The sequence below is a fragment of the Sus scrofa genome, unplaced genomic scaffold (genome assembly GCF_000003025.6).
Source record: "Sus scrofa isolate TJ Tabasco breed Duroc unplaced genomic scaffold, Sscrofa11.1 Contig59, whole genome shotgun sequence".
In the NCBI taxonomy this organism is placed as follows: domain Eukaryota; kingdom Metazoa; phylum Chordata; class Mammalia; order Artiodactyla; family Suidae; genus Sus; species Sus scrofa.
The window spans coordinates 1,373,821-1,434,768 of NW_018085257.1; the positions used below are offsets into that span (position 1 = coordinate 1,373,821).

A 60,948-nucleotide genomic window follows, 5' to 3' on the forward strand; every position below is an offset into this window, starting at 1 on the left:
ATGGGAACTCCCTCCCCTTGGAAGATTTATATGTTTCCTTTATTCTCACCTGAAAAATGGGGAAAATAAAATGTCATCTCTAGAAGCTTATTGTTTAAGATCAATAAGATCACATATTTGCAAAGTATTTGAGATCTACCAAGTGCTATGCAAATGTTACTTAGACCACTGCTAATCATTCTTTTTTGTCTTCTGTACCCAATTGAGGACAGCTTAAAAGTAGTAGATGCAATCTAGAGGAAGCCAGCAGAGGATAAGGAAGCTCATGTGTTTAGAAGGGGAGGCTGAAATGGTCACTGGAAGGAGTGTGAGTGCAAAGCTGCAGGTGACAAAAGACCAACAGGGTGCACACCTAGGACAAAAATTGTCTTTCTTGGAAAAAAAAAGTATTAATTAATTAGGAGTTCCTTTTTGTGGCTCAGCAGTAATGAACCCAACTATTATACATGAGGACATGGATTTGATCCCTGGACCTCGCTCAGTGGGTTAAAGATCCAGTGTTGCCATGAGCTATGGTGTAGATTAAAGATGAGGCTCAGACCTGGCATTGCTGCGGCTGTGGCATAGGCTGGCAGCTGCAGCTCCAATTTGACCCCTAGCCTGGGAACTTCCATATGCAATTGGTGTGGCCCTAAAAATCAATCAATCAATTGATAAAGTTAATTAATTAATTCCAAAAAATAGAAATGATAGCCAAAACCATTTTCCTCTTGAAAAACCATAGACCCAAATGGATTTAAAGTGAATTCTTCTTTATTTATTTATTTTGCTTTTTTAGGGCTATACCTGCAGCATTATACCCAGGCTATGGGTATAATCAGAGCTACAATTACAGGCCTATACCACAACCACAGCCACAAAAATGCCAGATCGAGCCATGTCTGTCACCTAAACTACAGCTCACAATAATGCCAGATCCTTAACTCACTAAGTGAGGCCAGGGATCAAACATGCAACCTCATGTTTCCCAGTCAGATTCATTTCTGCTGTGCCATGACAGAAACTCTGATTTAAGGTGAATTCTATCAAATATTGAAGAATATTTCATGACCCATCAATCCTGCTCCTAGATGGATGTCCCAGAGCAATTTCCATCCTGATTCGTAAAGGCTTGTGCATGATGCTGTTTTGTCGCACTCATTTGCAGTCATGGGGACTTTGTGGCAATCTGGGGGTCCATCCCTGGGATGGTAAATGGACAGAAGCTCACCAAGGGTACCATGCAGCTGTTTAGAAGCAAATGACTGGAAGTATTTTTTTGTTTTCTGTTTTCATTTTTATAGCCACACCTGGGGAATATAGAAGTTCCCAGGGCAGGGTTCGAATAGGAGCTTCTGCTGCCTGTGGCCTACACCACAGCCACAGAAATGCTGGAACTGAGCTGCATCTGTGACTTACACTGCAGCTTGTGGTAAATCCAGATGCTTAACCCACTGAGCAAGGTCAGGGACCGCACCAGCCTCCTTAGAGTGACAATGTTGTGTCCTTAACCCACCAAGTCACAGTGGAAATTACCTGACTAGAAGGATGGATGGCAACATTGGTAGATTTTAAAACCATAATCTGAGTGCAAAAGGAAGAAAATAAATACATACAGAACACAAGATGATGTATACAAATTAAAAATGCATCAAAGTGGTGATCATCATGGTGTGTACACATATAAAACATCACACTGTACAACTTAAAGTATTTAGAAATGCAACAAATCAACAAGGATGTCCATACACAAAGTTAAACTTTAAGCATATTAGAATGGAGGAAGGCAAGAGGAGGGGGAGAGATGGTATATAAATACATGCATGAGTGAGGTAGCCTACAAAAAAAATAAAAAATGGCCCTAGTGTTGGCAATATGTTATTAATTGACGTGTGAGTTAATTCAGTCCTTTGCCTCTGAATTCTGTGAATAAGAGAAATAATTCCAAGGCTTAAACAGAACTCAGGGGATTTCTCTCCTTCTAGTTCTCAAAGCATGAAGCCGTCAGGAAATACTAATGTTAGGCCACTGAAAATCTCTGAAATATTGATAGTAAGAGAGTCCACATCCCAAAAATTGGGTCCCTTGGTTCTTTTTAATAAAAATTGGATTTTGTCTATATCCTGGATTGAAATGAAAGAGCCAAGGATTCTACTAAGCCTATCAGCATCAGCATTTTCTGTTAGCTGACTTTACTCTCTCCTAGCGGTGTTGGCTATGCTTTTCTTGCGTGATTTAATTTATTACTTTACAGTTCACTCAAGACATTTTCACTGAGTGACATTAAAGGGGTTCAGAAGAAACAGGAAGAAAACTCCAATGTTTGAATACAGGGACATGTGCCCAGGCTTATCCTCTTGTTGAAATTTCCCCAGTTTTTTTTTTTTTTTTTTTTGAGATCTTACCTAAAAGGATTTGGCATTAAATCATCCCACCAGCTATGGCCTCCTTTTTAAGCTACTGGCTGGCTTGGCTCAAGCTCCCTGTGTGATGCCATTTATTCCCTTTTAGCTTGTAATTTCTTGGGGGACATTTGTAAACTTGTAGGTTGTTGGAGGTGGAAGTGATCTTAAGCATTTGTCCATGTCATAGATTTCCACAGCATGCTTCCTTGGGGGGACCACTCCAGGAGAGGTCCAGACTCTGAAGGGAATACTGAATGGGTGGGACTCCAGGTCCCTTTCTTGTGAATCAGAGCAATTCTTCTGTCTAGTGTTTTACATACTAAATTACATGAGGAAATATTATGAAGATATAGTTGAAAACAGCATACTCACTTTCTGTAGGGAAAATTCTGACTCAGCGAGAGAGTAATTCACCCAGTGCTACAGTCTCCCCATATCATGCCCATGTGTCAGCACAGGGCCATATTTTCAGAAGATATTCAGAAGTTGGGGTGAGGCTGGAGCATCTGGAGGCTTCCATAGTAGGCCTGGCTTTGGGGATGACCAGGGGTGAGGCTGGGCCAATAGAAGCTGGGTTCTACCTGACAGTGCTGGGATAGTTACATCTTTCCTATCCCCAGAGAAGAGCTTCCTTCCTTGAGGTCTTACTCTCCAGGAGCAAATCTTTCATGTGTTATATAAATGGGGAGGGGGGAATGGAGAATTGTGGAGACAAGGACATTGGATGTTTAGGCAGGTGACCTGGTTTGTAGGCTCTGCTATGCTGAGCTTTATGATTCACTCTTATAAAAAGAGGATGTTATGCAAAATGATGTCTCAGCTTCTAATACCCAAGAATTTGTAGGACTTGGGCATAGTGATGAGGTGGAAGATGATAGTTACTTACTCAGAAAAGGGCTGGTGACCCTGGTGTGGCCATCAGAGGGTCCAGGCATCTCCTCTGTAGCCTCATTGGCCTTGGTGATGAGGGGAGGGAGGTGGGGCTGGGGATGTAGGTAGAGCTCTCATGTTGAGTGAATGAAGAAAAGAGAGAGGCTTAGCGTAGGAGCTGACAGTACTCATCCCCTCTGAGAGTTGTGCATTTGATTGTCATCTCAGAGTCTGCTCTCTTGCCCTTTAGAGAAGAAATTTTTCAGAATAGCTCCAGGCATCTGGACCCCAAGGCTTCCTCTCATCCATAGCTACTATCACTGATCTCTGCAGATTCACTCAAATGATGAGGAAGAGTAGGGATCTAGAAGGAGGTTGTCCCCCTTCATATGACCTCTCCCCAAGGAGACAGCATCTTTCCATCCACCATCTCCAGGGGGCTCATTAAGAAGGAAACTTGGGATAAGAGTAAAGGCAGTTGAAACTCAAGGTGCCAGGTGACAGTTTACTGTGAATCTGATAATTAGTGGCTTATTATTATTGTGATTTTGAAAGAGATTGAGGTAAAGAGAGAAGCCCTGGACCTGCAGCCATCCCTGTGCTCTTGGTGGATGAAGTGTGGTACTTTAATTATTTCTGCTCTTTAACAACATTAATCAATAGGTTTGCATATATAAACCTTAGGAAACTGGAACATAATAGGTGTTCAATAAGTGCCTGAAGAAATGTGTATAGACCTAAATAATCTTGGAGTCAGAAGAAAACTCAGAGATCATCCTTTGCAAACCATCACCCAGAGCAGGCACCCTAGAGTAGCCTTGACAGTGGTCATCTGGCTTGAATACATCTAGAGACAGAGAACCCACTGCCTTCTAACTTCATGGAATCGCCAGGAACCACATCTATAATTTTGGTGTTAAAGCCAGGAGTCAAGAATTCTAAACCTCACACTTCCAATCGCCTTTCTTTTTGTGTTTTTTAGTATTTTAAAAGTTATTGTTCCTTTACAACATTGTGTCAATTTCTCCTGTGCAGCAAAGTGACCTAGTCATACATATATATATATATACATTCTATTTCTTCTATTATCTTCCATCATGGTTTCTCCCAAGAGATGAGATATAGTTCCCTTCAGTTATAACAATTGACCACAATTTTGCTTTTCTCCTTCCTGTGGAATTATTGATTTGTTAAGCATTCAGCAAGCACATCCTGAATTCCAGCAGTCACAAGACATCCTGGGGACACATAGGTGAGGAGACACCAAGTCACTCTGCAGGTGTTTAAGGACAATGACCACATATTCCTGAGACTCCACTTTTCTGTGTCATCTGTCTTCTGCCTTCACTGTCACCTGTCCCCTGACCCCTGCCCCCAGGACAGAGCTTCAAATCTTCCCACATCTCTTGTTCCATTCTTGTTCTAACACATGGTTGACACCCCTGTGTGACAGACATGTAACTGGTGAGGTATAGTGTGAATAGCAAGACCTAGCAGTCCCAGAATTCTTCCTTTTCATCCAAAAAAAATTCTGCCTTCATGTGTATTACAGATTTTTTTAAAGGATAGTTTTTAAGACAAGCTTTCAGTGCTAAAGAAAATATCCAGACCTAAATTCCAATCTAGGTCATCTATTTGCAGAGGGCCATTCTAGGCCTCAAGGAGGAGGTATTGGGGACATTCTGGGATGACAGAAGCTGGAATTTTATGCATCAGCATCCTCGAGCTACACTCTTCCTATGAAAGGGTCAATCCCTTTGGAGTTTCACCCACTCAGAGCCAATCCTCCCTCCATTTTGTGAATGGAGAAGGGAAACAAGGTGTGTGGAGGAGCTTGAAGCCCTCAGAGAAATACAGGAGGCAGGGTGGGAAGGATGAGATAACCCATCTTTTAGCTCAACCCTGGCCTTTACTTGCTGCATGTAATTATACCATTAGTTTTCCTTCTCGGTAAGAATGAATGTATCAGATAGGAAGGTGTGAAAGTTTCTCACACTCCATGTTAGAAATACTCTAGGTATAGAATTGAGGATACCTGCTACTTACTCAGATAAGCAATGGTGACAGCCAGGGTCACCTTCTCCTCAGCCTTATTGGCCCAGTGTCTAGAGGAGAATTGGAGGGCTTAGGGCACAGAGGGATTGTTCAGAGCAGGCCAATAAAATATTCCAGAGGCAGGTGTCAAGACCTGCAGTATTGAGTGCCTGTGATTGTTTCCTCAGCCTAGACATAACATTGTCCATTCCTGAAGTGGCCGCTTTTCTTCTCCCTCCTGAGGGGTGACCCCAGAATCATGAGCCATCCATCCATCCCCAACTATCCACCACCTTCCACCTTCAGGCTCCATCAGGCATTGAGGGATTGGGTGGGGGTTTGGAAGAACCTGACTGTCCTGCATATGACTTCACTTCAGGGAGACAGGAAGCCTCCCCATGTAGCAAGCCCAGGGAACTCCTTAAACATCTTGCTTGGAGAGAAGTAGAGACCTCTGCATAGAGGCACTTCCCTGATGGTCTATAAGTTAGGATTTGGCACTTTCACTGCTGTGGCCAAGGTCCAATTCCTGATCTGGGAACTGGGACCTCTCAGTAGAGACCAAGGAATCTCAGGCTACCAAAGCATTGGTTTTCTTAGAATCCTAGATGAAAGGTGCCAAGGGGAACCTTGTTAGTTTATTGATTTCTAAGGAGACAGAGGCAAAAGCATAGATAAAGCCTGGGGAATCTCTCATGAGGTGAGGGAGAATGTAAAGGGTCAAGAGAAGAGTCCAGGTCTTCACATAAAAGTCCTTTGGTGAAACTGAAAAAATGTCCTTTGTTGATTAGTTGGTACTTATATAGCTACACCTATCAACCCATTTATTAAAATAAAACTACTTAAAAAAAACTACACCTGACATAAATCATTCCATTTTAACCATTTTCAAATGTATAGTTCAGTGGCCTTAAGTACACAGCTGGATACTTAGGTTTTCTTCCATATCTTGGCTTGGAGAACAATGCTGCAATATTCCATTGTATATGGAAGGGGTGGTTGGGGCAGTAGAGGGGGACTCAAGTGGCTGGCATCAGGAAGTGCAAATACATGTGGGGCAAAATCTAGTAAAATCTGCAGGGGGTCTTGATAATTGCTCCAGCCATGGATTTCTTCAGTGGAGGGAGCTGCTGGAGTCACTGGAAGAGCAGTTCCCTAGGAACTGTGGTCTCTCTCACTGCATGACTGACACTACAAGCCTAAAGTTTTCTTCCTTCTTCCTATAAATCTCTATATGTTTCAGCTTTGCATGGTACAGTATTAACAATAAGCACAATTATTGTACAGCAAGTGTCTAGAACTTTTTTTCATGTTATATGACAAACTCTTTACCAACTGAACAGCAATTCCCCATTGCCTCTCCTCCCCGCCCCTAGGGGCAACCATTCTTCTTTCTGTTACTATGAATGTGCCTGTTTCAGCTAATTCACATTAATGGAGTCATGTAATATTTGTCCTTCTGTCACTGGCTTATTTCACTTATCATGACATCTTCCATGTTTACCGTGGGGTCATATATTGCAAAACCTCCTTGTTTTTTTAATGGCTGAGTAGTATTTCATTATAGGTATAAACCATATCTTCTTTCTCCATTCATTAATGGATAATTAGCTTTTCTGCCACTGTTGGACATTGTGAAAAATGCTGCATTGACATGGGATTGCAAATATATCCTTGAGATTCTGATTTAAGTTCTTTTTGGACTAATACCCAGAAGTTGGACTGTTGGATAATATGGTAGTTCTGTTTTTAATACTTTGAGGAAACTCCATCCTGTTTTCTATAGTGGCTGTATCATTTTGCAATCCTATCAAGAGTGTACAAGGGTTTCAGTTTCTCCCCATCCTCATCAGTGCTTGTTATTTTGTTTTGTTTATTGATAATGACCATTCTAACAGGTGTGAAGTGTTATGTTTATTTTATTTGCATTTCCCTGATTGATTACCAACATTTAGCATCTTTTCATTTTCTCATTGGCCATTTTTATGTCTTCTTCAGAGAAATGTCTATTCAAGTCCTCTGCCCATTTAAAAAAATCAGATTATTTGGGCATTTTTTTTGCTATTGAGTTGTAGGAGTTCCTTATATTTTGTAGATTAACATCATATCACATATGCTTTTGTTGCAAATAGTTTCTCCTATTCCCTAAAGCCTTTTTCACTCTGTTGTTTCATTTGCTTTGTAGAAATTTTTTTTTTAGTTTGAGGTGTTTCAACTTGTCTGTTTTTGATTTTGCTGTCTGTGCTTTTGGTTTCATATTCAAGAAATTATTGCCAGGACCAATGTCAAGGAAATTTTCTATAAAGAGTTTTATATTTTTAGATCAAATATGTAAATCTTCTTCAATTTCAAAATGAGTTTTGTAAATGGTTTATGAAAATGGTCCAAATTAATTCTTTTGCACATGGATATCCATTTGTCCCAACACCATTTGTTGAAGAGACTCTACTATCTTCATTGTATATTCTTTTTGCTTTTCTTTTTTTTTTTTTTTTTTTTTTGACTTTGGCTGTAGATGTTCCTGAGCCAGGGATCAAACCTGTGCCATAGCAGTAATCAGAGCCACATCAGTGACAATGCTGGATACTTAATTGGCTGGGCCTCCAGGGAATGCTTAATTGTAGTTCTTAATGCCTTTGAAAATTAGTTAATGGCAGAGTTCCCATCATTGCTCAGTGCTAACAAACCCAACTAGTATCCATGAGGGTGTGGGTTTGATCCCTGGCCTTGCTCAGTGGGTTAAGGATCTGGTGTTGCTGTGAGCTATGTGTAAGTCACAGACTCATCTGGGATCTGGTGTTGCTGTCTGTGGTGTAGGCTGGCAGCTGTAGCTCTGATTTGACTCCTACCAAGGGAAATGTGCCACAGATGCAGCCCTAAAAAGCGAAAAAAAAAAGTGAAAGAAAATTAGTTAATGGTGTATTTTTTTTTTATTTCTGGGTTCTCTCTCTTGTTCCATTGGTCTTTATGCCAATACCATACTATTTTGATTACTGTGGCTTTGTAATATATTTCCAAAACATGAGGTTTGAAGCCTCCAGTTTTGTTTTTTATTCTCAAGATGGTTTTTGACACTTTGGGTCCTTAATAATTCTATATGAATTTTAGGATTTGTCTACTTATTTGAAAAAGACATTTGGGATTCAAGGATTTTCTAGACATTGCATTGAATCTGTGGATGACTTTGTATATTAGGTACATTTTAATAATGGATAATCTTCCTATTCATGAACTCTTTCCATGTATTTGGGTCTTCTTTAATTTCTTTATTCAATATTTTTATTTTCAATAGATAAGTCTTTCACCTCCTTCATTAAGTTTATTCCTAAGTTATTTATTCTTTGGATGCTACTGATAGGATTGTGGGTTTTTTTATTATTCAATGAATTTATTACATTTATAGTTGTAAAATGATCATCACAATCCAATATTATATGATTTCCATCCCACAACACCAGCACATCCCCCCACCCCCCAAACTCTCTCCTTTGGAAATCATAAGTTTTTCAATGTCTATGAGTCAGTATCTGTTCTGCAAAGAAGTTGCATATTCCACATGTCAGTGAAAGCATTTGATGTTGGTGTCTCATTGTCTGATTGACTTCATTCAGCATGATAATATCTAGTTCCATCCATGTTGCTAAAAATGCTGGTATTTCATTCCTTTTAATGGCTGAGTAATATTCCATTGTGTATATGTACCACATCTTCTTGATCCACTCCTCTGTTGATGGACATTTAGGTTGTTTCCATGTCTTGTCTATTGCAAATAGCGTCACAATGAAAACTGGAGTACATATGTCTTTTTAAGTCATGGTTTTCTCTGGAAAGATGCCCAGGAGTTGGATTGCTGGATCAAATGGTAGTTCTATTTCTACTTTTCAGATTGTTCATTGCTAATGTACAGAATCACAAATGATTCCCTAACCCACTACAGTCTGGTTCCTTTTACATTCCTCCCTTGAAACCTCATTACCAATGTCACTTTGTCATTAAAGTCTCATGACCTAAAACCTCATTACCAATGGCCTCCTTGTCATTAAAGCTGATGGAAAATCTTCAGGCTTATTTTGCTTAAACTTTCACCACATTTTGATGTGGATTAATAGCTGCTGCCTCTTGAAACTTCTTCTACTTTTGGCTTATATGACTACATCTTTTCAGTCTTCTTGGTTAATATCTCTTCCATCAGCGTCTTCAGTGTCAGGAATACTCAGACCACTTCCCTAGGCCCTCCTCAGGTTTCATAGAAACCTCCTTCATGTCATTCACTCTGACCAACAGGTAAAATAGGTTCAAAGAACTAGATTTTTCTTAGTTCAATATTACAAAAAATTGTCAACATTTGCACATATGTGAGCCTACAGCAGAAGGACCCCAATCCATTTCCCTTCACAATATTCTCATCCAAGAATGTGATTACAGCAGTAGTATTCCACTGTTGGAGTCAGCCGGCCTCCCAGGTGTCTGTATGGTGTAAGAAGGACTGTGAAGAACTTTCCTGGTCTCCCAAGGGCCATACAGAAGCAATTTCCCTAACCTGGCAAGGTGTTCAGAAGATCTGCTTGGACCTTTCCTCTGATTATATCTGCTTTCAAATGGGACTTCTTCTTACCAATTCTTTTTAGCAACCCCCAAGGTTAATTTCCAGGCTGCTTTGTTTGGATAGCAAACTTTTTATGAAAGTCTCCAAACACTACCTGCCGCAATGAGCTCACTCCTGAATGGCAGCAGGACATCTTACGGGAATTGCTTCATACTCTGAAAAAGACAACAGTCAAGTTCTAACTGAGACGTTTATGGCTAATCTTCACTCAAATGTGTTATTGCACGGTCACTAATTAAATACTTCTCTTTATATTGAACTTTTTGGAATATCTATAAGATCTGAAGTAAAGGATCTCGATTTCTTAACATCTATGTGTTCTTAAGAAAGAGAAGTCTGGTACTAATGGCAGAGGGAGGTTTGAACTAAAAAAAATCTTAGGTTTCCTGGACTTAATGAACTTTATAAATTACGGGAGCTATCATTAATGAATTTATTAATTTAATATATTCTATGTATTGTTTATAATCTAATGTGTTTTATGTACTTGGCTTAGCATGAAAAAACTAGCACATAAATAGAGGAAGTGGAATTCTAGAGATCTTCCAGGCCAGCCTCCCCAAAACTGAGTGATTGGTGGGAGATAGTGGTGAAAGCCAGGGGTGTATGTGCAAAGAAATAGGCTTTTGCAAAAGGAGTGTGTTTCCTGGATGCTGATGGCTTCTTGATATTTGGAGGTGGCCATAGTGAGAGCAATGGCAAGGACATTGATGTTGGGCCTCAGGCATCCCTGTTCCATTAGGTTGTCATACACTTCTTATTAAGCCGTTTTTCTTTTTTCTTTTCTATTTTTTGCCTTTTAGGGCCATAGCCATGGCAAATGGAAGTTCCCAGACTAGGGACTGAAGTGGAGCCACAGCTGCCAGACAACACCACAGCCACAGCAATGCAGGATGTAAGCAGCATCTGTGGCCCACGCCACAGCTCATGGCAATGTCAGATCCTATAACCCACTGAGCAAGACCATGGATCAAATTCACATCCTCATGTGTCCTAGTCAGATTCATTTCCCCTGGGCCCCAGTGGGGACTTCTCTCTCATTTTATCTTTAAGGCCAAAAGACTTGTATTCAACTTCAGTTTCTGCCCACTTATCTTTACTGTGGCAAGTTGCTTATCCAGGACATAATGGACATTTCAGTGAGGATTCTGGCCACGTGGAGAAAAGAATTAAGAAGGAAGGGTAAAGGTGTTGAGTCCTGTGAATTCACACTGTGATGACACTTTGGTGTTGGGGGAAGTAAATCTGTTTTATAGATTCTTCTGTTCCCACCTGCCACATCCTATTCTCCCTGACCTCAAATTGAAGAAGCCCCACAGGGCTTTTCACTGTCTCTCACACACATTCCAATGTTAATTGCTTTTACTTGCTTGGATAGTTTCCACATTTGAAACACTCTACTTCCATGTCCTTTTAACTTTCATCTGTACAAATTCAATTCATCTTTAAGGACTCTACAAGAAGTCTTTCCCTATACTCTATGGGGCCCATGTAACATATTATAAAAATGAATAGAATTTTCTAGATCCTAGAGAACTGACCATTGTCAAATTTATGGAAGAGTTGTTTGGAGATATTTTTTTCCCCACTATTTGGGTGGCATAAACTTTTCTTCTGAAATCTGTATTCCTAGAAGTAATTAGCCTGGGACTGATCATATATCCAGTCAAGGTCACTGTGGAAACCAAATGATCCTGCTTTAAGGTCAGTGCTATCACTGGAGTTCAACACCAACTCTTATCACCTCTTTGGGTTCCAGGTGAAAATGCATAGGAAGGAAGGATAACCTGATCATCTCTTAGGTCACCTCCCAATTGGGACATTCTGTCATGTTCTTCCTATGAGTGAATTCTGTCCTTTAGTTTCCTGAAACCCCTCTTCATATCTTTGTTCCTCAGGCTGTAGATGAAAGGGTTCAACATGGGTGTCACTATGGTGTACATAACTGTGGCCACCCAGTCCTTCACCGCTGAGTACATGGACAGAGGTCTAAAATAGACATAGATGATACTTCCATAGAACAGAACAACCACAGAGAGGTGGGAGCCACAGGTAGAGAAGGCCTTCCACTTTCCAGCTACAGAGGGGACTCTGAGCACCGTGATGATGATTCTCAGGTAGGAGAAGAGAATGCATAGGAAAGGGGTTGCAATGACAGCCAGGGTCTCAGTCATGACCACCATCTGGCTGGAGGTGGTGTCAGAGCAGGACAGCTTAAACACAGGCTGGGTATCACAAAAGAAGTGCTTGATGATGTGGGAGGCACAGAAGGACATGTGGGACACGAGTAGCACACCCAGCACGGAGTGCAGGTGAGAGATGGTGCAGGAACCTAGCAGCAAGAGGAGGCAGAGCCGTGGGCTCATAGCCATGTCGTAATGGAGGGGGTTGCAGATGGCCACCAGCCTGTCTATAGCCATAGAGGCCAGCAGGTAGCTGTCAGTGTTCCCAAAGGCCATGAAGAAGTACATCTGGACCAGGCAGCCCACATAGGAGATGGACTTTGTCTCTGAGAGTAAGTTCACCAGCATCTTGGGCACAATGGCTGTGGTGAAGCAGATGTCCATGAAGGACAGGTTTCTGAGGAAAAAGTACATAGGGGTGTGGAGCCGGGCATCAGAGTGGATGGCCAGGATGATGAGTACATTGCCCACCAGGGTGACCAGGTACATGATGAGGAAGACAGCAAAGAGGGGTTTTTGAAGATGAGGGTTGGAAGAGAGGCCCAGAAGGATAAAGTCTGACATGCTGCTGCTGTAGTTCTTTGTCTCCATGTCATTGACTTTCTGGACAGCATTTGGAGGAGCTCTGGGTGAGGTGTGAAGGGCAGTTTGACCTGACTTTTTCTCTCCCTTCCAGCCTATAAAAAAAGAAGCCCATTGCTCATTGTTAGGATATTATTTAAGGAAAGTACAGAGAGCAGGGGGTAAAATCCAACAAGGGGAAATTTCAACAATTCCAAGATGCTCCCTACATGAGAAAATAAAATTTTCCCAGATGTTGTTAGGAACTTCTCAGTTGCCTAATTTTTCTGAGTTTTTCTCAATACTCTTTCTAAAGATTCTTCTGAGGTTACTTCTTGACTGATACCCTGCCCCCCTGTTCCTTTTCGCTCCTGTCTTGTCTTGGGGAAGGGGCTGCTGAGTCATGCCTTGAATCAGGATGCTTTTATACAGTGGGTCTCCATGAATGAGGTCCTCTCACCATGATCCTCTCCTACTCACACATCCAGAGGTGATGGTGCATGTGGTCCTGGGCATGGGACATAAGTAATATTGGATGTAATCAATTCTCTTTGGTCCCAGGGAGTTCACATGAGACTTTCTTATGGCTTCAGAGTAAAACCTGCTTGATATTGATTTAAGCATTTCTATTTGGTAAACAGTGATCTGGACACTTGAAGTCTAAGTGTTTGGTTGAGGAATACCACTCAAAATAGGAATGGAATTAACCACTGAACAACACAGGTATGAAATGAGCAGATATACTGATAGGCAGATTTTTTCAATAAATATATAGTATAGTACTACTTCATCTCTGAGTTGGTTGAATCTGTGAATGCAGAAATAGTGGATTTGGAGGGCTGACTGTGAATTTAAGTGGGAATTTTTGACTGCCAGAAGGTTTCGTGTTTCTTATCCCCATGTTTTTCAAGGGTCTACTGTCCTCCAGGGAATAGCCTATGGTATGAGTTTATTCCTTTAAATACATATTTTCCCTGGTTATGAACTTTGAATGTTTCATTCTGAATATTCCAATAATATGGGATTATAACCCTTTGAATATGAGTCCCATCCCCACCAATACCATGGAAAGAGGAGGCATAGATGGCCTCAGTTACTGCTATTAGGTCACATTGCTCAGATGGTAGTCTAAGCCATTGAAGAAGCAAAATGAATGAAAAGGAGGCATAGATATCAGATAAAATGAAACTGACACTTAAAAAAGTGATTGGATTTTCCATCTAGAAAAATCCAAGAGAAACGTGTGAAATCTTCACAAACCTATGAAGATTTCACTGGTGTCAGATACAAGGTAAGTATACAATTATTGATACTTTGCATGCATTAGAAACATATATAAAATGTTTCAATTGGCAATGGGATGAAAGTCTAAAATAGAATTAGGAATCAACCTGAGAAGGAGGGACAAATAGGTGAGAATAACTTCTGTTACAGGACTATAACAGAATAGAAATGATGATCAGAATAAGTGGAAATACTATACTCCAAAAATGGAAGATTCAGTATTTTTAAATATCTGTTCTTTTTCTCCACAGGTACATGATATCATACAGTATTTGTATTCCTCTGTCTGACTTATTTAACTTAGCACAATGCTTTTAAGGTCCATTCATGTTGTCATACATGGTAGGCTTTCATTCTTTGTCATGACTGAATCTAAAAAAGACAAATTCCTGGAAACAGAGAGTAGAACAGTGGTGGCCAGGGGCTGAAGGTTGGAGGAAATGGGGAGATGTCAGTCTGAGTCAAAGGTACAAACGTCCTTAATAAGATGTATAAGTTCTAGGGATCCATAATGGTGCATGGTGACTACAGTTAACAACACTATTATATACTTGGATTTTAATAAAAGAGTAGATTATTCACATTTTCATTTAAAATGAATTTTGGGAAGTTCCCATTGTAGCTTAGTGTTTCATGAATCTGACTAGGAGTCATGAAGTTGCAGCTTCGATCCCTGGCCTTGCTCAGTGGGTTAAGGATCCCGTGTTTCCATGAGCTGTGGTGTAGGACACAGACACAGCTCAGATCCCGCATTGCTGTGGCTCTGGCATAGGAAAGCTGCTGTAGCTCCAATTAGACCCCTAGACTGGGAACCTCCATATGCAGCAGATGTGGCCCTAGAAAAGACACAAAGACTAAAACAAAAAATAAAAAATAAAAATAAAATACATTTTTATGAGATGTGAGTGACATTTAACATTGTGTAAATTAAAGTGAACAACACATTGATTTGATACATATTTGTATTGCCCTATAATTACCAGCAGAACATTAGTTAATGCCTCTGTCACCTCAGGTAATAATCAGTTCTTTCTTTGCAGCGGGAGTAAGTAGGGTCTTGTCTCTTAACTACTCTTGACGTGCATATCAAATTTAGCGTTGTTGTCTATAATCATAATAAGTGATCTCCAGCACTTACTGATCTAATGTTTGCACTTTTGTACTCTTAAACAGCGTTTTCCCAGTTCCCCCAATTCCCATCCCCGGTGACCACCACTCTTTATAAGAGAGTAGATCTTAGATGTTCTCACCACAAACACTTCCACAGAGATAATGGTGTGAGGTGATGGAGGTGTTAACTAACTCTACTGTGGCAATCATTTTGCAGTTAATGTGTGTCAAATCATCACATTGGACACCTTAAATTTACACAGTGTTACATGTCAATTATAGCTCAACAAATTTGGACAAAAAGTCAATTCTCAATTTAATCAAATTCACATCATCTAAAATAACATGCCAAGGGAATTTAATGGGCCTTAAGTGGTCCTTCTCAAAGTCATTAACATGAATAAAAGGCCAAAGAAAGGCGAAATCATTTTGAAAATACTGGACTAATGAGAGATGACTTTTCTAATTGCAAATCAAAGCACATAATAGTGGAAAACAATAAGGTAATTGTGCACACAGAGAAAAATAAATCAATGGATCAACATAAAGAATTTTATGTACCTGTATTTATGTATGTATATAGATCTAGATGTGTATAGACCTCAATATGTAATATTTATTTCATAACAATGGAGAAATGATGAACTATTAAAGAAGTGACATTTATGACATTGGCTGAACATTTGGGAAAAATAATGCTAGATTTCTCTCTAACCTGAACATAGAAGTAAAACTCACACAAATCAATTATCTAAATGTAAACAATCCAAACCATAAAATATATTAGCCCAAAATAAAGGGAACTCTTTCCTTATGGTCTCAGATTGGGGATGCCATTCCAAGCAAAGAAATAAAATGTTGGGGCATGAATTAAAAAAAATGCTTTAATGTGAAAATTCAACCAAAAGAGACCATAAGAAAAGGTAAAATAGAAACTCGAGACTCCAAGAAAATATCTACAACACATTCACCAAAGAAAACATATGAGATGTTCAACCTCATTGGTGATCAGAAAACATAAATTAGACTTAAGTACAATTATCATTCATTGGAATGGCCTTAATTTTTTTTTTAATATCCAAGGAGAGAAATACCCTCACATACCCTGGTAGTGAGGAGGTTATCAAAATAGACCTTTTGATAGTTTCCATCAGATCTGAAACCTGCCTCTCCTTATCCAGTAATTCACTTATAGTATTCTGTCCTTTAAAAATAATTATATATGTGTAGCACAAAATTGTATACACAGATTTTTATTGTAGCACTCCTTATAATACCAATATAAACAATGCAAACAAACTAACTAAACAACCCACAGATAATGCAACCTAAATATCCACAAATAGTTGAATTACTAAAATAATTTATAGTGAATTAGCATTACTTCATATCACATACTCTAAAGAATTTAAATGACTAATGCTAATAAACACTTATTAGGCCTCAGTAGACACACTGAGCTAAGTCTTTACATGTCTTTTATCATTTTATGTTCTCCAAATCCTAATAGATAGGCACCATTATATCACTATTTTGCAGATTAAAAAAAAATTAGTTTAGCAAAGTTAACCAACTTAGTAGTAGAGCTGGGATTTGAGTTCAGGCCATCTGATGGCAGAGCAGGAGTGAGAGATTCCTCGCTGTCTGTGATATTTTAAGTGACAAAAACAAGTTGCAGAACAATGGATATAGAATAATCTCATTTGTCCAGAAAGATGTCCCCTTTCTATGCTGTATTTGTGTGGTGTGCTTCTGTGGTGTCCTTGTCTCCTGAAGTAAGAGGGAGGGAGGGGGGAGAGGGGATTTCCTTCTGTATTTAACTTTTAAAAACTAAGGGGCAAATATTTCTTTTATTAATTTTATAATGAAAAGGTGAAAGTTCCCTAAAATTCCACTCCCCAGAGAACTAGAGGTGTGGGCATATTTTAAAGTTTTTTTTTCCCTGCCTGGATGTGAACACATCTTATATTCAAATGGGGTCATTTATCCATAATACTTTTTCCTCCCATCACAGACAGTGTTGAAATGGATGTTTGTGTATATAAATATTTTGCATTCAGGAGAGGTTTCTGAGGCAGCACAGAGTAAATTCTTGGATATGGACAGCTGAGTTGGACTTAAGAATGTATATATATTTTGCATTTTAGGGCTGCACTCGCATATGGAGGTTTTCAGGCTAGGGGTTGAATGGGAGCTAGAGCTCCTGGCCTATGTCACAGCTCACAGCAATGCCAGATCCAAGCTGCATCTGTGACCTACACCACAGCTCATGATAATGCTGGATCCCTGATCCACTGAGTGGGGCCAGGGTTTGAGTCTGCATCTTCATGGATACTAGTTGGATTCATTTCTGGTGAGCCACAGTGGGAACTCCTGGAACATAGACAATTTTAGTAGGTATCCCCAATTTGAGGCAATTATTCTTCATCCCACTCATGGGAAATGTATTGATTTGACTCTGGACTCTTTTCCCATGTCTTTCCCTTTGTCTTTTAGCCTCAGTTCTAGGACTTTGTTTTCCCTGGTAGTGAAGGGCTATTCGACCCTCATTGGTCCTGAACTTGGAATTCCTCAGACCTATGTGACATTTCTCAAACAGTAGGGACCCTCCTTTCCATTTAACTGAAAGTGATAACATTGTATATTTCCTCATGCCCTGGGCTGGTCTATTCCCCTCAATGTACCATCAGTAAGATGGGAGTGTTTTATATTTCTGCCTGCCTACTCCTTTTATTGGGTCCTCAAATGGCATTTTTGTATATTACCATGTACCATCACCACAGCAAATTATGTGCATTAAATCAATTACGCTTCAATAAAACTATAAAAAGGGAGTTCCTGTTGTGGCTCAGCAGGTTATAAAACCAACTAGTATTCATGAGAGTGTGAATTTGCTCTCTGGCCTCACTCAGTGGGTTAAGGATCCCAAGTTGCTGTGAATTGTGGTGTAGGTTACAGATATGGCTTGGATCCTGCATTTCTGTGGCTGTGGCTTAGGCCAGCAGCTGCAGTTTCAATTTGACCCCTAGCCTGGGAACTTCCATATGCCATAGGTGCAGCCCTACCAAAACATGCAAAAGTAGATTTCCCATCATGGCACAGTGGAAATGGTTCTGACTAAGGACCATGAGGTTGAGTGTTTGCTCCCTGTCCTCACTCAGCAGGTCAAGGATCCTGTGTTGTTGTGAGCTGTGGTGTAGGTCACAGAGGCATTGCTGTGGCTGTGCTGTAGGCTGTCAGCTACAGCTCTGATTATACCCCTAGCCTGGAAACCTCCATATGCCATGGGTGTGGCCTTAAAAGAAAAAAAAAAGCAAAAGCAAACAAACCAACAAAATGTCCAAAAAACAAAACAAAACAAAACAAAAAACAGTATTGCAGAGCCTGGAAGGTTTGCAGACCTAATATTCATAGATAATGAGCACACTGCTGTATTGACTATCTCTGATAACTGTTCTGAGGTAGACCTGGAAAGAATTCAGTGACTTGTGACTGCCATTGGCTGAGCAGTCTCATGTCTAAAAGTCAATTTCCACTTAACTGGAGTACCTGTTTCTTGCCCCCAGAGCACAGTTCGAGGAGGTAAACTCATGTTATCTGATGCCAGATCATGACAGATGTTACTTATTTTGGCATGAAAATGCAGGGTCCATGAATGAGCGCTCGAACTCAGAAGTGAACTGTCTCTGTCTCTTCCTAAATATTTAGCCTCTCCTTCCCATGCACTTGGTTTTGCATGACCCATATTGGGTGGGGGTAGGATGCTGCTTTATCAAGACTTGGTGATGATTAAGAAGAAGCATAGAGTATTTTTTTTTCACAGTCAATTTAAGACTAAAAATGGAAGCACTTTTCATGTTCTTCTAAAGCAAAATGCAATGGCTTGATTGGATTATGTGTGTTCTTAAATTTACTTTTATTTCTATACATTCCTTCCCCATCCTCCTGTTATTTAAATATGATACTACATGCTAACACATTTTGACATGGTATAGGACATTGTTAAGGAATGCGATTATGGTTAGTAATAAAACATTTTGTGTTACTGGCAAAGTAAAAAACAAGAAAGTTGAGTGAGAATTTGGTAATGGTTTCTATAATGCTCTGTACTCTTGTTGCTTGTACAATAAGCTGTAGAAATGACCTTTAGATGATGGCGCTTGTCATCAGTCAGTGGCTGGGAAGGACTAAGAGGGACTGGTACCTCTCCAAGTTATTTAAATCACACTATGCCTCCTTAAAACATATTTGATCACTTTCTTGATAGATAGGAAATAGAGACAATTTCTATACTTCTCTACTTTCTCCACTGGAATTTTCTGCTCTTTGGACATTTATCATCTCAGATCAATTTTCCCTCCCCTGATTCCTAACCACATATGCAAAGTCCTTCGCTACTCTACCAGCCAACTTGAAACCAAGGAACAGAAACTTGGAGCATAGAATGCAGCATCTCAATGGGGCAGCAATGTTTTTAGTGGGTAAAACACTTGTGCAAAATTATCCATCATTCACGTGCCTGCTCCCATGAATGAGAAAGAGCAGTTGAAAAGTGACTACAGTGAAAGAAAATGTAGTGGACATGTACTGGACAGATTCTGTGCTCAGCACTTGTCTCCTGGAATCCACACAGTAGCACCATAATGTTAGTAGTATTATTATTCTTTTTTGTAGATGAAGAGACTGAAGTTCAGAGGGTCACACAGCCTGTGTATCTTAGGCACAAATCTAGGAATGCCTGATTTCACATTGTTTCAAATGACTTGATCAAACATCTCTCCCACACCATCATCTTGTGTAGAGAACTAAGCTGGCATGTCCTTTGCAGGCAGAAGTTCTCTGCCTACCAACAACTTGAAGCCTCCTTGCTGATCTGCTCCTCCATCTCCATCTTTTGCTCCTCTCACCACAGTAGGCCAGTGGCTCTGCTCTCTTCCTTGCCTTCAGAGCAGAATGGTTGTGAAGTCTTTGGACCTCAGCTCAGGCAGATTCTGAGCAAACAAAGGCTGTCTGCTTTTCCATCATCAGTATCTGACCTTAGAATCCTTCCTGAGCTCCTTTTTATATTTTCTTTTTATGGCCACACCTGGGGCATTTGGAAGTTCCTCGGCTAGTGGTCAAATCTGAGCTATAGCTGCAACCTACACCACAGCCAGGGCAACACTTGATCCCAGCCACATCTGTGACCTCTGCTGTAGTTTGCTGTAATGCTGGATCCCTACCCACCAAGCAATACCAGGGATTGAACCTGCCTCCTCACAGACACTGGGCTGGGTATTTCACCTGCTGAGCCATAATTGGAACTACCCAGTTTTTTTAAGTCTTTTTAATTTTTTGGTTTTCATTTTTAAAATTATTTTTGAAATATAGTTGATTTACAACGTGATGTTAATTTCTGCTGTACAGCAAAGTGATTCATTTCTACATATACACATATCCACTCTGTTTCAATTATTTTCCCATGTAGATTATCAGAGAATATTAGTAGAGTTCCCTGTGCAGTACAGCAGGTCCCTGTTCACCACCCATTCCATATACATCAGTGTGCTCATGAAACCCTCAAGCCCCCAATCCTTCCCTCCCTTTCCTCCTTGGTAACCAGGAGTTTGTTTCCAATGTCTGTGAGTCTATTTCTGTTTTGTAATTAAGTGTGTGTCATTTGCAGCAACATGGATGGACCTAGAGATCATCATGCTAAGTGAAGTAAGCCCAAGACAAGTATCATAGAATATCACTTCCAGATGGAAGCTAAAAAATTGACCCAGGTTTTTTGAAACCCAGATTCTCCTTGTCTCCTCTCTTCCACTGCCAGCAGTAAGACACAGGTGTGCAGCCTGCTGAACAAGGATATCCTGATCTGAGGTCTGCAGGGCCCTTTTCAGGATGGTCTTTCCTTCCTCCCCTTTCTGAACTCTCTCCTCTCTGCTGATGTTTCACTCCTCATTCCCATTAAAGCTTTACTTCACCCCTGTAATTGCGGACATCAAGCAAGTGTACTTTTACAATAGGCCCACTGGAATCCTTTTGTGAATAATTGCCTTCTCTCTGTCTTAATATAACTTGCTATCCATCTGATTCTCCCAGAGGGGCTTATAGTAGAATTTCTGTGGAAAGCCAGTCTCTTGTGTCCACTGCTGAGCTGGCCATGCCTCACCCAGGTATCTTCACCTTGAGACCCCCATTTCATTGCAGCCCCTTCCCACGTATATTCTCAATCCCAGTCATGTCCTAGTTAAGAATCACACAGTGTTTACACACGCCAGATGCTTTTCTAGGAACTTCACATACACTGAAAACTTTAGTCTTTATAGACCCTGCATTACAGATAATGACCATGAGGGAAAATGAAGTGACTTCTGAAGGCCACACAACTAGGTGGGGTGGAGTCTGGTGGCTTCAGAGTTTTTTATCTTAGCCCCTGCATTATCCTAACTTTTTTGTTCACCTGTTCCCTAGCTGACCCATCTCCTGGCTGAGATAACTGTGTGGCTCTGGGTTGTAGTATATGGGTGGTGACATTTAAGGCAGGAGCTAGTTCTTCACCCAGAGTAGGTTCTTCAAAAATGTGTGATCTGTGGTTCAAAGGAGAGAGAGGAAAAACTAGAGGAGGGTCAATGTTTCCTGGTTTTGAGATAAAGGAGGGAAGGTGGGGTTAGGATAAGATCACAGGAAGAAGTTAAGCCCCAGGCTCTGTTGCCAAAGACCCCTCAGCCTGCATACCTGTGGGCTTTACAGAGGAGATTCTGGGTCCTGACCAGGCCTGGGGTCCTGCTGACAGGTTGTGATCAGGCTCTGAATCTCTGAGGCAGGAGGCAGCGTGAAGTGCGGCTCTAAGTTCAGGACCCTGCTGGTTCTTTTTGTCCACAGTGGAAATTGCTGACATCACAGAGCCCCAGGGGGGTGTCCTTCCCTCAGCCCCCAGTCAGCCAGAGCCCTGGGGGAGGATCCCTGCAGCCTTCCCAGGAGGGAGAGCCTTCCTGATGCCCTCCCTGAGCTCTGTGTCCAGGAGCCTTGGAGCCTGGGCTCCAGGGGTGTAGCCTCTGCACCTGGGAAGGGCATTGGAGCCATGAAGCCACAGGATTGGAGCTGTGTTCATGCACGTCCATGTGCACAATGCACGTGTTTGTGCTGGTACACTGTATGTGCTGTCTGGACATGCTTGTGCTCCTGTGAGTGTCAGTGTGTAGACAGGATGGGGAGATGATGACCTCTGATATCTCTGAGCATCTGTGTCTGCTTGGATAGTGGTGTCTAGGTGCAGGTGTAATGTGATGGGGCAAGGGATTAAGGTACAAGCTCTGGAGCCAGATGAATAGAGTGAGATGCTGGCTCTGCCTCTTACATGCTGTGTGATCTTTTGCAGTATTCACCCTTTCTGAGCCTCATTGTTTTACTGTTTACCTTTCTTAAACATGCTGTTGTTTCACTTTTTTAAGCCAGACTTGCTTTTGAATCCCAGTTTCACCATGACTAAATGGGAAAGTTACTCAGCTTCACTAACCTACCTTGTCCTCATCTGTATGTAAAGACAAATTTGGGGTTGATTTTTTTTGTTTTTTTCTACTTTTTCTTCTTTAACTCAACTTTTCTTTTAGAGCAATTTAGGTTCACATCAAAACTGATCACAAGGAACAAAGTTTCTCATATCCACCCTGTAGGAATACACACACAGTCTCTCCTGTTGTTGACATCCTGCACCAAAGTGGTACATTGTTACAGTGGATGAGCTTATCTTGGTGTATCTTTCCCCATAGTAGTCAGGTGATATTAGCGTTCTTTCTGGGTGTTGTGCATGCTGTGGATTTGCTAAATGCATACTCAGTGTAATCACAGACAAGAGTTTCATATGAATGGTTTCACTGCCCTAAAAACCCTCTGTGCTGTCTGTTCACACCTCCCCCCACTCCCCCAATCCCTGGTAACCACTCATCTTTGTAGTGTCTGCATTATTTGCCTTTTCTAGAATGTCATTTAGTTGGAATCATATATCTAACTGTATTTTTGGATTGGCCATTTTTAGTTTTGATAGGCATGGAAAATTCTCCCTCTCTTTTCATGACTTGATAGCACATTCCCTTTGGTAGCTGAATCATATTCCACTGTTTGGATGTCCCACAGTTTATTTATCCATTCATCTGCTGAAGGACATCTTTGTGGCTTCCTGATTTTGGCTCTTATGAATAATGCTGCTATAAACATCCATTTATACTTTGTGTGGACATAAGATTCCAACTGCTTTGGGTGAATAGCAAGGAATATGATTGCTGGCTAAGGGTATGTTTAGTTTTATAAGGAACTAAGAAACCACCAAACTGTCTTCCCAAATGGCTGTACCATTTTGCATTCCCACCAGCCAAGGATGAGAGTTCCTTGTTGCTCAATGTGTTCCTCAGCTCTCAGTGTTGTCAGTTCTTGATTTTGCCCATTCAAATGGGTGTGTAGTGGTATCTCCTTGTGGTTTTCCTTTGCATCTTCCTGATAGCATATGATGTTGAGCATCATTTTTGCTTGTTTATTTTCCATATGTGTATCTTCTTTGGGGAGTTGTCTGTTCATGTCTTTCTTCCATTTTAAAAATTGGGTTGTTTGCTTTCTTATTCTTGGGTCTTAAGGGCTAACAATCCTTTTTTTTCACATTGGACTTAGGGTTTTCCTCCCCTGTGGCAGGGGGAAGAAAAAACTGGGAGGATGGGATTAATAGTTACATACTACTAAATGTAAAATAGATAACTAACAAGGACCTACCATATAGCCCAGGAAGTCTTTACTGGCATATAATTATTCCTCAACAAATGTTAGTGATATGACAATGATGGTGTACATGTCCCCATGTCCTCAGTATTCTCATCTTCTTGCTGGTTCTCATTCCCTTATCCATCCTACTGAGCTCTGTTGATGGGGCTTTGATGAATCTTAAGAACCATGCGTGTTCCTATGGTGACAGGCACTGTAGGTACTGGAATAGGAGCTGTTTCCTGAGCTCTAGGCAGGCACATCCATCTATACTTCTGTAGACTATCCCATGGACAGCTCAAAAGGATATATTCCCAGTAGAATGTACTTATCAAACTTGCTCCTTTCTTTTCCAAAAACTTCTGCTTTATTTTTTAAGGCCTACTTTAGATAACATCACTTTGGTAAAGTTTTTCTGCACTTTTTAGATAAGCTAAGCAAGTACTGCCTCTAGCCTCCTACAGCACTTTGCTCACTTGACATCACTTTGTGTGGTATTTGTTTCTGCCCCACCTGGTGGATGGAGACTTCCCACCAGGCTGTGAGTCCTTTTGAGGGCAGTAACTGTGTCCTGTTCATATGTTTATCTCCAGTACTGAAAATCCCATGTAACACATAGTATGGTGCTCAGTAGACATCTGATATGTGAATGAGACTAGAATACAGAAGCATCCCTACATAAAAAGACATCTAGCCTTTTTTGTTTTCTACCATTTAGCATTTTGTTTTGTTTTTTTATTTTTTTAGGGCTGCATCCATAGCATATGGAAGTTCCCAGGCTAGGGGTTGAATATCAGCTGCAGCTGCCAGCCTGTGTCACAGCCACAGCAACACCAGATGTGAGCTGCATCTATGACCTATGCCACAGCTTGTGGCAATGCCAGATCCTTAACCCATTGAGGGAGGCCAGGGATTGAACTGGCATGCTCATAGATACTAGTCAGGTTCTTAACCCTCTGAGTCATTTAGCCTTTTGTCATCTGGTGGAAAATAACAATTGTGGGATGATATTAAATTGGAAGAAAATATGTTTGTTTGTTTATTTATTTATTTTGTCTTTTGTTTTTTTAAAGGCTGCACCCATGGCATACGGACGTTCCCAGGCTAGGGGTCAAATTGGAGCTATATCCTCTAGCCTACTCCATAGCCCCAGCAATGCCAGATCCAAGCCACATCTGCTAGCTACACCACAGATCACAGCAACGCTGGATCCTTAACCCACTGAACTAGGCCAGAGATCAAACCCACAACCTGATTGTTCCTAGTCAGATTCATTTCTGCTGTGCCTCGATGGGAACTCCAGATAATATATTTAGCTGTCTATCATATACCACATATAAAAGAAAAAAATCCCAGATGAATTTAAAGAGCTAAGGCAAAAAACCAAAAACTGTAAATGGATATTATAGAATATTTTTGTAATCTTGGGGTGGATTAACTCTTCCACAACAAATTATAAACCCTGAAACTCTAAAAGACTGACAGATCTGACTACCTAAAAGTGAGAACCTAGGTGATAAATAATTCAATGAACCAAGTTAAAAGAGAAGCAAAAGACTTGGAGAAAATATTGATCTATATAGTATATCCATGCAATATAATGCATATAATATCTGCACAATACAAAGGATCCCAATAACTCAATAAGAAAATGATAAATATTCCAGTTGTGGCAGGGACAGTGATATTTATCAAATATTCCATATAAAAACAAACTTCCCACCCCCTGCACTTTGGTATGAATACTTGTTATGTATAGAAGGCACAGGGTACATTTGAAAAATGTGTATGGAGTAGATGTTTGTATAAGTATTAATTATAATAGAGACAAGAAAAAATAGAAACTTTCTTATGTCCAGGAAGAGAGAAATGGTTAACTAAATTGTAGTAGCTTCATATTATAAAATGCTATTGAAATACTGTAGAAGGAGATTCTGCTGTGGCTCAGCGGTAACAAAACCAACTAGTGTCCGTGATCACATGGGTTCGATCTCTGGCCATGCTCAGTCAGTTGAGTATCTGGCATTGCGGTGACCTGTGGTGTAGGTCACAGATGCGAGTCAGATCCCATGTTTCTGTGGCTGTGGTGTAGTGTGGCAGCTGCATCTCCAATTGGACTCCTAGCCTGGGAACCTCCATATGCCACAGATGTGGCCCTAAAACAAACAAAATACTATGGAACAATTAAAAACAATAGTGTAGATTGTATATAGTAGTGCCTTGGAACTGAGGCATCTCCAAGACAACTTGTTAGGTGAAAATACATGTTGCAAGATAATATATTTATGTAGTGTGATTTCAATGTTATGAATCTTTACATTTGCTGGTGTGAAAATATATTTCTAAATATAACAGTGGGTGGGAGTCAGAAGGGACTTTCAGTTTGAGTCTTACAACTTGACTGTGTTCATGCGTTACCAGTGTCCTAAGGAAATAAAACTTGGAAAACAGAATGAAACATCAGAAACAAAGAATTAAAATATTTTTAATAGAGTGCCTTCTTTTTGTCATCTCTCAGCATCATTTTCTTTTCTCTTTGGTGACCCCTGCAGCATGTGGACATTTCTAGGCCAGGGATTGAACCTGTGCTGCAGCAGCAACCTGAGCCATGGCAGTGACAATGCCAGATCCTTAACATGCTGAGCCACAATGGAATTTCTCAGCATCAAATAATAATGCATTAAATAATTTAAAAAGCCTCTTATGTTATCTGAAAACATACCTACGAGAGAGGAGAAGGTTATTAATTTGCTGAACCCTAAAATCACCACATTGGCTCTAACAAATTTCAAGACAACTGGGGTCCTCTGAAGAAATCAGTGGTTCTCAACCTTGGCTGGTGATTGGAATATCCTTTGAGCCTTAAAACTACAAATATCAGGGTTGCATCTCAGAGATTCTGATCTAATTGCTGGGGGATGTGGTCCTGGGGATGAGATTATATTAAATCTCCCCAGGTGCTGCTAAATGCACAGAAGATGCCTAGAACTTCTGCTTTTGATAATATAAACACTATCACAAAGGTTTTTCATTAAGAGACCAAAAGGAATAGGGGAACTGAATTTTATGCATCGAGGATAATGTTGTCCAGGGAATAACAAGGGAAAATGGCCTTGGGCAGAACTGCTTGAAAAATCCCCTCCCTCGAGTGGGATTGACTGGGAATCTAGGGTTAAGAGATGTAATGTATTGCCTTTGGAATGGATAAGCAATTAGTTCCTGTTGTGTAGCACTGGGAATTATATCTAGTCACTTATGATGGAGCATGATGGAGAATAATGTGAGAAAAAGAATGTATTTATATCTCTGTGACTAGGCCACTTTCTTGTATAGTAGAAAATTGACAGAAAACGATCAACTAGCTATAATTGAAACAATAAAAATCATTAAAAAAAAGCCTCTCCCTCTAAAACTGATAATTCAGTAGCTTCCTTCAGTGCTGCCCTTGAGGATTGGCCTCAGATGAGAGGAAGCAAAGCCTTGGAGTTATGGTATCCTCTTTCATATTTCTAGAATTAAATCAGAATGTGGCCTCTTGAGAGCAGCACAGGAGGAAAACCAGGACACCTTACTCATAATGATGTGTCAGGAAAGTTTCTGAGCCACCATCACTGCAGAAGCTCCCTCAGAGGGATGAGATCCCATCTTTGCTTTTTAACAAGGCTCAAGGGAGATCTTGCTGGGTAACCTCCAGGCTCCTTTCCTTTGATGCTAATTAACCACTCAGGGCAGCTCCTTACAGCCTAATCAAATAGAGTCCAGAGGTAAAAGTTTGGCTCCTCTCTGTGCATGGTTTATTGGGAATTACGCCTGGACTCTCTTACCACAAGTCAGTCTCAGTGTAACCATGGGTCACAACTGATCCCAACACAGACCTTGGTCAGAGAAACAGACCACCCAGGCATCCCCATCCCACTGTCTAGTCAGAAAAACATGCTGTCTCTCGAGGGCGAAAGTGTTGATCTTATCACAAGGTTGGCTCATCTGGTTGAGAACTCTTCCAGAATGGAAGCCAATGAAAGGCTCTGGGGAAAGTCATGACTCTCCTTAGTGATATCCTCATGCAGGTTAAGGTATGGCTTCAGACAGTTCCCACTTCTCCCCATAGTGTTTGGCTTTGCAGTTGGGGTTTCCCATTGATCAACTCTGAGTTTGAGTTCTGTTTACCACTTCCCTGCTCATGACTTTGGACAAGTCACTTCACCTCTTTGGACTTGTTTCCTCATTTTTTTTTTGGACTGATCCTGCCACAGGTTTATTTGTACAAATAGCACAGGAGGACACCAGCCCCATATTGACAGCAGCCAAGGGATCATACCATTGCTTCTGTCCTCAGAGTGGCAGATAAACACCTCTATTGTGGAGCCTTTGTGGGGGCTTGGACATCTTTCAGAGCTGTACCTCCAGCCACAGCCTTGGCCTTGGTCTGAGCCTTGGCCTGGGACTTTGGCCAGCAGAACCTGGACACTTGGCCAAGAGGGCAAGAGTATGTTTCACAAGTTCATGGAGAGCAGTGTAGGCAAGTCAACTGAGCTTGTTGCTGCCACCCTATGGGATAATGTGCTTGACCTTCTTGGGTTTTACAAGAGCCCTGAGAGCTTCAGCACATGCACTCTCAGCCTTGGTGTTGTTGGCCTGCATCTTCTTTAGGCCCTTCTCATTGTGATTCTTGGAAAAGTGCATGTTCCTCAGGAATTTGGGGTCCACCCCCTTAAGGGATTCATATCATTGTTATTGGAGTTTCTTGATGTTGTTTCTGTACCACTTGCAAGATTGATTATTTGTGGTGTGGTTCTTGGACTTCGCCATGTCTGCACCAGGGTCAGCTGATCCTGAAGTGCCTGGGGCTGGAAGAAAAAGAGCAGTTTCCTTATCTTTGAAATGAGGTCATTAATTCCCATCAGTCAGAACTGGAGGTGGATGGTTTGTGCTCGTTCCCTTCCATGACCATGACAGTCTACAGCATCAGCTAACATCTTGAAATTTATTAAAAGGAAATGATAAAAAATGTGTATGCTAGCTCAGCAGATGATGGAAACTAAGAGGGTCCATTATGGCCAGGGAACTCAGGATAATTTGGATCCCACTCTAAGATCCAGCTGCCTCCTTCCATGAGATTTCTAAGGAAAAGGCTTCCCAAGAAAAAGGGCAAAGAGCAATCTTGACAGGAAGATGGTTCTCTCATATTTCCCACATAATTCATGGGGCTAAATATTCAAATGTCTTTAGGTTATAGAATTCTTTATGTCCTTTCAATCAAGGTTCCCTTGTCATTTTGTTCTCGTGTTGACTTTTACACCCCAATCTCTTACTAGTTGAGTTCTAGGTCTTATTTCTCAAACAAGCTAGAGGTTATGGAAATTTCACAGGTTTATATTCTCCTGGATAATCCAGAAATCAGAGACCTTCATGTTTGGAAAACTAATTTTCTAGCCAGAATGGAGGACATGTGGAAAGCCTTTGATGTGGATTAAAAAGCTGAGACGTCTAGTACCATTTATTTTTCAATTATCAGCAGCAAAATTATCAAAACTGCTGTCTTGGGACTTTCTGTTGTAGCTCAGTATTAAAAAACCTGATTAGTGTTGATGAGGACTGGGTTTGATCCTTGGCCCCACTCAATGGGTTAAGGATCCGGTGTTGCCATGAGGTGTGGTTTAGGTAACAGACATGGATCAGATGTGGCGTTGCTGTGCTTGTGGTGTAGGCTGGCAGCGGCAACTCTGATTTGACCCCTAGCCTGAACTTCCATATGCCTCAGGTATGGCCCTAAAAAGAGCAAAAGAAGAAAATAGTCTTCTTAGTTTGCTAGAGCTGTTGTAACAGAGTACCCAATATTGAGTGGCTTAAGCCACCAGAATTTATTTTCTCACAAGTCTGGTTGCTAAAAATATGAAGACCAGGTATTGACAGGTTTGGTTTCTTCTAAGGCCTCTCTGCATGGCTTGGCATCTTCTTCCTGTGTTTTATGTGGTCTTCCTTTGGTGTATGTCTGGGTCGTCATCTATTCCTTTTATAAAGGCAGCAGTCATATACTATTTGAGCCCACTCTAATGACATAATTTTATCTTAATTACATCTTTAAAGAACATCTCTCCAAATATGTCACATTCTGAGATGTTAGGGATTGCCGGATGCCAGCTCCGGAGGCCAGGGTGTATACATCCTGATCGGAGAGGGGCATGGTGTCGGTGAATGTACATACGGAGACAGCCTCTTTGTCCCTTCTTTCAGGGTGCTGGACTGCTCAAATTTTATTGGCAACAGTGGTTGATTATATAGACAGTTTTTCACTACAGAGTACATTACAGTGTTAAAAGTACATTGGTTAACTATTACATGGTATAGCAGCTATGCATCCAGTTTTAAGATCTCTATCTTAACTAAGCTTAGTGAGTACTTTGAAGAGAGGCCATAGACACAAGAATTTAGCATTCACAAACTTTGTTTGTAGACTGGTGCTTATCTTCAAAGCATTATGGCAGGGAGACGGTGTCAGTAAATATAAACCAACTTAATTAAACTAGCTATCACTTAAAAGCTTTTAAAATCAAAGACAAAACTCATAGCTAGGTTTTTTGGATAAGATGTGGCTAAATTCTATGGACCTCATTAAAATCCTAACTCTAAAGTTTCCTATATAACTAGTTAATAGATAAACACTATGTTTTAACTAAGTTGGATTTAAATAGGGGAAAAGTCCTTCAGGGTGACATTTTTATTATATTATTGTTATAATTTTGTTAAGTCACAAATCACCACAGTTAAATAAGAATGGGAAATAAGAATAATAAGTAAATAATCAGAAAAGACTGAGGAAAACTGAATATCCAATAAAACAGATGGAAAGACTAGGTCACCTGAGAAACAATCCATGTTCTCCAGTGCAAACATGGAAATTGTTTTTCCAGGAAAGCCCCAATTCTTCCCCATCAACATCAAAGTGAGAGCTGTGTAACCTGAGGCCTGCCCTCGGCTTTCGTGCAGGCAGGCTTTTATCCTGACCAGAGGCCCACCATTGGCATTCACCCTTCAGGTGAGCTTTTTTCCTGACCAAAAGCCCACCTTCGGCTTATACCATTCAGGTGAGCTCCCTTTCTTGGTTAAGAACCTGCCTTCAGGTTTTCCTGCCATCAGCCAAGGTCCTTTTTTTTGAGTCCCTGCATTTTCTCGGCTCCCCACAAGTGATTAGGATTTCAACTTATGAATTTTGAAGGGGACACAATTCATTCTAAAAGTTAAAAAAAAAAAAAAGGAGTTCCTGTCATGGCTCAGTGGAAACAAAACTGACTAGCATCCATGAAGTCATAGGTTCAATCCCTGGCCTTGCTCAGTGGGTCATGTATCCAGCATTGCCCTGAACTGTGGTATAGGTCACAGATGTGGCTTAGATCTGGCTTTGCTGTGGCTGTGGCATAGGCTGGCAGCTACAGCTCTGATTCGACCCTTACCCTGGGAACCTCCATATGGAGTGGGTGTAGCCCCAAAAAAGCCAAAAAAAAAAAAAAAGAAAAAGAGAGAAGTAAATAGTGCTGGATTTGTATACACCAGAGTACTAGATATTGTCCTAAGTACTTTCCTTGAGGTAATCCAAAGGTTTTCTTTGTAAAAAAAAATTTTATTGGATTATAGTTGATTTACCATGGTGTATTAGTTTCTTGTGTGCGGCAAAGTGAATCAGTCATACATATACACATATCCATTATTTTTTCCTGTATAGGTGATCGCACACTATGATTAGACTTTCATGTGCTATGCAGCAGGTTCTGGTTAATCATCTATTTTATGCAATAGTGTGTGTATATCATTTCCACCCTCCCAATTTGTCCCTCCCCCCAGTGGTTTCACTCATGATAACCATAAGATTGGTTTTGAAATCTCTGAGTTTGTTTTTGTTTGTTTGTTTAATTATTTAGGGCCACACCCATGGCATATGGAGTTTTCCAGGCTAGGGATAAAATCAGAGCTGTAGCTGCCAGCCTAGACCACAGACACAGCTATGTCAGATCCAAGCCATGTCTGTGACCTACAATACAGCTCACCACAGTTCCAGTTCCCTGACCCTCTGAGAGGGGCCAGGGATCAAACTTGCATCCTCATGGATGCAAGTCAGATTTGTTTCCACTGAGCCACAATGGGAACTCCCCAGTTACTGTTTTTTAAATAAGTTCTTTTGTGTTATGTTTTATTGGATTCCACACAAAAATGATATTGTATGATATTTGTCTTCTTTTCTGACTTACATCACTCAGGATGATAATCTCTAGGTCCCTCCATGTTGATGCCAATGGCATTATTTCATTCATTTTTATGGCTGAGTAGTATTCCACTGTAGATATGTACCACATATTCCTTATCCATTTCTCTGTTGGTGGACATTTGCATCGCTTCCATGTCTTGGCTCTTGTAAATAACACTGCAGTGAACACTGGGGTGAATATCTCTTCAAATTAGAGGGTTTTTCTTTTTCTGGATATGTGCCTAAGAGTGAAATTGTTGGATCATATTATAGTTTTATTTTTTAATGACTTTTATTTTTTCCATTATAGTTGATTTACAGTGTTCTGTCAATTTTCTACTGCGAGGAAAATTGACCCAATCACACATACATGTGTACATTCTTTTTCCTACATTATCCTCCATCATGCCGCATCACAAGTGACTAGATATAGTTCCCAGTGCTATATGGCATTTCTATATTCAGTTTTTTGAGGAACCTCCATACTGTCCTCCATAGTGGTTGCACCACTTTACATTCCCATCAACAGTATAGCAGGGTTCCTTTTTCTCCACACCTCCTTCAGCATTTATTGTTTGTTGACTTTTTGATGATGGCCATAGCAGGGGTCTAGAGTGGCTCATTCAAATTAGAGAATGAATGAGAGAACCAAAGCCAGGTTGGTAGGGAGTAGAGAGATGAACATCAAAGGGACATGGCAAGACCCACTGCATGGTGGCTAAGAATGAATGGCATCTCCATTGGATCATCATCTCACAGTATAAAGAGTAATGAGAACCAGCCTCCATTCTCAAAATAAGCCCCAGCTGTCGTGTATGGTGACAAATGAATGGAACAAGGTCAGATGTCAGCTACAGATTCTTGGGTGGGACCAAAAGATGGACAAGTCTGATAAAAGACCTGCTGTCTCTTTGGATATGTATGGAGCAAGTTGCATAATCCCTGACAGATTAGAAACCGAACTTGGAAGGAGCAATGATAGCCATGAGAAGTGGGAAATGAATGAATGGGGCTAAATTACAAATCAAAGGTCACTGAGAAATTGTTGGATTGGGTTGAAAAAAGGCAGAATTGTGTTACAATTTCCAAAAATAAAATAATATTAGGAGTTCCTGTTGAGGCACATTGGAAACAAATCTGACTATTATCCATGAGGATGTGGGTTCCATCCTGGCCTCGCTCAGTGTGTCAGGGATCCAGAATTGCCATGAGCTATAGTGTAGGTTGCAGATGTGGCTCAGACCTTGAGTTGCTGTGTGGCATAGGTCAACAGATAAAGCTCTGAATCGACCTCCTAGGCTGAGAACTTCCATATGCTGCTGGTGTGGCCCTAATAAGCTAAAATAATAATAAGTAACTTAAACTATTGAAATTAAATTACAGAAACAAAGTTTCATTTTTGCTTGCCCAGGTTTTGAGGCCTATGGTGACTGAAAATTCACTTGCTATATGTACCGGTGCTTCTTGCACCCACATCCATAGCATCCATCATAATCCATCTTTATTCACCCTTCTTCATTCATCCCAGAGGGAGACACATGTTTTCTCACTGCAGCAATGCAAGATGTCCTCATCAATTGATGAGAACTGGCATGAAAGTTCAAACTTACATGCTACACATGTAATAAAGGAATGAAATCGAGGAATAAATCCTCACCCACACAATGCTCTACCCTAAGTTAGGGCTGACTGAGGCAAAATTAAAGCAGTTCAAAGATTCCTATTCTATCATTTAAAACTTCAAGTACCTCCACTAAGTCCTTGCCTAAAATACCATGGAAGATTAATTTGTTTGACTTGGATATTTCTATCTACTAAAATACAAATACCAGAAGAATCACACAAACTGCCATTTTCCACAACAACACAGTATAAAATAATTCATCTGACTGCTATTCTTTCTTATTTTGTGGAGGTATACTCACCTTATATTAGTTTCAGGTTTACAACATAGTGATTCAATATTTTAAAAATTGCATGCCATACAAAGTTATTACAGTGTTATTGACTATATTCCCTGTTGTATACATTACATTCCTGTGATTTATTCACTTTTATAAATGGGAATTTGCACCTCTTAATCCCCTTCACCTCTTTTGCCCATATCTGTACCCCCACCTCCCACAATGTCCCCTCACCTGTGGCAACCACTGGTGTGTTCTATGAGTCTGTTTCTGTTTTGTTATATTTGTTAATTTGTTTTGGTTTTTTGATCCCATACATATGTGAAAACTATGGCATTTTTCTCTCTCTGGTTCTGAATGTTTTTCTGTATAATTCATTTTTAACTCAATTGAAAGTGTCATTCATACCAGGCATTTTAAACCAAAGAGTTATTCCTATTAACTTACATCCATTGCTTTTTTTTTAATTGAAGTATATCCATTGCTTGTTCTTTCTTTCTTGCTGGTGGCTGATTGTTTGTCTGGCTGGCTGGCTGGCTTGCTTTTTAGAGTCGTACCCACAGCATATTGAAGTTCCAAGGCTAGGGTAAAAATGAGAGTTGCAGCTACAACTATACCACAGCAACAGCAATGTGGGATCTGAGCCACATCTGCAACCCATACCATAGCTCACAGCAACACTGGATCCCTAACCCACTGAGTGAGGCCAGGGATCGAACCGTCATCTTCATGGATCCTAGTTGGGTTCATTAACCACTGAGCCACAAAGGGAACACCCAGAAGCATTTCTGATTAAACAGAATAAATAATCCTTCTGTCATTCTGAAACAAAATCAACAGATAACAAATATTTGGAAAAACAGCCATCCCTAAGAGAGAAGAACACACAGGCAAGGAGCCACAGAAAGATTAAAGTAATGAATTCACTCTGAGCACACGGACATGAGGAAGACTAGAGACCAAAACATGTGTAAAGGCATAGAGCTGACTAAATAATAGTCAATTAAGTGATTTCTCTGTCATAAATCTAACAACCCAAAAGCCCAGGATATCCGTAAGATATCCATATGTTGGAAGAATTTTTAAACAGGGACCATGGTACTATCAGCACATGATTGTGGAACAGAGATGCTGCAATTGGGAAGCACCTGGTCTGATCTGGAGGTGAAACACACATACCCACACCTGCAAAAACTTATAGAAATTTAACTAGAACATTGTGTTTATGTGTGCATAAGTACCTTTGCATGCATATAGATTTCCAAATAGATGTATGCAAAAAATTAAGTGACCAAATTTGGCTGAAGTTATAAATAGATGGAAATACAGGAGGTTCCAAATAAATATGGAAACAGCAAAGGGATTATGGTTTTCTAGAAAGGAGAGGTGCTAGGGGCAAGTAGCATTGTATTATATGAACAAAGACATGGGTAGAACGGTCCAACCGTGGCATAACAGAGACCATAGGGTGGAAAATGAAAAGGTTCAGGTTCCGTTGATGAAATAATATTTCTCCATGGAAGACTTTCCTCAGAGGCTGTGTGTGTAGGAGTGTGCATGTGTGCACACACCCCCACCCCTACACATTGTAATCAGGGCCAACAAATTTTTTTGGCTTTTGCCATAGAAAGCCTATCCATGTGAGACTTAATCCTGCTTATCAGTTTCTCCAAGCCCCGTTTCAGGTCTTTATTTCTTAAACTGAAGATAAATGGGTTCAGCATTGATGTCAGCACAGTGTAGATGACTGTTGCTATTCGGTCCTTGACAGTGTAGCTGGACAATGGCTGGAAATAGACATAACTAATACTCCCATAAAACAGAGTCACCACAGTGAGATGGGAGCTGCAGGTGGAGAAGGCTTTGCATTTTCCAGCAGCTGAGGGGATTTTGAGGATGGCTATGAGGATTCTCAGGTAAGAGATGATGATGCAGCCAAGCGGGGCCATCACAGATGCCAGCCCTTCTGTCATGGCAACAACTCCATTTACAGACATTTAAGAGCAATCCAGCTTCAGAATGGGGTTGACATCACAGAAGAAATGATGGATAACATTTGATGCACAGAAGGTGAGCGACTCACCAGGAGGACATGCAAGAGGGAGTGAAGGTAGGAGAAAGCTGTGAAGGCAGCCAGTAGCAGCACACAGCGTCTGTGGTTCATAACAGTGACATAGTGGAAAGGGTTACAAATGGCTACATAGTGGTCAATGGCCATAGCTGCCAGGAGATAACTGTCCATGTTTCCAAAGGCCAGGAAGAAATACATCTGTGCCAGGCATTCATTGTAGGAAATGGTCTTTGTCTCTGATACGAAGTTCACCAACATCTTGGGGACTATAACTGTTGTGTAGCAAATATCAGCAAAGGACAAGACGCTTAGGAAGAAATACATGGGATTTTGGAGTTGAGGATTAGAGCGGATAGCCAAGACGATGAGCAGGTTTCCCATTAAGGAGACCAGGTACATGATAAGAAAGAGGACAAAGAGTGGATTTTGGTCCTCTGGGCGAGAGGAGAGTCCCAAGAGGTTGAATTCAGAGTGTCTTGTGAGGTTGGACATTCCAATACTGTCAGTTGATGGTTCTTACATTATGGATGACATGGATTTTTTTTCCATCTTGTCCTTAAACTGAGTAGGTATAAATAGAATTTCTATCGCAATATTCTTCATCCTGAATATGGAAAAAAAATAAGAGCCAAATTTGTGCTTTCAGTTGTTCTTTTAAAACCTTGACTTAGTGATGTACAGAAAACGGATATGGGGCAGCATTGGTGAGAGAGAGAAAGTGAGAGAGGAAGAAAGGGGGAGAAGGTTGTTGAGACATTACTTTCCTTTTTCCTACTCCATGGCTGTTGATCACAGGAACAACAGAGGCAGTCTGCAAAGCAGGTTTAGGTCTGCCTCTGATTAAGGATTATCAGTGACGAACCCACATCTAGATAATCATAAATAAATCTAACTTGTGGTTGATAAATAGTCATCTTTTAAAATAAAAGATGCTTCTTTCCACATCATTTATAAAGGAAGGAAGAAAGCCATTTAAAAAGCATTGAACTGAATGTGGGCATTCCCCCTGTGGCACATCAGGATCAGCAGGCCTCTCTGGAGCACTGGGATGCAGGTTCAATCCCTGGCCTGGCATGGTGGATTAAGGATCGAGCATTGTTGAAGTTGTGGCATAGGTCACAACTGCAGCTCAGATCTGATCTCTGGCCTGGAGGCGGAGAAAGAGGAAGTGAACTTGGGTGAGAAGATTTTCTCCCCAATCTCCCTATTCATCAGCTGATGATACAAATCCTGTGGTCAGAGGAGGGGACTCACAAGTAATGGGTAAAGGAAGATTCACTTTTGCAGTATAGATCAAAAACCTCCATCTTTGGCATGAGCCTAAGTTAACTTTCTTATTCAGGGTCCAGTGATGACCAATTCTCTGAGATCAGAGATTCACACCTTCTCATCAGGCATTCATTCTCAAAGCTGATTTCTTACCTGGGAAGAACATGGTAGTCCTGCTTCATGTATTTAGTCCATTTTTTTACATTATACTCTATGGGATGATTAGTCAAAAAAGAAGACAAAATTGAGCCAAGAAACAGCATACAGCAAAGGCACCTGATTGACTGCAGACAATCTTCTTGTGCTTCTTGAAAGTGATGTTCCCTTCCTTGGATTCTTATGGTCTTCTGTCAGCTGTAGATACCCGCAGCTCCTGTTTCCTCCTGGGAGCATCCTCTACTACTGTGTCACTAAGTCCCTGGTGTTAGGTGGAGGGGAGAGTATGCACACAGACATCCATTATCCATGTGCAGGACTGTCTCCATGGATCCAGAGGAATTACAAGTCTTCTCCCTCCCAGGTGTCACCACATCCCTTTCTTGAAACCTCAAGGTATAGTGCAACTTCTGCCTAGCCTGACATAGGTGTCTAAGAGGGACAATAATGTTCTGGACCTGCCTCTTCCAACCCCTGTGAGGGCTTACCTGGGAGATGTCTCATGTATCACTGAGGATGGAGTACCAGGCAGGGACATCTGGGTCCAATTTCCCCCTTGAATTTATAAAGCTTCCACTTGGTCTCCCCTGAATCTTTCCATTTCTCCAAAGGACAACTACCCCCAGAGTTCTCCCCTCCCACAACATGTTAGGTATCTTCTGCCCCATTGCTCTCAAGCTCAAATAAAACTGCTAGTTTAGTATCTGTGGCTTATGCCTCTGTCCTCTAACAAAAGGCAAGGTCATAACCTTGGAACCTAACCTCAGGTCACCCTTCCTTTATTAGCCAATCCTCAAGGCTACTGCTCAGATATTTGTTTACCATTCCCTGCTACCACCTCTGGGGAAAGCCACTGGCTTCAGATGTTTCACCCTTTTTGTTGGGTGAAAGCACAGAGTAACCACACAGGATGCTCCTGACATTCCCTGCCAAATATATAGTGCTCACTGCCTGTCACTTGTTTGTATTGGTTTTGTTTGCCTTTTTAGCTTTTATCTTTTGTCTTTTTAGGGCCACACCCACGGCATAGAGATTCTCAAGCTAGGGGTCTAATGAAAGCTGTAGCTGCAGGCCTACACCACATCTAGTACAATGCCAGATCTTAACCCACTGAACGAGGCCAGGGATGGAACCCAAAACCTCTTGGTTCCTAGTTGGATTCATTTCTCCTGTCCCGTGATGGTAATTCCCAAGATTTCTGATCACATCTTATAGTTAAACCACCTCACTTCCTTCTATTTCTCCATTGACCTTCTTCTCAAGGCTAAAATATAGTCTCCTACAGGAAGCATCCCTTGATGACCAGATTAGAATGAAATAGCTGTCTTGGCTGTCTTAGTCTTATATATGAATTTCTATTAAACACAAATCATGTTCATTGTTATATGATATTTCACTTAAAGGAAGGCTATTAATACTTATGTACTGAGTAATGTGTAAGCCTTTCTCACATGAAGCACACAACAGACTCATAACGTGTGTGTTTATTGTCTCCCTTTTATGTGATTTTAAAAATAAGGTAACTAGCAAAATAAAGCTTGAGCCAAAGACAGTTTGAAGCCAAACAACACCATTGAATCACTTCACTAAAAGGCCTCTCTCTTTTGCTTTGACAATATTAAACATTTTTGCTAAGGAACAGCTTTCCAATGACTTAGGGAGCCAAAATGTAGCCATATTTCTTTCTTGCCAGATTAAGCTTGAAAACTCTTTGATGCCCTGATTCAAATCCAGGCCCTTATTTCAGATGCTATGTGCTATATTGCCCATGATTCAGCTATTTTATCTATGAAAACATAACTATATATTGCTTATATATAGAAATAGCTTATATGTGTGTATATATATACACACATAAAGTAAATGAGAGGAGAATCAAAACTGTATATGAGAAAAAAATCAATTAGATATGAAAGAAGGAAGTAATGGGTAATTGAGAAACAAAAAAGATGAAAGACAGAAAACAAGTAATAAAATGGTACAAGTTAAGTCCTTCCTTAGTTGCAATTATTTAAAATGAAAATGAATTAAGCTATTCAATTAAAAGGCAGAGGTTGGCAGAATGGGTTTTTTTTTTAAAAAACAACCATGATCTGACCATAAACTGTTACATGTGATTCAATTTAAATTCAGAGCCACAAATAAAAGTTTAAGGATGGAAAAAGATATTCCATGAAAAGAGTAACTAAAAGAAAGCTGAGGTGGCTATGTTAACTATCAGAAAAAAAATAAAAACTTTAAGTAAAAAAATGGTTACATGAAATAAAGAAGGACATTATATATGGATAAAAAGGTCAATACCTCAAGAAGCTATAAATTCTGATTATCCACTATGCTCTACCTTAGATCTCCAGAACTAATTCTTCTTATTAGCTGTATTCTCTGATCAACATCTTCCCTTTTATCTCACCTCCCACCCTGGCCCCTGGCAACCACCAATCTACTGTCTGATTCTGTGAGTTGAATTTTTTTAGATTCCATACACAAGTGATATCACACAGTACTTGTCTTTTGATGTCTGACTTCTTTCTTTTGTGTGTGTGTGTGTGTGTGTGTGTGTGTGTTTGTGTGTTTAAGGTCACAGCTCTGGCCTATGAAAGTTCCCAGGCTAGGGATCGAACTGGAGCTATAGCTGCTGGCCTACACCATAACTACAGCAACACCAGATCTGAGCCTTGTCTATGTCCTACACCACAGCTCATGGCAACACCGGATCCTTAACACACTGAATAAGGCCAGGGATTGAACTTGTGTCCTTATGGATGCTAGTCAGATTTGTTTCCACTGAGCCATTAGGGGAACACCTGACTGATTTATTTCACTTAGCCTAATATCCTGAGTGTCCATCCATGCTGTTATAAATGACAAGATTTTGTTTTTCATGGTGTAATCATATTCCATTGTATGTATGCTTGTATATACACCACATTTTCTTTGTCCATTCATTTGTCAACAGACACTCAGGTTGTTTCTTGGCTATTGTGAATGATGCTGCTGTGAACCTGTAGTTTTAATGTATCATTGTACCCAGCACACAAGCAAGAGCTCACTTCCCCTTTTTACACAGCAGTTGCCTGAGCACTGACGTGGGTGGATGTATTTTTTCATTCTTACCACCCCATGCACATTAGCTAGAAATCTTCCTAGAGCAATGATCCAAGGCAAAATTAAGCTGAAACAACTGACAATATTTACAACTTAAATGTAAAGAATACTACAACAGTCAGGAAAATTCAAATGAACAATGTTAAGGGAATGTGATAGATCATGTTTTACTGAAATGAAATTGGCAGTATTAGGTGTAATAGAGAAAGAAATTGCCTTAGATCTGGTTACATTTTTAATGTTTCTATATTTTTGCTTTAATATCCTTATATGCAGAATGGTTATTTAAAGAAGTAGATAAAAATGATGTTAGTAACATCAAGCTGTGTTTAATAGCTTAGGAAAATCAAATATCATACTGATCCAAAATTACCAATAAAGAATCCTAAAATACAAAGTTATTAAAATGTCACTTCACAACTCTTTAAAGCTGTCCTGTTCATTTGAAAAAGTTTAGTCTTTTGACTTTGTCTAGATCAGCATGAAATGAGGATCTAGAGAGCTAAAGGGATCTAATTAATCACAGTAGTAATAACAATAAATAACAATTACCATTTATTGAGTCCTTTACATGAGGCAGTGTCCTCATGTCATTATTCACAGCATTTTATTTATTGTCTCTTACTCTCTGAATAGTACCTCATTATCTTTCTGCAGCAATCAACCTTAGCAGGATGGCTATACTGCATCTTAGTGGCACTGATGTTGATCTTTCTGTATGGAGTAGAGAGTCACAAAGGTAGGATTTAGTATAGAGATGGCCATCAGTTGGGGTATACCCATTTTGAAGACCATAGATTCTTTTGTAATTTCAGGAAGATTAGTTTAAGTGAGCCATTGTTATGGTCTATAAAACCAGCAGCATGGAACTGATAGGGGAGGTGGAAGTTTCCTTGAATGCCTTGTCCACAAGTCCAGCATCATGCATTTTGAGAAGAGAAGTGAGTGCCTTGGTCTTTTTTCTGGGAATCCACAAGAAATAAGGGGTGTTTTGATGAGGTTCTGTGTGCTACCTTGAGCAGTGGCAGGTCTGGTGGATGGGAAAATAATATTCCACTCTAGGAGTTACCCATTCTAGCTCAGTGGTAATGGACCTGACTAGTATCCATGAAGATGGGATTCATTCCCTGTCCTTGCTCAGTGGGCTACAGATGCGGAATTTCTTTGAACTGCAGTATAAGTCACAGACACAGATCAGATCTGGCATTTCTGTGGCTATGGTGTAGGCCTGCAGCTATAGCTCCAATTCAACTCCTAGCCTGGGAGTTTCCATATGCTGCTGGTGTAGCCCTAAAAGAAAAAAAAAGACAAAAAAGAAAGATGCCACTGTAGATTATCTACCAAGGTCAAATCATAGGTGGTGGCACTGGCTATTGGGGACAGTGGCTCAATAAAACCTATTTGCCAGTGACTCTATGGAATCTCCATGGGAGTGCCACCTCAGTGATTATATAGCCAATGATGGGTCTTTTCACATAGGGTGCCTAGGCTTAACACCATGTGGTCTATAACAGAGTAAAGGGAACACCCTTTGCATGTAGCCCAAGACACAAGGGCAGAGGGGCCTCTATGACCTGATGTTTCATAGGCTCTGAGCCAAAAGGAAAGGAAATACATCTGGACTTTTACATGAAGTAGTTTCATCTCTGGCCTCTAAAATCTGTGCAAATCTATCAGCTTGGATGTTAGATTGGGCCTCAGAAGTCTGAGTCTTGCTTTTGGCAGAGACATGTAAGATCTTAATTTGTATCTTTTATATTTGACAACCAAGGAATTCCCAGAGTTCATTATTCCAAAGAGGGCAACCCTGAATGAGAATTATTCTTGCTATTGGCCAAAAACAAAGTGCTAAACCACTGGCAATGGCCAGTTTCTAAAGATGTATAATTGGAGCCAGGTGCTGCCCAGGGCCTCTACCAATGCCAAGATGAGCACCTGGAGTTCAATCAACTGTTCTGACCAATGGATTCCATCCTTGATCAGGGGAATCTCAATTGGGCAATGAAAAGCAGCAGTTCTCCAGTGAGCTCCATCGTGTATAATGGTGGTGCTAACATATGTAAATATTTGAACTCCCTTTCCTGTTCACTTAGTTAGTCCCAAAATATTTCCTCAGGTAGCCAAGGAATCCAGGAGAAGGATGACCTCCTCTGGCATTCTGGCATCTGGCAAAGGATAGAGGACTGAGAAGGCCACCTCCTGCAGGTGGAATATATCAGGGTTCAGGTTTGCTCCATCCTATAGATACCATTTCCATTTCAGCAAAGAGGCCTCCAAAACCATCTCAGCTTTTAGGGTGATGTTTCAATGACTTAGAGTATAGTGGGTAAATGAGTGTAGAGGATAAAAGTTTCAGATCTTGTGATAACTTCTGTTTCCAGCAAAGCTCAGGATGAATCCAGCTCTAACAGTGTATAGCATGGGGCCTAAGTAGGCAATCTTTTATGCCAGAACTCTGTGGGCAAGTTATAGCTTGTATGGGCAGTTCAGAGATAACAAGAGAAAAAGGAAGTAGATACCAGAGCCTTTATTTATTTATTTATTTATTTATTTATTTATTTATTTAGTCTTTTTGTCTTTTTAGGGCCACATCCTCGACATATGGAGGTTCCCAGGCTAGGGGTCTAATTAGAACTCTAGCCACCAGCCTATGCCACAGCCATAGCAACTCAGAATCTGAGCTGCATCTACAACCTACACCACAACTCACTGCAAAGTTGTATACTTAACCACAAGGACAGGGATCCAACCTGTGTCCTCATGGATGCTAGTTGGTTTCACCAACTGCTGAGCCATGACAGGAACACTCAGAGCCTATATTTTAATGGAGTTTCTAATAGGCACTAATGAAAATGTCTGTTACATGATCTTCTGTGCCAAATCCAGGGCCTTCTATTATAATGGGCCCTATTCATTGTGGGCTGATTTGCTGGTGATCCCATAAATAGGCCTTGGAAGTATTTGTAAATAGGGAATATCCTGCTTCTAGAAGCCAAAAATACATAACAAGTGTTGGGCCTGCTTGAGATTTGTTGAAGCTGCCAAAGTGGGGAGTTATCTTTGTGCCTGGTCATGAATGGAATGGCCCTCAGTGGATTAGATGGTGCTTAAGAATTTAATGGAGTTAGCAGGCCCCTGAACCTTAGGTGGGGAAGACCCCCTCCCCTCTTACTAAGTGCAGTGGTGGTATTTGTTGTGTGTGTATCTAGTGAATCTCCTAAGAGGATGTAACCAAGGCAGTATCATTATCAGGTGCCTGGGACAGATTGGTCTGATTAAATGCTTGCCAACAGAGATTGTGTGTGGTGACAGATCTGTTGAGGTACTCAAGCAGAGGTGTATCTTGTCCTTTCAAAAGTGAGTATAAACTGAGGCCAAGATGTTGTTCAAGTTGGCACTTAATTGAACATATCACACAAGCCTAAAACAGCCAAGTATTTGCCCATGAAGCCTGAATGGCCTTGATTATTACAATTATGTTAAGTATAAGGGCCTTAATGAATGGAACTATGGCATAAGGCTAATCTACCACTAGCAACCACTGATTCCTTCTAGTTTTAACATCAGGGCAAATTGGGCTGTTAAGTTGAGAAATAGCAGGGATAATTTTCCTTTTTCTTGAAAGGTCTTATACAATGAGTCTCAATCCTTGAAGTCCTTGTTTTCCCAAGACATGCCATGCCCCTAATGAGGTTGGAGGGGTTGGCACTGTGTTAGATCAGGGAATAGGGCAGTGGGTTCTGCACCTTAGGAACCCAAGTTCTGGGTAGGAGGAGATTGGATGTACTGGGTAGCTTGTCATAGAAGAGCCTGGAGCTCCATGGGATTTTTCCTAGAAACCATATCCCATAATCATTGGGAAGCCAATACCAGAGTCTCCAATACCATGTCTTTTGATGGGGGTCCTACCCTGATAGGAGCTATCCCTGGACACTCTGAAATGGGGGGGTTTACATGTCATTTTTGGAAGTGAGGATCTGGGTAACAGAGTGCTCCTCAGGGCAGACAATAATTTTGGGTCATCAAGGGAATCATTAATAGTAGTCACTTGTGTAATCCAAGGGTGCAAGGAAGACTTAGAATTTTCTGACACTCCCTGAACCATATCCACCAGGGGTCTGTGTCAATGGTAGACTGTTTAGGACTGGTTAGGGCTTCCCATCCCTCAAGGTGCTCAACATTGTATCACACCAAATTCCTTGACAACTTGTGTGCCCCTTCTGAAGTTTTCCATTTGATGAAGCCAAGTCTTAAACCAGCCTTCTGTTCCCACATCACGTTCTGTCTCAAAACCATCTCCCTGTTCTCCATGATGTTCTAACTTTTTAATATTGTTACTGCCATTTCCTGGATTGTTGGTTTATCCCAGTTTCCCAAGGTGGGTGGGAGCCAGCAGTTTAAACGAATTGCCCTCTTAGCCATAATTTGAAACTGAAAGGCTCAGAGCAAGTAAAGTACAAGGAAATCTTTGGGCCAGTTCAGAGTTAAAGTTAGCTGTACTCCACCTCCTGTTCTTGCTCCCTTCTGCTTTTTTAAATTTCTTATTGGACTATAGTTGATTGACAGCATTGAGTCACTTTCTGCTGTACAGCATGGTGGCTCAGTTTTACACACACACACACACACACACACACACGCACACACACACTTTTCTCATACTATCTTCCATCATGGTCTGTCCCAAGAGACTGGATATAGTCCCCTGTGCTGTACAGTAGGACCTCATTGCCCATCTATTCTAGATGTAATAGACTTCCTTCTTCCACAGTTTCCAGTTCTCCCAGGGGAAACCCCAGAGCAACCACCACACTAAGAACAGATATACACATCCCCAGAGACAAAACTTACCACATGCAAAACCACCAATAAACATACTCTTCACTCCCTCCTCCCATGCTCCTCAGTGAATTCTGGTGCCAGGAGACAAAGTGTGAAGCTGGAGCAATTACTTCATGTTTGTCCCTGTGGATCCAGGGACTCATGCTCCAGAGACCCAGAACCTAGACATATGCCCATGAGAATGTGCCCAAAACACCTCTCACCACCAACACCACAATCTGGGTGCTACTCTGCAGCTGGCCCAGTGTCACCTGCAGCTGTGGGTCTTCTCACCCTTCTCATCCATCATAGGCTAAGAAGAGCCTTCAGTGCTTGAGGCATGGGCCTCTGAGACCAAAACGGACCTGTAGGAACAGGGTGGGTTCCTTTTTGGGGGGGGGGCAGAGAAATACGGTGAGTGCTATGAGAAAGGGGCAGGGTTGTTTTCCCTCTGAGACCCACAGAGACCCCAGTCCCTATCCCTGCCTCCTGTTCTAGGTCATCCTGAGATGATATGTGGTACCTGCTCCCCTACAGAGCAAGTCATGTAGGTCTTCTTCTTGCAGAGGAAGGTTCAATTCAGAGATGACCTTTACTCAGGGTGTTTAAGAATGTGGTGAAGAGCGTCAGAGTCCAGGTTTGTATTTATTTGTTTCTTTGGGACTTGGTGAAATTGACTTAATGTTCCTGAGCTTCTTCCATGATATGCAGGTAACAAAAGCAAGCTACTCACAGGTAACTTAGTTAGAGATGCTATGATGTACAGGGATTTGGGTTCAGCAAATGGTAGTTCTGAATGCCTATATGCTACAGAGCAAGGATGGAAATAACGTGAACCTCACCTCCTGGGCCAGCATATAGCACTTTGCTTTTGTGCCTTAATACCTCTGCCTGCTTGTTCTCCCTTCTCAGATGGACTGAAGGGTAGGGAAGCGTTAAGGGAGATTGAGGAGGGAGGGTCTAGGGATCTGATAAAATCACATCTACTGAATAGAATATGACCACATCATTATGATTATATCATTGGAGGCCACATGTGTTACTCCTTCTACAATTTTCCTATATCTGTTTTCTCTTTCTAGAAAGAGAGGTATCATGTACCAAAACAACTGGTCCGCTGTCACAGAATTCCTTCTCTTGGGTCTCTCTGAGAAATCAGAGCAGCAGTATCTCCTATTCAACATCTTCCTGGGCATGTACCTGGCCACCATGTTGGGAAATCTGCTCATCATCCTGGCCATTGGCTCTGACACACACCTCCACATGCCATGTACTTCTTCCTGGCCAACCTCTCTTTGGCTGATGCCTGCTTTTCTTCCACCACTGTCCCCAAGATGCTGGTGAACATCCAGACACACAGTCAGACCATCTCATATGAGGGGTGTTTATCCCAGATGCACTTGTTCATGACATTCGGGGCACTGGATGACTTCCTCTTGGGGGTGATGGCCTATGACCGCTATGCAGCCATCTGCAGACCTCTGCACTACTCCACACTCAAGAGTCCTCTTGTGTGCGTGCTCCTTCTTGCAGCATGCTGGGTTCTCACCAGCCTCGCCGCCCTCTTACATACCCTGCTTATGGCTAAGCTTTCATTCTGTGCTGTCAACACCATCCATCGCTTCTTCTGTGATGTGGTCCCTCTTCTGCAGCTCTCCTTGCCAGAGGCCACCTCCGACAGCCAGGGAGTATACACATTTCCCGATAGGAGAGGGACACGTGTTGGCTTTTGCAATGGAGACAGCCTCTTTGTCCCTTCTTTCAGGGCACTGGACTGCTCAAAGTTTATTGGTATAACTGGTTGATTATATAGACAGTTTTTCATTACAGATTACATCATAGTAAGTACATTGGAAAACTATGGGGCTTTGTTTTGTGATCACATGGTACAGTAGCAATACATCACATTCTAAAATCTTCAACTTAACTAAATTTAATGAGTACAATTCAAGGACAAACAAGTGTAGCATATCATGTGGGAAAGAGGAGACTCAGCACAAACTATCTCATGGCCAGTCAATTTCCACAAGCTGAAGAAGTTACAGACACAAAAATCTGGCATATGCAAATCTTGTTTTTAGACTAATATATATCAAAATATATAATGTCAGTCAAAATTTCAGTTGTTATTCTAATGAATGTGTGATGACTATTTTTTTTATTAAATGACTCAACCCATGTTTATTAATTTTTGCCATTTTCCAGATACTGTGTCAGGCAGAGGAGGTGTTGATTCCATGCCTTTATAATTATGCATTTTTGTGCATGGGGTATAGTTGTTCACATGTATGCAATTAAATATAATATGGACAGTGAATTATGCTGGAGGCAGCTGTACACAGTCCTAGAGATTTCATCAGAAGTCAGGGTTGTGGTGGCAGTTAAATTTCCACTTCTATCAGGTGCAGTTTTGTTCTTGCTATTTTCACACTAATTTCCCTCCTGCAACTTTTGAGTTTCTCTTAGGTTTTCAGTAGTTTGGCTGAAAACTACTGTTGTATTTTCATTTATGTTCACTCTGCTTTGATTTCACTTGACTTCTTGAGTCTGTGAGTTGATGTTTATCACTGGTTTTGGAAAAATCTCAGACACTATAATCTAGAATATTGTCTCTGCCCCATTATTTCTGTCTTCTCATTCTGGGGCTTTAACTAAATAAACATGTGTATGTTAACATTTTCCATGTTTTCTTCATGGCTTTTAAGTCTCTATTACATTCCTTTTTAAATTTATTTTTATTATTTAATCATTTATTTATATATATATATATATTTTTTTCTATTCTACAGCATGGTGACCCCATTACACTATTTTAATTTCTTCTCTCTTTATGATTCCATTATGAGTTTATTAATCTTATTTTCTGTGTGTTGAATTTGCTGTTAAACCACCTGGTTATTTTTTTTTTGGTATTAAGATATAATTCATATGTCACACAGTTCACCCACTTAATGTGTGCAATTAAATGATTTTAATTATATTCACAGAGCTAATCAATCACACATAAGTTTTGAACCACTGTATTTTTCAAGGAATTTGTTTCTCTCTTCCAATTTAACAAATTTGTTCATATAAAGTTCACCATCACTTATCAGAGAGAAATTTCCTTTCCTTCCTTATACAGTCTAATTTTTCCTCATTTATTCCTAATTATCTAGCAACGGTTTATCAACTTTTCCGATCTTTTCAAAGAATCAAATTGTTTCTTTTAATTATCTCTATTTCTTATCAGTGTGATATTTCACTAGCTTCTGCATTTATCTTTATTATTTCTTCCCAATCTTACTTTTGGTTTATCTTTTCCTTCCTTCTATAGCTTCCTAAGCTAGAAGATTTAGATGGTGCTTTTTATTCTCTTTCATTGTAAGCACTTAATGTGATAAATTTCCCTTTAAACATTGCTTTATCTGCAACTCATCCACTTGGATACATTGTCTTTTTAGCATCTTAATATTCAAAATAATATCTTATACCCCATGTGATTTATTTTTTTGACTTGTGTGTTTTTGAAGTGTGGTGGTTAATTTCCAAATATTTAAGGTTTTCCTTCATATTTTATTACTATTGATTTCTTTTTTAACTTTTTGCTTTTGAATTTCTTTATACTTGTTGATTAAGGAAAAATTTTAGACTTGCAAAATACTAAAAAAATAGTAAAAAGTGTTCTTATATACCTTATTATCAGTGTCCCCAATTACTGCAGTGTAATTATCAAATCAAAGAATTCATATTGATAAAATTCTCTTAAATAGTCAGCAGACCTCATTCAAATTTTGTTACTTGTCCCAGTAATATCATTTTTCAGATAGGATCAAATCCCAAGATCACATGTTACATTTCGCTGTTAAACTTTCCTTTAATTTTGTACAGTTTTGTTTTTCATGACCTTGACACTTCTGAAGAGTCCTGGACAGTTATTTTGTAGAATATCCCTCATCTGGAGTTGTCTGATGTTTCCTTATGATTGAACCCAGATGATAGGACTTTGACATGCCAAAAAAGTGAAACTGTATCCTTATTATATCATATCAGGAAGTGAATTGTGTTGGTATGTTTTGGTCTCTTGGTTGAAATGCTGTTTGCTTTTATTTGTGACAGACATTACAAATATCTTATTTCAGTTAGTTGTCTTTGACTTTTTTTTATAGTTTTGCTTCACCATGAAAAGTTTAAAGCACTTATATGATCAAATTTTTATCGCCTCTTGACTTTGAGTCAAAGTTGTTCTCTATGCAGACATTAAAGAGAAATTTACCATGTTTCCTTCTAGTACTTTACACCAATGTACTCATTGTTATAGTACATTTATTAAACAATGGATGTTTGTATGAGCACTTATTATACTCTAAACTTAAATTTCTGAATATTCTATTCACTTGTCTATTTGTTTATTCATTCACCAGTTGCACACTCTTTGAATTATTGCATGTAAGATACACTTTCTCTCCTCATGCAGCTAAACACCTGGACCACAAATAGCTAAATGTTAACAGCTATTTACAGTAGTTTTCTAGAGAAGCCTGCAAAGATCTGTGGGTATATAGAAGTATGAATTAATAACTCTCTCTGAATCAATGAACCCAGGAGGACTTCACTCAGAAGGAAACGTTTGCAATGGGTTTTGAAGTGAGGGTAGGTCATTGCAAAACAGAACATAGGAGACATTTTTCATTGTAGGAAGAAGTGAATATGAAAAGATACAGAATTAAATCAGGAGAGGAAAATGAGGAGCTCTTGCTCTGTGGGTGTGGTGACATGGGATATCTACTGTTCCTAATCTCAAAATCTCCAAGCATTTTCTTGATGTCAGTTTGACAGTGTACGCAGACAGGGAACTGGCACTTAAAATGGTTCTTGGCCATTTAATTCATTGACTAGTGCATGTTTATGATTCAACTGAAACTCAAATACTAGAAAATAAGAAAATGGAGTTCCCGTTGTGGCGCAGTGGTTAACGAATCCGACTAGGAACCATGAGGTTGCGGGTTTGGTCCCTGCCCTTGCTCAGTGGGTTAACAATCCGGCGTTGCTGTGAGCTGTGGTGTAGGTTGCAGACGCGGCTCGGATCCTGCATTGCTGTGGCTCTGGCGTAGGCCAGTGGCTACAGCTCTGATTAGACCCGTAGCCTGGGAACCTCCATATGCCGCGGGAGCGGCCCAAAGAAATAGCAAAAGAAAGACAAAAAAAAAAAAAAAAAAAAAAAGAAAATAAGAAAATGTAGTAAAATCAACATCTAGACTAGACTTCAGGCAGCTTGAAATGTCAGGGATTTTCTTCTGCTCTTGTACCCATGGTCAGCATCATTAGAAGGCATGGAGAGTAGCAGAGAATTTCAATTGCATGCACCATTCAAGGGAGAGGTGGTCCAGGGTAACGTCAGAGTCTTAGTGTTAAAAGGGGGAGGGGCAGGATGTGGGGTGGATGGGGAGTTTGAGGTTGGTAGATGCAAATTATTACACTTAGAATGGATAAGCAATGAGGTCCTCCTGTACAGCACAGGGAACTATATCCAATTTATTGGGATGGAACATGATGGAAGACAGTATGAGAAAAAGAATGTTACATATGTATGACTGGGTCACTATGCTGTCTAGCAGAAAGTGACACAACACTTTAAACCCACTATACTTTAATAAAAATAAAATTAAAAAAGGAATATATCACCAATACCTTTTTAAACTTAGAGGAAATTTCCTGGTACCAGTGATTCATGCACTAGAGAAAAGGTTGGAGTGGACATGTCACCTTATGCACTGTAAATGGAAAATTTCAGACTGCTCTCTGATAAGAGGTGGAAGGGAAGAGAAGGGAATGGAGGTGCTGGGAGAAGAAAAAGAAAAAGAGAAAAATCTCTATTATTTGCACTTTAAGTAGAAGTAGATTACAGCATATGTATTAGACACTGTGATAAGAATTTTATATGTGTTACCATTTAGATGAATTCTCACAAGAGACTTAGATGACAGTTAACTATAGTTGATATTAACCACCCACTTGTTTATATTTGGAAACAGAGACTCTGGGATGTTGAGAACTTGCTGAGTCACACGGGCAGTGAATGGTAAATCTAGTACTTAAACACAAGTATTTCTGACACTAATGTAAGTCTTACTTTCATTTTTAAAAAGAAACTATTTTCAGAATTCCCTCATGGCTCAGTGGGTAAGGATTCAGGATTGTTACTGCTGTGGCTCTGGTTATAGCAGCCGTGGTGAGGGTTCAATCCCTGGACCAGAAACTTCTGCTTGCCACAGGCATGGGCAAAAACAAAAACAGAAACTATTGAAAAAAATCTGAGTGCATCAGTGAGATCTCAGTAGAGTCTCAGTGATGGGGGGAAGAACCCACAGAGAGCAGTGCAAGTTCTGAAATTTCTTCTACATATTAATAAAAAATCCTCTGCAGATTATTAGGATATATCCTTAGCTGCATCTCTAGGGGAGAGACTATATCCAGGTTCTTGAGATAGACCATGATGGAAGATAATGTGAGAAAAATATATATATATGACTATGTCACTTTGCTGTACAGCAGAAATTGACACAATGATGTAAATCAACTATACTTTAATCAAACACACAGAAATGGCCACAGTTTTATTTGAAAAACATCTAAGCATGGACTGTTGGCATAGTGCTAAAGAATGATGATGGTTCGATGAAAGAAACTTGGTGAGAGTGTCAGGCAGTGTGGTCCAAGTGTGCTTCTCTCCAATCCTGTGGCTTGGTGCAGAAGTCATTTCAAAATGTCTAAGTTAGGACTTAGGCTCAAGCAGAGTGTGTGACCTCTTGGGGAAGCAGAATCTCTGAAGCTGTATATACTCTATTCTCTAGCTTCTTAGTCATTTTACCTCATTTTCAAATCAGTTGCTTATATTTGGAGAAGTTGTAGATTGGAACTGCATATGTGAACAGTGTGAAGTAAGCAAAAAAGAAAAAAAAGATGAATATATGTATTTCATGTGCATTTATCAGAGTATGCATGTTGGAATCAGATATCTGAGTTCAAATTCTGGCTCTGCCACTTATTAGTTGTCTAACTCCAAGTTTAATAATTTAATCTATATGAGCCTTTTCTTCCTCTTCTGCATAATGTATATATTAACCACAAAGGCGTATGTTGACCATTACTGAAAAAATGAAGATCTAAAAAATTTATACTTATTTATTTTTTTTTCTTCTGACCCTCCCAGAAACCCTACATGATGGAAAGTGTTTTATTATCTCCTTTTTTTTTTTGAGTGAGGAAACCATGGGTCAATGAGATTATTTAATTTGCCCTGGGTTGGAAAGCTAGCAAATGGCAGATGCAGGATTTGGATGGCGACACCAAGATAATTCTCTAAATTGATTTCCCCTGAAATCCCCAAATGATGTCCTTGGGCTAATGGAGATTGCAGTGCCCTTCTGCTCAGGAGTCTCCCCAAGGCCCTCTTCATGTCTCTGTTTCTCCGGCTGTAGATGAAAGGGTTCAGCATGGGGGTCAGCACAGCATACATCACTGTTGCAACCCAATCCTTGCTGGCTGCATCTGCTGAGGAGGGAAGGAATTACATGCCAGTACAGACACATAGAATAAGCAAATTGCCAAGAGGTGAGAGCTGCAGGTGGAGAAGGCCTTCCACTTCCCCCTTGCTGATGGGATTCTCACAATGGCAGCCACGATGCGGGCATAAGAAATGATGATTAGCAAGGGGATCAAGATGGTTAACGCCTCTCCCCAGTAGGTCAACACACACTGGTTGGCATAGGTGTCGGAACAAGAGAGCTTCAACAGGGGGAGAAGGTCACAAAAGTGAAGAATGCTATTGTCAGTGCAGAAGGATAACTGAGCCAGGAGAATGGTGTGGGTTAGAGAGTATGAATGTGTGAGGATTAGGATGCAGTATCTGGGGCTCATGACCAAGTTGTAGTGCAGAGGATGGCAGATAGCCACAAACCGGTCATATGCCATCACTGCCAGGAGGAACACATCTAGACCGATGAACCACAGGAAGAAGTAGATCTGAGACAGGCAGCCAGAATCGGTGATGGTACGCCTGTGAGCCTGGATGTTGACCAGCATCTTGGGGACCGTGGTAGATGATAAAGCCAGGTCGGTGAGGGAGAAGTTGGCCAGGAAGAAGTACATGGGGGTGTGGAGCTGTGGACCAGAGCCAATGGCCAGGATGATGGCAATATTCCCCACCACGGTGATCAGGTACATGGCCAAGAAGATGCCAAAGAAGAGAGGCTGCTGTTCCTGCTGCTCAGACAGGCCCAAGAGGAGGAATTCAGAGACTCCAAATGTGTGGTTTCCTGCTTTCATCTCACTGGTGTTAACTAAGGAATAAAATGAAGGCTGATGCATCCAAAACTTTTCTTGCCCTAATATTGTCTAGATGGAAACAAAAGCATAAGATAGAGATGGAATCAGGATATTAGCAGCCATGCATTATCTCATTTAAACCTGGAAGAGATCTATGAGATTGTTATCATTATACCCATATTACAGGTATAATGATGAAGAAAAACAGGTAAATTTCAAATCTGGCCATTCCAACGTTAGAACCTGTGATCTATTTTTTAATTTTGGCTGCAACCCTGGCACCCAGAAGTTCCTTGGCCAGGGAATCAAGCCTTTGCCACAGCAGTGATAACAACAGATCCTTAACCCACCAAACCATGAGGGAACTACCTAGAGTCTGACCTTTACCTCCCTACCAATCTGCCTCTAATGAGGTACCAAGGACTACTTCATTTCTTTACTCCAGCTTCAATGAATACATATTTTGGTCAGCCTTTTCTCTAAGAACCAGAGAAGCAATGGTTCATACCTTTATGTGGATAGCATGCTAATCAGAGGAGACATGTCATAAACAAATACTTAAATGAGAATCTAAACTGTGTAGAGCTGGGAACTATTTCTAGTCACTTATGATGGAGCATGGTAATGTGAGAAAATAGAATGTATACATGTATGTGTAACTGGGTCACTATGCTGTACAGTGCCAGAGTCCAGCTCCAGCAGCCAGCGTGTCTCTGCAGAGATGGACAGCGTTGGCAGATGCAAATGGAGACAGCCTTTTTGTCCTTTCTTTCAGGGCACTGGACTGCTCAAATTTTATTAGCATAAGTAGCAGTTTATATAGACAGCTTAATTGTAACACATCACAGTGCTTAGATCATATTTTTAAAAGTTAAACTTTTAGATTATATGGTACAGTAGATATACATTGTATTCTAAGGATTTTAATTAAAACCAAGGGATACAATACATCATGTAAAACTATAATGGGTACAAAACATCATGTGGAAAAAAATTATATAAAAATAAGAACTTTTGGTACAAAGCATCTTGTGGTTACTACCTATTATTATGTTAAGTTAGTCATTAACAGCCAGAAAGGTCACAGGTATAAGAATCTGACATTAACAAAGTTCATTTTTAGATTAAAACTTCAAAGTATTATGGCAAGGGGACAGAAGAAGAAATCATTTTTATTTCTCAATCAACCAATTTATTAAAACTTAAAAGCTTCCCAGAAAATTAAAAAGAATTATAATTATTATGTTTTTTAACATGAATAATGCATACATATTTTCAACCTATTGTGTACTCCAAAATACCTAACTCTAAGACCTATTGTGACTTGCAACAAACTAATGGATATAATTTCTTACTTTAACTAAATTAGATTTGAATGGGGGGAATTCTATCAGAGTGAAACTCTTATTATTCCATTGTTATTTCAGTTCACTGAGTCACAAATCAATACAGGAAAGTAAAATAAAAAACAACAGGAGAGACTGAATTATCCAAGAAGTAGTTTCCATTCTTGTGCTGCTAAGCAGCCCCTTCATTTTGTAGTTGTTAGGTCAGCAGGTGAGCCTTATTGTCTTCTAGGGCCTGTCCTTTGAATCACACCATACAGGCAGGCATTTCCTTGTTCAGGAACCTGCCCTCAGAATTGCACCATTCAGACAGGACTTGATCAGGAGCTAGCCCTCGGAATTGTACTGTTCAGGCAAGCTCCCTTGCTTGGCTCTTTGTATCTTCTCAGCTCCCTGCAGTACAGTAAGAAAAAAGTGTATTGGGGAAATAATTAAAAAAAAAAGAAAAAGAAACCAAAAAACAAAACCCCTAAGATCTTTCTTTAATCAAACCTGGAAGTCAGTCCTTCATGCAATCTCCTAAGAAAGGCCTTTATTTTCTCATGGATATTATAGATAGTTGTCAACTACTTTGTAACCATGTGGGTAGATCCATTCTTTAGAATGCCTCCACATTGGGTCTAGGGAGCCCTATTTGCAATTTTTCATCTATTCAAATATTTATTGATTGCCTACCTTCCACCATGTTTGCCTCTGGCCACTAAGAGTCTAAAGGGAATAGAAATAGGCACCTTCTCTGCACCTACTGGCTGAGTAGAGAGACTGACAACAAACAAATAAAAAGTAAATACAAGGTCAAGGAGAGATATAGTGGTAACACTAAGACCATATAATTGGAGGACCTAATTTGGATAAGAGCTCAGGGAAAACTTCCTGGGGAAAGTTTGATATCATTTGGGCCCTGAAGTAGTGATGAGCTATATCAGCAGTAGAAGAAAGAAGAGTAGGGCTGAAAAATTTTCAGCATATATGAAAGTCTGGTCATGAAGACCAGAGTGGCTGGAGGACAGTGAGCAGATATGACCTGCACAGAGCACTACCTGGGCTTTCTGGCCAAAGGAGACTGAACCACAAAATCAGATGTGTCAGACTGAGTCAGGAGGGTTCTGTTTTTAAAACTTGGAGTTAGTGATACAGAGAATTTAGGCATTAATTTCGATCTCTAAAGATATAAGTTTCTGTAGCATGAGGATAAAAGGCTGCCTCAGAGCCCACAGCCTTGCAGAAACCTCTGCTACATAGGAACAGAAGCAGAGATAGATCTGTGGAGAGAGTGTTGGCACAAACTTGGAGAAAAGAACAGTCAAGAGGTGTAGCATTCCAGAAAGACACACAATAGCTGCTCTCTGATGTTCCAGTTTAATTCCATTCTCTTGAGCATTTCTTGCCCCACCACCCCAACAAGAGGCAGAATGACTTAGGGCTCAAGAGTACAGATTCTGCAGTAAAACAGACCTAGGCATCAGTTTTGCCTCTTCCATCTGTGAGCTACGGGTAAATCACAAATTATCTCAGTGTTCACAGCAATATCAAAGGCAAGAATAACAAGGATTGACTTCACATCCTGCCAGGCTTTGTGCCAAAACTGCTTTTCTTATCTCATTGTGTTTTCACTATCTCATTGGATGAACAATCTCTTTTTCAGATAAAGAAACTAAGTTGTAAAGAGGCAAAGTGATTTGTCCCAAAGGAGGCAGCAGGTAAGCAGTAAAACCCAGACTCGAATTGTGGTGCATCTGATTCAGCACTGACCCACCTGATCCTCCTCAGATCAGCAGTGCACTATCTTCACTTTCTCCTTGGAAAAGGGCGGATTCACATCACAGCCTCATCTGGAGACGTGGCCTCTCCTCCATGTTTCAGGCAACTGTAGATTTCTGGAGTCCCAATAAATGGAACTGAGGGGGCCTAACAGGTCTCCTGCTGGGAATATGCTTCAGGTTTGGAGGCCCCAGTGTCCTCATTAGAGGGAAAAGAGACTAATTGCCTCTGAATCCCTAAAGAGAGGAGGGGGCCCTTCTGTTTCCAAGTGGGAGTCCTGTTTACCTGCAGACTCTCAGAGAATTTTCCTCTTGTCCATCATCTCGGGAGGCCCTGCTCTGAGCTTGCTGTTGCCACCTTATTTTATTATATCTTTGACTCAGAAGGAAGAACCTGGGTGAAAGGCCCAGGAATCACCTAGTTTCTCTCTTGGACGACAGTCTCCTAGTCCAAGTATCTTGGGCAATATTCTAACACTTCCATGTGTTATTCTCCTCATCAAGGGCAACTGTGGTGTCTTTTGAGGAACAGAAATTCCTAAATTTAACATAGATTTATCAGTTTTGTCTGATTTTTCTTGTTCACTATCTTGTTTGTGAGATTCATCAACATTCATTTGGTTTATTTATTCTCATTCAGTTTAGAATTCCATTATATAAACATACCGCAATTTTTAATCCATTATAATGTATGTGGACATTGAGGTTTTTTCCCAATTTGATACTGTAATGAATAGGGCTGCTGTGGACATGCTTGTAAATATCTTTTGATATACATACAATGCAGTTCTTTTGAATACATGCCTGGGAATGAAAATGCTGGGTCACAGGGAATACATGAAAAGATACCACCCATTCCAACTCCAGGGGGTTTATACCAATGTATGTTCCCATTTATACCATAGAAGGGTTTTAGTTGCTCCAAATTTTCAGCAAGATTCAGATTGTTAAGCATGGTGGTGGGTGTGTATTTCATGGTGGTTTTAACTTGTATTTCTTTGATATTAAAAACTGAAATTCGGAGTTCCCATTGCAGCTCAGGTTAAGAACCTGACTAGTATCGTGAGGATCCAGGTTCAATTTCTGGCTTTGTTCAGTAGGTAAAAGGATCTGGCATTGCCATGATGTGCAGTGTAGGTGGCAGAGACGGCTAGGATCTGGCATTGCTGTGGCTGTGGTGTAGGCTGGCAGCTGTAGCTCTGATTTGACCCATAGCCTGGGAACTTCCATGAATTGAATTTGAACATCTTATTTTATGTTTTGTGTTCATTTGTGTATCTTCTTGTGTGAAGTAGCAATTTTAAATATTTGCTTACTTTTCTATTGCATTCTCCTTTTCTCTTAGTGATTTGAAGATTCCTTTATACAGTCTGGATTTGATATCTTTGTTGAGATTAGAAAATTAGGGAAGTAGATAGGTAGAATCTTCTACTCTGGTAGTTGCCTTTTCATTATCAAAATGATATATTTTGATGAACAATACATAAATTTAATGTAGTCCAACTTGTTGATTCATTCCTTTATGATTAGTACTTTTTTGTGTTGTAATTTGGCCAAATATATGAAGATATTCTCCTGTGTTGTTTCCAAAAAGTGTTTGTTTTTTTAGCCTTTAATATTTAGACCCATAATCCTTCTGGAGGTAATTTTTGTTTACAATGTATGTTATAATTCATTTCCCTTCTATATGGATATTCAATGACCCTAGCACCATTTGTTGAGAAGGGCATCTTTTCCCTCATGGCATTGCAGTATTGCCTTTGTCAGACATATATGTACAAGTGTATAGCTCTGCATCCAAATCTTTGTGTGTACAAGATTTTATTTCTTTTGCGTAAATACCTAGGAGTGGAATTGCTGGGTCAAGTGTATATTGAACTTTATGAGAAACTGACACTTTCTCATCTAGGCTCTACATTGTGCATTACTGCTGACCACATATGAGAGTTCCATTTTCTTTCTTTTTTTTTTTCTTTTTTTTTTTCTTTTCCCACTGTACAGCAAGGGGGTCAGGTTACATTTTCTAATAACATCCTCACTGCCTCTGGTATTGCCAGTCATCTGAATTCAGCCATTCTGGTGGGTTTACTGGTGTATCTTGCTGTGGTTTTCATTTACATTTATCTAATGACTAATGATGTTGTCTTTATACATACTGCTTTGTTATATAACTTTGGTGAAATATCTGCTCAAATATTTTATACATAGTTTTACAATAATTGGGTTGCTTGTCTTCTGTATATGTTCCAGATTCAAGACTTTATCAGAAACAAATTTTTACAAATAGTTTCTGACTGGCAGAAACTATGTAATTTTATCAAGGGTTTCTTTTGCACAACATATGCATTTTATTTTGGTGAATTCCAAATTATATATTTTTTTCTTTCCTAGTTCATGATTTTTGTGTCCCACTTAAGATAATTTTGCCTACCCCATATTTTCTGAGATTTTGTCCAGTGTTCTCTCCAAACTAGCTTTATAGTTACAGTTCTTATACATTTGACTCATTTCTAATGTGGTGCAACATAAGAGTCTATGTTGCATTAAGACATATTGATATTTTATCATACTGGCACTGTTTACTAAAACAGTATCCTTTGCACATTAAATCACCTTAGAACACTTGGAAAATATTAATTGAACTTGTATGTATTGATCAATTTTGAAATTATTCATTCTGTTCCATCGATCTATATACTCATATCCTCATGCAGTTTTTGTTATTTTTATTGATAACTTTATAAAAAGTTTCAAAATTATGTAAAGTCTGGCAGTTTTCTTTCCATTTTAAAGTGGTTTTGGCTGGAGTTCCCATCATGGCACAGCAGAAATGAATCTGACCAGGAACCATGAGCGCACAGGTTCGATCCCTGGCCTCACTCAGTGGGTTAAGGATCTGGCTTTGCCATGAGCTGTAGTGTAGGTCACAGACATGTCTTGGATCTGGTGTTTCTGTGGCTGTGGCAGAGGTCTTTGGCTATAGCTGTGATTTGACCCCTGGCCTGAGAACCTTCATATGCCATGGGTGTAGCTCTCAAAAAGACAAAAGACAAAAATAAAATAAAATTGTTTTGGCTATTTTGATTCTTTTTCACTTCTATATAAAATTAATAATTAGTTTATTAAAATAGTCTGCAAATATTTTGGTTTTAATTGCATTGAATCTATAGATCAATTTGGGGGAGAATTATTTCTATAATAGTATTGACTCATCCAATCTACGTGCAAGCTATGTTTCTATTTATCTGGGTTCTCTAATTTCCTTCATTAATGTTTTGAGGGTTTTAAGTTACTGCTATTGCTAGTATTTTATTAAATTTATCCATATGAACCTTTTAGCTTTTATACTGTTATAAATAGTGTATTTAAAAATTTCAGTTCTCAGAGTTCCTGTTGTGGCTCAACAGTTAGCCAACACAACTAGCATCCATGAGGATGCAGATACAATCCCTGTCCTTGCTCAGTGGGTTATGGACCCAGCATTGCTATGAGCTGTGGTGTAGGTCGCAGATGTGGCTCAGATCTGTAGTTGCTGTGGATGTGGTATATGGAGGTGGCTATGGCTCAGATTAGACCCTTAGCCTGGGAATCTCCATAAGCCATGGGTGCAGGCCTAAAAAAAAAAGACAAACAAAATAAATAAATTTTAGAAAATTTCAATTCTCAATGCTCACCACTGGGATATAGAATTATCATTGATTTTGGTGGTTTGTTCATTAACTTTGTTCCCTGTTACTGTGGTAAACTCACTTAGTTAAAATAGATTTGCAGGGAGATTTTTTTTGTTGTTTTATTTTCCCTAGTTTTTCTGCCCTCATTTAGATTAATTTCACTTCTATGTCTCATTTTACCTCTATTATTTTCTTCTTAGCTATGTTTTCTTTTGAGGCTCAGGGTTTTAGCCCTTTCTTTTCATCTTGTCTTTATGTGTGAGCATGTGTGTTTGTGTGTGTGTATGTTTGCCCTACCCAAATTGCAGTATGTTTACCTAATTTTATATGTAAATATAAGATTAAATATCTGGAATTACATTTAAGGCTGTGATGATACCCCAATCTCTAGGCTATTTGAGGTATGAAGATGGAAATGAAAATATTTTGAAAGAGTTTTATATTTGATACATATGTAGAATTTATGATAGCCACTTTCATTTATTATGCATTTATTTCATCCCATAAGCTGTAATGCCACAGGTGATCCCATAGGTG

General features: G+C 40.1%; 2 protein-coding genes and 2 pseudogenes across 2 annotated transcripts; 1 reads left to right on the top strand and 3 right to left on the bottom strand.

Moving 5' to 3' along the window:
• Positions 1-11,491: 11,491 nt before the first annotated feature.
• Positions 11,492-12,735, bottom strand: LOC110258967 (olfactory receptor 1L4-like). The gene has a single exon (XM_021082253.1). The coding sequence runs from the start codon at positions 12,666-12,668 to the stop codon at positions 11,733-11,735; it is 936 nt and encodes a 311-aa protein (XP_020937912.1). The 5' UTR covers positions 12,669-12,735; the 3' UTR covers positions 11,492-11,732.
• Positions 12,736-35,500: 22,765 nt separating this feature from the next.
• On the bottom strand, positions 35,501-36,471 carry LOC100153237 (annotated as a pseudogene).
• A 10,091-nt stretch (positions 36,472-46,562) lies between these two features.
• LOC100621124 (olfactory receptor 1G1-like) lies at positions 46,563-47,234 on the top strand. The gene has a single exon (XM_021082254.1). The coding sequence runs from the start codon at positions 46,596-46,598 to the stop codon at positions 47,130-47,132; it is 537 nt and encodes a 178-aa protein (XP_020937913.1). The 5' UTR covers positions 46,563-46,595; the 3' UTR covers positions 47,133-47,234.
• Positions 47,235-52,546: 5,312 nt separating this feature from the next.
• LOC100515070 lies at positions 52,547-53,634 on the bottom strand (annotated as a pseudogene).
• Positions 53,635-60,948: the final 7,314 nt, after the last annotated feature.

What these genes read in the sequence shown, in the direction of transcription:
- LOC110258967 (XM_021082253.1), bottom strand. Translation starts at nt 12,668, where the DNA reads ATGGAGACAAAGAACTACAGCAGCAGCATGTCAGACTTTATCCTTCTG.
- LOC100621124 (XM_021082254.1), top strand. Translation starts at nt 46,596, where the DNA reads ATGTACTTCTTCCTGGCCAACCTCTCTTTGGCTGATGCCTGCTTTTCT.